Raw genomic sequence first — 72,089 nt, 5'->3', positions numbered from 1 at the left:
AATATGTAACTTATTTTATTACCCAAATGATACAAAATGATTTTCAATAGGCATGTCTAAAAATTACTATTCAAAAGTCACATTTTCAAGACCATATTGTGCATGTGTATAACCACCATATTTTGACCTAAATAAAAGTATTCTTTTGAATCCTCTTGGGAAAACATCTATAAGAAATTGAAGATTAATGAGAATATTTTTTTAAATTTTTTTGAATATTTTTTATTAATTTTTGTTGGCCCTAATTGTTGTTTTGAAAACCCCTAGTGAGCAACCACCATAAGTAGACTTGAAATTATCATTTTTTGAATTTTTTTCAATTAAAAAAATGTGATATTGATGCCATATAATTTATTTTCCAAAAAAGGTAAAAATTAAAAATTTATTAGATAATTTAAGACAACGTGTAATTTCAAGTTTATAGACCAAATTCATCAAAAAATATTTAAAAAATAGAAAAAATAATCAAATTGTCAAAAAAAAGAGTACATGATATTTGGACAAGTTGTTCCTTGTTAACATACTCAAATCATGCATCATCATGCACTATGTGCTCTGGGAGAAGAGATCAAGGGCACGATGGTCGCCTAGGCCTTGCCTAAGTATGGGAAATGGTGGCCGACTAGAATTTGCGAAATTACTGTTGGAAGTGAAGTCACTTTGACAGGGGGGTGAATCAGAGTGAATGAATTTTGACTCAGAAAACACTTTAAAACAATTCTTGAACTTTGACAACTTTGTTTAACAAATTTGAGATTGATAAGTGACAGTGAATTTGCAAGCCAAAAGTTTGAACCAATGATTTAACCACTTATCTAACAAACTGTTATTGAAGCATATATGTGTGATCATTCAATTATCAAGATGAGTAGTCTTTTTAATGCTTTCAAATAGAAATGACTTTTCCTTTTCAACAAATTTAAAAAGTGTATTGTAGAGGTAACAACTTGTAACCAAAAGATGAACTTAGGGATAGCAGTGTAAATCATGAAAAGACAAAAGAACTAAAATATCTGAGCATCAACTAATGGAACACATTAAGAGATGTAACAGAAACATAACACCATGATTGCCATGAGTGGAAAACCCTCTTGGGGTAGAAAACCACTCGGTATTAAAATTCCTTTCTCATTAACTCAAAGAGCACTAGCTCTGTACAGTAAATTTAGAAGTATCAACTTCAAGGAGCACCAATCCCTATATCTCATACAATGTGAAAACATCTCAAGTTACAAACACTGGTAACCTTATAATTGCACTATATGTGTGTGTGTGTGAAACTACAAAATTGTCAGTGATTGAACGAGTTTGATATGATAAAAATGTGCAATGATTCCAATTACAAGGTATTGTTGACACAGTACAAAAATGTCTCTTAGATTCTCTATAAAAATAACCAAAGATTTTACAAACGTTTCAGACAATGTACTCTATATCTGAATCAGAGTTTTGAACAATAATATAACCTCTTTTTAATAATCTCACAATGTTATGAGTTTATCACTGAACCTTTTCAACAACAGAAAAATTCTGAATGACGTATCTTTTATATCCAAAAATAAATGTTTATGTATCTTCAAAGTATACCCTCAAGTTAGGGTATCTTAACCCTATTAGGGTTTCTAACAATAACTTAATATAGTTGCAGAAAATAGAAACATATATTTTCAAATAATAATATCATTCGGCAACTTTACAAAAATGAACCCTTTTTTTGTTTTAGAAATTGAATCTACAACAATCATTTCAAGTGAACAAAAGAAAAAATCATATTGAAAATGAAACCCCAAATAAGCTCTGAAGCCTTAAAATAAATTTACTTTTCTATCAATGTATTTTTCCTTTCAAACAATGAAGAAAAAGAATGTTGATACCTGAAAGGAACCTGCAAAATCCCTGAATATTTGTAGCAAATCCCACTAAAATCAGCCAAATAAACTACCAATCGAATCCTTGGATCTTGTAGAGTAACATACTGGAAACCCACAATGAAATTCCGTCACAAAAATATCCTGGAACTATCACAAGCGATGTCACGACAACGTACTAAGCTAGGTTTTCAAAAAGAAACAAATGAAATATCGTTTGCCCTTTTGTTCATATTACATCGAGTCAAATAATAATGAAGTGTAATTTGAAGTCCAGGACAATGCAAACACATAACTGTCGAGTCATCATAAAAATCATGTGCCGAGTCAGCATTATCTTCCCAGTCAACATAAAAGCTCGAACAGTACCATTATGGTGGTAAAGATGTCAAATATGTGTCAAGTCGACACAACGAAGTGTTGAGCATACTTGTTGTTGAGCTCAAGTGTTTTAAAGCACTTAAAAAAAAAAGAATAATTAACTATGAGTCGGTATTTGAAATACCGACAACACATTATAAATGTGTTATAAAATAACCAATATATCCATGCTGACAAGCACTAGTGCTTGATAAAATTTACACACCGATGGCATATTAAGTGCTTATTTAAATAACAACCAAGGTTATAAATGCCAATAGAAAACAAATGATATATAATATGTAAGCAACCATGCACTAAGTGTGCAATATGTAAACCAATGTGTGTCATGCAATGAGCTCTCTAGGTGCTATATCACCTAAATAAATGTGATCAAAGCTAATATCATAAAGCCATGTTTACGTGAGAAGAATCACTATTCAAGAAAACCAAAGTATGTAACACTGTCAAAACATCATTGATGCAGAGAGTCTCGGAGCCTAGTTTGTTTTACCTTCTTGAGTGACTTGTCCTACTCAACCCTATAACTACTCAAGTCCTTCCTATGGCACTTGGTAAGGGTTTTGAAAATGAGATCTCCAAGGTTTGAACCTTCTTGATTTGCCTCCTAGGTATAGCCAATGGTGTCTGGACAATCAACTCCTCCACTTGAGGTTGTCACCTCAGTTACTCACACTCACCTCTCCTGGGCTCCAACCACTCTTGCTAGGATCTTAACACACCAACTCTTCTTATAGTTTCCCAATTCATTATTAAGGTGTCTTCATTGTGTTTTGAAGTTTAAGACTCACCAACTCCATCGCCATGGTTTCTCAAGCCTTCTAGGTCTCTACCGGCACCTAAATAGGCCTAATTGCATTAGCCCTCCTTAAGAGGTTTTTGGGGTTTAATTTTCAAAAGTCCCAAACAAGACTAGGAATAAATCATGGATTCGGATACCCTTTTGTAAGTTTTAGACAATACTGGAAAAGTGCATCTGGGTTATCCGTATAGGTGTGTTTTCCAATGCTGCACTAATTTGTGGGGTTTTAGGCTTAACCGGTGGATTGACAAAATTGGTCTAGAACCTTTCACCAGTCAAAAATCCTACTCTAAACACATTTTTAGCCTTAAAGTAAACTCTGACGGCTTTCCATACATATGCCACTTGGGCTTGCATCAATCTCCAATTGCTCACCAATCGCACTTTGCTTACTGTCCTAACTCACCTACTCCCAGCGGCGAGCCTAGGTCTTCATTGTTTCTCCTCCTCCTGGACTTGCAAAATCACACATCCTATTCCAAAACTATTTAAATACCCTAGCCTATCATTCTTAATGATTTCAACAAGTTCCATCAAATAATGCCTAGGCTAGAGCCATTTCTTGCTCTTAAACCCTACTTGCAAGGGTTTTGCTCCTAATTGCAAAGAATGAGAGAAATCTTTACAAACTGGATCAATCAAACCTACAAATCAACCTTATTAAAAAAATAACAATGAGAATACAAATATGGCAATGAGTTTTATATCATCTATTCCGTACTGGACTGTACAAACTTGTATGAAAACAAGACAAAACTATCAAAAACCAGTGGAAACAAGATTGCTTCACAAACCAAAAACTTGCTCTTGCATTTCCAATCCTCCAAACCGTACAATAGAGTGAAATTTGAATCATATCCATTAGTTTAGTCGGTTCAACCAACTACCTAATGCCCATAACCAAAAATGCAACTTTTGGAAGAAATTGCAAAAATGTTGCTCAACAACTTTTGACAACTTTTGCTCCAGGATGCAGTTTTGCATTCTATTGAATTCTAAGACTCTTGAAGGTCCTGGAACACATTACAAGACCTAAACACAACTCAATTAACTCCTAATTCATGAATACATTCATCTGGATTATTTTTCCTATGAACTACCTAAGCAACTTACTTCTCAGGCTAGCAACATCCTGAGCATAATTGGCTGAAACCAAAATTTGGACAACTCAACCATGACTCTATTGAATCCTCAATGGTTGGTCCAGTATTACATCACACATTACACACAAAAACTAAAATAAAATCAAATCTTACATTCTTGGAGTGCTAGGTGCCCTGCACCATACTCCCTTGGGTCAAAGAACTCAAGTCCTTGAGTTATAAGGTCTGAAATCTCCACTCCATACTGAAGTATATATGCCTCTGACATCCACATGGCATCTGAATCTGGTAACCCTTTCCACTTAACAAGATAGTTCTTGTAAACTCCTTTCCTTGTCTTTTTTACTATCTTGGTATCCAAGATACTCTCTAACCCAATCAACTGATTATGTGGCAAATCCTTTACCCAATCTTCATGAACCGGTATTGGCATGTCTTTATGACTTACTGGTGACTCTCCCTTGTATGGATAGAGATCACACACATTAAAGATAGGAGATATTCCCAAGGTAGGTGGAAGTTCAACCTCATAGGCATTCTACCCATACTTGTGCACCACCTTGAGAGGTCCAATTTTCTTCATCATGAGCTTGATAGGCTGCCCTTTTGGAAGTATCTCTTTTCTAAGGTATGCAAAAACTAAGTCTCCTACCTGAAATTGTAGCTTCCTCCTTGTTTTATTAGCTTGAACCTTGTACTGCTTGGATTTTTGTTGTAAGGACTACTTTACCTTATCATGCACCTCTTTGATGCCTTCTGCAAATTTCTCCCCTTGTGCACTCTTGGGTGCCATTGAACTGAGATATCTGAGCTCTAATATGCCCCTAGGATGGAATCCATACACTATCTCAAAAGGACTTTTACTGGTGCTATGGTTCACTGGGTCATTATATGCATATTCTGCCTGTCCAAGTACTAGATCCCAAGTCTGCCCTTGTTGCTTGGTAAGACATCTTAGCAAATTACCCAAGGATCAGTTAACAACCTCTGTTTGACCATCTGATTGAGGATGATAGGAAGATGAAAAAGATAATTTGGTTCCCAACTCCCTCCATAGTTTCCTCCAAAAGTGGCTCAAAAACTTCACATCTCTATCACTCACAATGCTAATTGGAAGATCATTAATTCTGACTATCTCCTTGAAGAAGAGGCCTGCAATATAGGTGGCATCATTGGTACTCTTGCAAGGTATGAATTTTTTTTAACCTATCTACTACCACATACACACTATCAAATCCTCTCAGTTTCCTAGGCAATCCTAACACAAAATCTATGCTCAAACATTCCCAAGGCCTCTGAGGTATGACCAAGGGATGATATAGACCGACATTAGTTGAGCTTCCTTTTGCTCTTTGGCAGATGGTACATTTCTCTACAAATATTCTCACTTTTGATTACAACTTGGGCCAATAATAAAACCTACCAACCTGCTCCAAAGTCTTATCAATGTCAAAATGACCTCCTGGACCCCCTTGATGCTTCTCTTGAATAATATTTTGTCTCATAGAACATTGAGGTATGCAAAGAAGATGACCTTTGAACAAAAAAACCTCTTGTACCATGTATTCTGAATAAGAGACATATGAGGTATTAGAAAAATCAGTACAAACATTATATATCTCTGCAAAATCCTTATCATCCTTATAGAGGTCTTTTAACTCCCTCAAACCCACACTTTGCAATTGTATCTCCTGCATGGTCATGATTCTCCTACTTAGTGCATCAACAACTTTGTTGGTTGTCCCTTTCTTGTGTTTAATAGTGAATGTATAAGATTGTAGGTATTCAACCCACTTTAGGTGTCTTTGGTTCAACTTCTCTTGCCCATTGAGAAAACTAAGAGCATGGTTGTTAGTGAAGACTACAAATTCTTTGGGTAGCAAGTAGTGACGCCATTTTTTAATGCTCGGACCATTTCATACAAATCCAAATCATATGTGGAGTACCTTTTCTTAGCTTCATTTAACTTTTTTGAGAAGAAATCTATAGGATGCCCCTCTTGTCTTAAAACTGCCCCTATTGCCCTTTGGCTTGCATCACATTCTACTATAAACAACTGATTGAAATCAGGCAATCTAAGGGTTGGCAACTCTTCTATCTTGGTTTTCAATATTTCAAACCCCTTATTGGCTTCCTCTATCCACTTAAAGTGACATTTAATCCCTCCTTTCATAGTATTGAGAATAGGAGCACAAACATGGCTAAAGTTTCTCACAAACTTCCTATAAAAAGATGTCATTCCATGAAAGATTCTAACTTCACTTATACCCCTATGGATAGGCCAATTAAGTATTGCTTCTACCTTACTTGGATCCATTTTTAAACATCCATGAGAAATAACAAAACTAAGGTATACCAGCTCTGTTTTAAAAAACTCACATTTTTCAAGGTTAATCTTGAGTTGAGCCTACTTCAACTTCTTAAAAACCATCTCCAAATTCTTGAGGTGTTCCTCCTTGAACCTATTGTAGATCATAATGTCATCAAGATATACAATTACAAATCTACCAATAAACTCAACTAAGACTTCATTCATGAGCCTTTGGAAGGTACTAGGTGCATTGGCGAGGCCAAATGGCATTACCAAACCTGCATTGGTTCTAAAGGTTCTCTTCCATTCATCTCTGGGTCTGATTCTGATCTGATGGTAACCAAACTTTAATTCCACCTTGGTGAAGTAGCTTGCACCTCTTAGATTGTCTAATAGGTATTCAATCCTTGGCATGGGAAACTGATACCTTATAGTAATCTTGTTGATTGCTCTAGAGTATGTGCACATTCTCCATTTGCCTCCCTTCTTAGGCACTGAAATAGTAGGAACAACACATGGACTTAAACTCTTCTTAATAAACCCTTTGTTTAAGAGTTCTTCCACTTGTTTGCCGATCTCTTCATTTTGACTAGGTGTCATTTCATAGGCAGCTTTGTTTGGTAGATTGGCCCCTGGTATTAAGTCTATTTGATGATTTACATCTCTCATTGGGGGCAAAGAATCAGGTAGGTCATCCCCTATCACTTCTACATAATGTTTGAGTAGTTCTTGCACCTCTTGAGGCACTTCACTCATTGGATCTGCCTTAGCTTCTTCACTAAGTTTCAACACTATAGCATGGCCTTGATGTCCTTGTTTCAACACTTTGAGAAACTCTTTTCCACTCATCATCATCACACTTGAGCCTATTTGTTTTTCTTCCTTTGGTTCAGGTAGTGGATCCATTTGATACTTTTTCCCATTCTTGGTGATAAGATAGATGTTCTTCTCCCCATCCTGAGTAGCTTTCACATCATACTGCCATGGACGGCCCAATAACAAATGACAAGCATTCATAGGCAATATGTCACATAATACCATATTCTTGTACTCACCAATTTCAAAATCCACCCATGCTTGTTCATCAACCAATACATGTTGACCCCGGTTGAGCCATGACACCTTGTAGGGTGTGAGGTGACGTAATATTTTTAGTTTGAGTTTGTTCACCATTTCAACTGAGACAATATTCTCAATGGAACCTAAATCTACAATCACTTTACAAATCTTTTCATGTGACCTACAAGTGGTCCTAAACAAGCTTTTCCTTTGTGGTGTCTCTTGAGCTTGGGGTATCTTGAGCATTGTTCTCCTCATCATCAATTTTTCTTCCTCTATTACTGGGCTTGCTTTGCTGATTGAAGAAGTTACACTCTGAGTGTCCCCCTCTTGCAACAATTGAGTTCTTCTTTCCCCCATGTATGAACTTGTGGAGCTTGAGGATTTTTTCGAGTACTTACTCATGGTATGCCCAACTTGATTGCAATGATAACACCTACCGGTGAAAAGTGTATTTCCTCTACCTGAGTTTCCAAACCTGCCCCTAAAATTGCTCCTTCCTCTATAGGATCCTCTAAATGCTACTGTAGCTAGGAAATCGGAAATCATCAAAGCAAGTATCAATTAATATTAGTTCAATCACAAAAACTAAAATTCAGTGATAACAATCCTAAAAACATTCAATGAAAGCATGAAGACAAGACATTCTAAATGAAATCTAAGCAAACCAAATGCAGATGTCTCCTTCATGTGGCTCCATTGTCCTTCTTTCTTCTCCAAATAGTTTTGTTGTGGATCTCACCTACTAGTGCATGATCATGATATGAAAGCAAGTAGACAAGATGATTGCTCAAGAGTACTCAAAGTGTGATTTGACAAAGTGATTAGAAATTTGATAATCTGATTAGGGGCTTAGATTGAAGAAATTCATCCAATTTATAGAAAAAATTGGAGAAAAGACAACATTAGCATGATTCAATTCAAATGGAAATTGCAAATCAATTATGTCAATTATGACAAATTATGCACTTTCTATGCAAAATTGATTGATTGATAATTTATGACAAATTATGACAAACTTCTATGTCAAAATTGATTGATTGTCAATTATGACAAATTATGACAAATTGAAATGTCATTCCCATGAAATTTGGAGGAAAATAGGAGAAAATTGAATTAGAAATTAGAAAATTAGAAAATTAGAAAATAGGAAATTTAGTGAATTAATTAATAATTTTTCATTTATTAATTAATTCATAAATAGGGAATTAATTAGCCAATTAAATAAACATTTAATTGTGACAAGAAGACCTAGGATAAATAAATAAATTATTTAACCTAGAGGGAGAATGGAGAGAAAATGACAAACAAGGTTAAATTAGAAATGCAAGGACGACAATTAGGTCTTGATATAAAATTGATGTCGATTCAATCATGATTTTGAATTGATTTGATTTGATTGATAAATGCGCCAATTGATGAGGAACAATGACTAATTGATCCAAATTGATATGATTGAGAAGGATGACGATCGATGACAAATCGATCATAAAATGACAAGATTGACAAGTTGATAAGGATCGACCAAAATCATGACTGAAAGTTGTTATCGACAAGACCAAATTCGAAAGCGAGACAAATGAAGAATGCAGAAGAAAGACTCGATGCTCGCAAATGATAAAGACCAAGTGAGAATCATAGGAGAAATGTTAATGCGACGCAAAAACCTAAAATGAGGCAATGCGCAAATGTTAAAGTATGACTCCGCAAGCGTTGACCATTTTTAGGTGTCTACATTTTGCCCCTCTTTGAGACAATGCGATTTTAAGCGTTGTTTCAAAGAACAATAATGAAAATGCCCCAAACAATGACAATGACATATGAAAATGCCCCAGACAATAACAATGACATATGCATGCCCCCTCGAGGAATTGGTCGGAAATATGTAGAAAAGAGGCCAATTGATCGATAAGAATGACAGAAGATGATAGGATCAAACGGACTGCCAAGACTGACAGAAGAAATGTTAGTAAGAAGAAATTAGACAAAGGACAGTTAGAGACGAAGAAAAACTTGCTTTCAGTAATGCACTTTGTAGGTGAGAACCTTTAATTTAATGTAGCAAAATGGATGCGTAGCATCATGGCATTGAAGGCCAGAGCTGAAATGCAACCCTTTTTGCAAAAGACAGACACATCACAAACAAACAACAATCACAACAAAAAAGAAAAGGACCATGAACCATCCCGGTCACTCTAAATCACTCAGTGACATCATCGAGCAACATAGGAACATGATTGAAGCCCAAAGATAAATCAGTAAAAAGATAAGATGCACAAATTCCAACAAATCAAACAAACATCTTGATCTTCATTGTCAAAAGTTGAAAGTGCTGATAGGACGATCATGTTGTCTGGTTTCAGGACATGCGGTACCCCGTCTAAGACAAGACATAGTCTGGTTTTGAGTATACCACACCCTGTATAAGACCCATGATAGAAGAGACAAGGACAAATGATTTTGATGTTGATGTTCGATTGAGAAGACAATTGTGATCAGTTTGAATGTCTGGTTTGATGGAAAAAGTTTATCTGTTAACGCATGATTTCATTAAAGCACAATGTATGATTGTGTGTCGTTGGAGGGATGCTCAGTGATTTGTCTATGCACAGAGGGGTTATGTATTGCAAAATGCTTGTTTTTTTGGATTTTTCAGGACATTATTCAATTTTTTTAGAGATTTTTTCAGGACATTTTTCAATTTTTTTTGAAGTATTTCAGGACATTTTTCAATTTTTTTTGAAGTATTTCAGGACATTTTTCAATTTTTATGATTTTTTCAGGACATTTTTCAATTTTTTTGAATTATTTCAGGACATTTTTCAATTTTTTTGAATTATTTCAGGACATTTTTCAATTTTTATGATTTTTTCAGGACATTTTTCAATTTTTATGATTTTGCCCCCCAGTGTCTAGCAAGGCAAAGAATATGACAGGTGAATAAATAGGCTTTCTGAAATGATGGTGGATAGAGGGAAGACAAAGGCCTTTTATTATGGAGACAATACAGATGCAATTTCCAAGGGCTATTGCGTGATGGGACAAGAGACTGGATATGACAATGTAAAGCAGTGACATGGCATGAGGGACATGTTAAGAGGTTTTTGAAACTATGTTTAAATTTTGCATCCTTATGTCAGATCAAGATCAAGGAATGAAAAAGAGTGTATAGATAGTGATAAGATATGGATAGGATAAGAAAGACCAAGAATGGATAAGGGACATGGACTGAAGGTCGGGATAGGATAAGGGATAGTGGCAGAAAGTTGCAATAAGACAGGGAATATGGATGAAAGGTCGTAATAAGCAAATGGATAAATACCAAAAGCTATGATAACTAAAAGCTGCAAACAAGATGCATGATGCTCATGACGATCCTCAACCTTGTCAAGATCAAAGGTGGAAAGGGAAAATGGACATGAGGGACAATAGGATATGAAGGGTAATTACATGGGTTCGATTGGATAATGAAGGGCAATAGGATATGAAGGAGGAAATCTGCCCCCAAGTGTGGTGTGCAAGAAGTTCATAAATTACGCATGACGCCTGTTTGCCAGGTTTTCATCATGGTACTTGCCCAAGGCGCCTGTTTGCCAGGTTTTCACCAGTGGATGAATTATTTTTTGCTTTACTTTTTTTTTTGCTTTTTTTTTTCTCACTTTTTTTTTTGTATTTTGACTTTTTCAATAGAAGATGGACACATGATAGGGGATGGAAGGAGGACTCGAGCATCTTTTTTAAAAATTGGATAGTAGCCTTGAAAAAAATGGACCATGACCTTTAAAAGTATGCTCAAAGACATTGGTAGGATAAGGACATGGAAAACGAGATGAAACTAAGGCAAGGATTTATGTAAAGGATTGGATCAAAGGGATTGAAGGATGAAAAATATGCATTGGATAATGGATAGGGTATTGGAAGAATTGGGCTTCAATGGATGGAAATGAAGGCAAGATCAACATTGGCACACACCTTGAGGGGTGATGGACTGATGGAGGAAAAATGGATTTTGGATATTGAGATTTGGATGGAGGAATAGCTTGGGATTTTGGGACATAAGGGCCCAAAATGGATGAAGAAGGTGATGAAGGAATAGACTTGGAAGGTTTGGATGGAGGAATAGCAATTTTGGATGCCAAGTTGGATGTTTCTTTTTGTGCTTCAAGGAGCTTCTTAGGGATCCACATGGTTTTTGATTTTTCATGCTTTTGTGGTTCCTTGGAGTGCATTGCTTGCACAAGGGATTTAGGAACCCATATAAATTTTGACTTTTCTTTATTTTTCTCAGTGGGCCTTTTTGGCCTTTTGGATATTTCTTTTTCTTTGTAGATCAATTTGTTCTTTGTTTTGACATGTCGATTATATTGGACATGTTGATCCTTGAATACATGTGGATTGCTAGACTTATGACGTTTATGCTTGGCATCCAAATTGCTTGGAGGGGGAAAGGAATGCATGGATGGATATGAATGAAATGGAGTTATTTTGGATTGATGAAATTTACTCAAGGATGTGTGCCTTTGCTGACCTTGCATAGAGGATGAAGGGATATAAGGACCTAAGATGGATGGAAGGTATGGAGGGGAAGGGATATGTTTGGATTTTGATGGAGGGATACCAATGTCTTGAGAGTGAGCTGTGTAGACATGACCCTTAAGATCTTCTTTGATATGGAGAGATTCTTGCTTATGGAGATCTACTCCTTTGCCTTTATGAATATCTTGACTTGTAGGATACCCTTTTCTTTGGGAAGAAGACGCGAGTCCATTATGAGGTGGATATGATATGAGAGAAATAATGAGATCTTGAAGTGGATCGGATTGTACCAAAGTGGAAGAACCCATTATGCATGTCGAGGGTTCATGAACATCTTGCACTGACACGTTAGAATCATGAGGGGGACTAGGATTGTGTAATGGACATGGTTCAATGACAGGCTCTTCAAGAGATGGAATGGGAGAAATAATGGGATCATCAAAAGAAATGCGATCTTGGAGTGTATATGGAGCATTAAGACAAGGAGATGGAGGAACAAGAGGATCTTGTGGAGGATTTAAAGGAATAATTTGATCTTGACAAGGAGGGAGATCATTGAAGTCCTCTTTAAAGGTGCTTTGCTCTTGACTTTCAATGGGATCATCGGAAAGGATGGAAGGGATATCTTGATCTTTCTTAGGAAGTGGAATGTCAATGGGATTGGAAAGGACATTGTGTTCATGAAATGGAAGGGGATCGTTTGGGATTGGATGGACTAGGATATCTTGATCTTGCTCGGGGAATGGAGTGTCAATAGGACTTTGGATAGGGTTGACAAGAATAGGGGATTCATCGTGAGTGTCTGGGAACATGGGGTCCTGGTCAACAATTGGATGGGATGATAAGGTTTCAAGATCTTGATCTTGATTTGTTTCAAGACATGTTTTTGCATGCTCTAAATTATCTTCTTGACATGGGGTTGGACTTTGGATATGCATGGAGGATTCTGACAAGGAATCAATGTTTTGGCATCAAGGAAATGCACTTTGAACATTTTTGATGGATTCTGGCAAGGAATCAATGCTTGAACATGAGGAAGAGGGACTTCGAATAGGGTCCTCTAAAATAGGTAATGGCAATAAAGTGCATGGTGGCATTGGGTCTTGTATTTCTGAAACATGACAAGGATGTGCATCATGAATTGGATTATCAATTATGGATAGCCCTTGGGTAATTGCATCCTTGGGTGTATTATTTGAGGAGGACAATATGGAAGGTTCTTGTGAAACTTCTAGAGGTGTAGGGATAGATGCCACTGGAGAGTCAATTTGCTTGTGGGGGGATGAGGCATTGCTAGACATAATTGTATTATCTTGATCTTCCTCAAAGAACTCACTTGGTAGTTTCCTTAAGAGCATTGCAATAAATCCACCTTTCTTTCGAGGTTTTGACATAGTTGTATCTGGAATTTGAACTTGTTTGGAAAGGAGTTGGTTTGATATCATGTTTTGATATTGGACTTGGTTCAATTGTTCCGACATGTTTGAAACTTGGGTTGGTGTGTGCTGCAACCTTTGTTTTTGAATGTTTGGTTGTGGTTGTTGACATTGATATGTTGATTGAACTTGTTGATATTCCACCATTGGTTGAACCATTTGTTGACATTGTATAGTTGGTTGGACATATTGTTGAAATTGGACCATTGGTTGTATTGGTTGTATATGTTGAGCAATTGGTTGAACCTTTGGTTTTGATGGTTGAAAATCTGATTAATAGTGAACACCTTCTTGTTCTTGTTGTGGAGGCACATAATGTTGAAATTGATGTTGTCTCTTTTCTTGAAATTGTTTCATCATCTCTATTTGTGAGAGGAGAGCTGGTATGTCTGATCGTTCAAGAAGAGATCTTACATCAATTGGCTCAATCTTTGGATTTTGACCTGGAAATTTTCGAAACACTTTGGACATTTGTGATCTATTCTTCTCAATGTTTTTCACTCTTTGTTCCAATATCTCTTCTTCTTGAGCTAGTTTCTCCTCTAGTTTTTGTATTTGGAGACTTGTTTCATCATAAAGAGTTTGATCGATATTGCCTTGTTGTTGGGTTTGATATAATTGTGATTGCATTGTCGGTTGATATGTCAAACTTTGTTGCATCATTGGTGCTTGGAACCTTGTTTCAATAGACATTTCACTATGCAAATGCAATATTTATGGAATTTTTCAAGGATAATGTATGATATGCAACTAAATGCAAACTAAATAAATGAAGATGCAATCTATGGCAAGAATGCAACCTATGTTTTTGGTTGTTTTTTCAAAATTTTGACAAACTTTTGAAATGCAAATCTAAAAAGAGACCCTTAGGAAATTGAAATGATGTCTAGACCTCAAAGGACAAAAGGACCAAGTGACAAAAGGACAAATGACAAAGTCTCCCCTATATGCTTGGATACTAAGCTAGGTTTGACCAAATGACAATAATGACTTAAAAATAAAAGGTTTGACAAGGTCTAGACTTCTTAACAATGACTTAGGGTTTATCAAAGATTTGGATTACTCAAGTATGACAAAACCTAGTTTTTGAGACTATATGCAAAGGGACAATTAATATGCAAGTAACCCTAATATGATATGATAATGACCTAAACTTAATGAAGAGACCTAGGGTATGCAAATGTAAATGTATGACAATGGTATTGCTCTAATGCAAGAGGACACATGTAAATGGATGACTTTTATTGATATGCAAAAGAGTATGACCTAGGTGAAACCTAACCTTGGTACTTGACAATGAACTTTGCAAAATGCAACCTAGGATGAACCTAAATGTAAGTGACATGAATGCTAAGACAAGATTTTGAACAATGTTTGACAACCATGTTTGAAAGTGTTTTGATGTTTGTTGGATGAAATGCTCTTATGTTTAACCTTGTTTTGAATCAATTTGTCTTGCTTTTGAAATGAGATGCAATTCAACTTTTGACAAGTAAAGAAGACAAGATATTTTAACATAGACTCAAGAAAATCATGCTCATTCCCACATTTCTTATGGTAGGCAAGGATATTAGGTACTTGAGAGGTAGACTCATTATGGGATTCAAGGAGAATACATAGATGCTTGACCCCAGGGGCTCCCCTCCACGACACTCACTTCTCAGGGCAGCCAAGCATCAGTCCCTATGGAAATCTCCCCATGGCGAACTTAGTATCTCTTCCAAGTATCCGAACTTGTCCTTCTCAAGCAACTAGAAGGGTTTTTTGGCCTCTAAAAACAATGTGTTTAGTCAGGATTTCTGTTAAGCATTACTCCTTGATGTCACGCAAGCGTGATTGATACATTAAGCCCATCAAGATACCAAACAAATGTAGTCGTGCAAGCATGATTTAGACCGCGAGGCCCTACTTAGATGTTGATATGAGAAAGAGTTCAAGGGTCATCACTTCCCAAGTAACTGCAATTCCCACGTAACCCTTCCTTCAAAGCTTTCGCCCATCAGGTATTTTTTTATAGTGAGTTAGAATGTCAAGGTATTCTAGCCGTACTCACTTTGGCTCATTCCCTTCTCACGATTATCACTTGCTTGCAAAAGCAAATGGTCGGGAAGGCAGGCCCTCTAAAGGTGACAAACAATCAAAGACATGAGCATGGTATTGAAGATCTGGATTTCTAATCACCCTAAGAAGGATGAGAGCATACTCTCCTACTCCAATGTCAAACTCAACAATCAAATCAAGCATAGATTCATTCCAACCTATTTAGAAATCATACTAGGTGCCTATAACATTAATGGCAAAGACCAAGTTTAGTTGTTTCTCCAAGGCAACCTGCAAAACCCAAGTTAGAAGTTTGAGGTGTTTATTCTTTGACTATCGATTCTGCATAAAACATGTTAGTAGTTTCATTTGTTGTCTTTACCATGCGTATGCCAAGATGCTGCACAGATAATTAGTACCAAAAACCAAAAAGCAGAAAACAGAATGCAAAAGCAAACAATTTTCAAGTAAAACACTGCATTTTCACCTCTGTTTCTGGACTTTACACAGGCGCAGAACTCATGACACAGGCGCAAAACTCATAACACAAGCGCATAATGTCTCTAACAAAAGTGCAGAATGCTTAACACGGGCGCAAGTTGTCTTACACAGGCGTAGAAGTCCCCAGAAAACCCTGCACTGCCCTGTTTTTGGGTTTTTTGACCTGCAAATCAACTCAAAAGCACTCAAAAACACAGTAAAGGGGTTAGATGGTTAGTGTTCATGTCGGGTTCACCAATTAATGTAGCTAGGAAATCAGAAATCATCAAAGCAAGTATCAATTAATATTAGTTCAATCACAAAAACTAAAATGCAGTGATAACAATCCTAAAAACATTCAATGAAAGCATGAAGACAAGACATTCTAAATGAAATCTAAGCAAACCAAATGCAGATGTCTCCTTCATGCGGCTCCATTGTCCTTCTTTCTTCTCCAAATAGTTTTGTTGTGGATCTCACCTACTAGTGCATGATCATGATATGAAAGCAAGTAGACAAGATGATTGCTCAAGAGTACTCAAAGTGTGATTTGACAAAGTGATTAGAAATTTGATAATCTGATTAGGGGCTTAGATTGAAGAAATTCATCCAATTTATAAAAAAATTTGGAGAAAAGACAAGATTAGCATGATTCAATTCAAATGGAATTTGCAAATCAATTATGTCAATTATGACAAATTATGCACTTTCTATGCAAAATTGATTGATTGATAATTTATGACAAATTATGACAAACTTCTATGTCAAAATTGATTGATTGTCAATTATGACAAATTATGACAAATTGAAATGTCATTCCCATGAAATTTGGAGGAAAATAGGAGAAAATTGAATTAGAAATTAGAAAATTAGAAAATTAGAAAATAGGAAATTTAGTGAATTAATTAATAATTTTTCATTTATTAATTAATTCATAAATAGGGAATTAATTAGCCAATTAAATAAACATTTAATTGTGACAAGAAGACCTAGGATAAATAAATAAATTATTTAACCTAGAGGGAGAATGGAGAGAAAATGACAAACAAGGTTAAATTAGAAATGCAAGGACGACAATTAGGTCTTGATATAAAATTGATGTCGATTCAATCATGATTTTGAATTGATTTGATTTGATTGATAAATGCGCCAATTGATGAGGAACAATGACTAATTGATCCAAATTGATATGATTGAGAAGGATGACGATCGATGACAAATCGATCATAAAATGACAAGATTGACAAGTTGATAAGGATCGACCAAAATCATGACTGAAAGTTGTTATCGACAAGACCAAATTCTAAAGCGAGACAAATGAAGAATGCAGAAGAAAGACTCGATGCTCGCAAATGACCAAGTGCGAATCATAGGAGAAATGTTAATGCGACGCAAAAACCTAAAATGAGGCAATGCGCAAATGTTAAAGTATGACTCCGCAAGCGTTGACCATTTTTAGGTGTCTCCAGTTGCTCTCTGAGAGTCTCCATTGCCTTCTTGGCCTTGCTACTTTTCACTTCTTGATGATTGCTGCCCTCTACCAAATTTCCCTCTACCTCTATAATTCTTTCCTCCCCTATGTTTCTGATTTTTCTCACTCCTCCTTTTTATCTTCTCTTCTTCCCTTAGGGCCAACTGAAAACACTTATAGACAATGTCTAGTATGAGGATACTTATTTCATCTTGTATATTCTATCTAAGGCCATTCATATACCTGGCCAACTTCTCCACCTCATTCTCATGCTTCCTAGCCCTCAAATTGAGCTTATGGAGCTCTTCAGTGTATTCATTGACATCTAACTCCCTTTGTTTCAAATTTTGCAGTCTCTTATGAATTTGAACATCATAATCTCCTGGAAGGAATTATTCCTTAAGTGTGATCTTCATACGCTCCCATGAAGTTATCTTCTTTTTGCCCTCTTGTATCATTTCTTGTTGCATCATATTCCACCAAACCAATGTTGATCCTCTCATTCTTGATTTGGACACATTAACTCTTTTCTCTTCTACTACCTCTTTGTAATCAAAATAATTATTGAGAGCTTCTATCCAATCTAGCAACTCTTCTCCATTGAGGTTTCCTCCATATGTGGGTAATCCATCCAGATTGTCCTTAGAAATGGATTTGACTGCATCTAGGAATAAATTTTGGTCTTGAGGCATAGCTACTGCTACTGGTTCCTCTCCATCTTCCACTTCTTCATCAGTCTCATCACACCATTATGTCTTAACCTTTCCCTTCTCCTTCTTTACCTCTCTGGTTCCTCTACTTCCTTATGCATCCTTCAATCCTTCTATCATCCCTGCCACCATCTGTCGGATGGCTTCTAGAGTCATTACCTTTGGAGGCATTGAACTTGCTTCTAATTCTTCATAATCTGACAGACACCAAATCTTTCAAAGAATGGCTCTGATACCACTCTGATGCAGAGAGTCTTGGAGCTTAGTTTGTTTCACCTTCTTGAGTGACTTGTCCTACTCAACCCTACAACTACTCAAGTCCTTCCGATGGCACTTGGTAAGGGTTATTACAATGAGACCTCCAAGGTTTGAACCTTCTTGACTTGCCTCCTAGGTATAGCTAATGGTTTCTGGACAATCAACTCCTCCACTTGAGGTTGTCACCTCAGTTACTCACACTCACCTCTTCTGGGCTCCAACCACTCCTGCTAGGATCTTAACACACCAACTCTTCTCATGGTTTCCCAATGCATTATTAAGGTGTCTTCATTGTGTTTTGAATTTTAAAACTCACCAACTCCATCACCATGGTTTCTCAAGCCTTCTAGGTCTCTACCGACACCTAAATAGGCCTAACTGCATTAGCCCTCCTTAAGCAGTTTTTGGGGTTTAATTTGCAAAATTCCAAAACAAGCCTAGGAATAAATCATGGGTTCAGATACCCTTTTGTAATTTGTAGACAATAATGGAAAAGTGCATCTGGGTTATCCGTACAGGTTTGGTTTCCAATGCTGCACTAATTTATGGGGTTTTAGGCTTAACTAGTGGATTGACAAAATTGGTCTAGAACCTTTCACTAGTCAAAAATCCTACTCTAAACAACTTGGGAAAATTCAAGGAAACTCTGAGGGATTTCCATACATATGCCACTTGGGCCTGCATCAATCTCCAAGTGCTCACCAATCACACTTTGCTTACTATCCTAACTCACCTACTCCCAGCGGTGAGCCTAGGTCTTCATTGTTTCTCCTCCTGGACTTGAAACATCACACACCCTATTCCAAAACTATGTACAAACCCTAACCTAGTATTCCTAATTATTTCAACAAGTTCCATCAAATAATTCCTAGGCTAGAGCCATTTCTTGCTCTTAAACCCTACTTGCAAGGGTTTTGCTCCTAGTTGCAAAGAATTAGAGAAATCTTTACAACCTGGATCAATAAAACCTGCAAATCAACCTTATTAAAAGAAAATATAATGAGCATACAAATATGGCAATGATTTTTACACCATCTAGTCTGTACTGGGCCGTACAAGCAATGAAAACAAGACAAAACTATCAAAAACCGGTGGAAACAAGATTGCTTCACAAACCAAAAAATTTCTCTTGCATTTCCAATCCTCCAACCCATACAATGAAGTTAAATTTGAGGGTTGGAAATGCAACTTTTGCAAGAAATTGCAAAAATGTTGCTCAACAACTTTTGACAACTTTTGCTCCAGGATGCAGTTTTGCATTCTAAGAATCTTGAAGGTCCTCAAACACATTAAAAGACCTAAACACAACTCAATTGAATCCTAATTCATGAATACATTCATCTGGAGTATTTATCCTGTGAACTACCTAAGCAACTCACTTCTCAGGCTAGCAGCATCTTGAGCACAATTGGCTCAAACCAAAATTTGGACAACTCAACCATGGCTCTACTGAGTCCTCAATGGTTGGTACATTATTACATCACAAATTACACACAAAAACTAAAACAAAATCAAAGCTTACATTCTTGGAGTACTAGGTGCCCTGCACCAATCATTGTATCTTTCGAAATAGTGTATGCAATGTATAAGGAGAAACCACCTTGCAGGGTACACAATATCAACTGAAATAACATGTCATATACATGAGTCACATGAGCTTGTGAAGATGTAGACATGTGCTAGTGGTCAAATGATCAATTCACCTCTACACATAACCCAATTCATCAATAACAAATGAAATCAAATCAAAGCACCATGATAAATTATCACAATACCAATGTCATTTCTTGAACAAAGAAGAGATTTTTGTCATCAAGGACAAACAAAAAGGGCAACAAACTCTCCCTTTGTCCTTGATGGAAAAACCAAGCCATTATTGATAAAAAAGCACCGGGATGCTCAAACTAAAATCATGCCAAAGAGTGAATACCAACCAAATGCCAATCAAAAACCAAATATGCCACTGATGCAATGATGCAATGTTTATCAATGAAATCAATGATGCCACAATGATGATGCCATAGATCAATGATGCCATTATCTCCCCCTTTTTGTCTCAAGGACAAAGAGCCAAAACAAGCTAATAACAAGAAAAATAATGCTGCAAAGTATGACAAGTAGCAGCAAATTACCAAGGAAAGTAGCAAAATGTTTCTTGTGGAGAGATATGCTCCCCCTCAACCTATGTAAGAAATTAGGTAATAATAGATTGAGAGATAAATCCCAATCTTTCCCCAACTCTTTCAAAGACCTCCTTAGGAAAAGCCTTAGTAAATATATCTACAACTTGTGCTTGTGTAGGAACATACAAAACTTGCACTTCATTAGCCAATACTCTTTCTCGCAGAAAATGAAATTTAATGGCAATGTGCTTAGTGTGAGAATGCATAACATGATTTTTAGAGAGATTGATTGCACTAGTGTTATCACAGAAAATTGAAATAGGCTTAGTAATAGAAACACCCATATCTCCAAGTTGGTAGGACATCCAAATCAATTGGGTACACCATGTTGTAGCTTCTATATACTCTGATTCAACAGTAGATAAGGTGACACATTCGTGTTTTTTTCTATGCCTAGCTACAAGACGATCACCTAAGAACAATGCAGCACCACTAGTACTTTTTTTGTCATCTAAGTAACTAGCCCAATCAGCATCAGTGGAACCAAAAAGAGTAAAATCACCATTTTGAGGATACCACAAACCATAGTCTAAGGTACCTTGAATGTATTAGAATATTCTTTTCACAACATTCAAATGTGATTGTTTAGGTGCAGATTGAAAACGTGAAACTAAGCAAACTGCTTGCATCAAATCGTGCCTAGATGTTGTCAAATAAAGTAAACTACCTATCATGGATCTATATTCAAATTGATTTACCTTGGGTGAATCATCGGATTTGGTTAACTTGCAACCAGTTATCATTGGAGTACTCACTAGTTTGTAATCAACCATTTTAAACTTTCTAAGTATTTCTTTTGCATACTTGGTCTCAGACAGAAATATGCCTTGCTCAAGCTGCATAACTTGAAGACCAAGAAAGAATATTAACTCGCCCAACTTAGACATTTCAAATTCAGATTCCATGATTTTAGAGAACTTTTTGGACAATGAATCATTGTTATAGCCAAAAAAAATATTATCCACATATACCTCAACAACTAGAATATCATCACTTTCAATTTTGACATACAAGTTGTTGTCCACTCCACCTCTAATGAAGCCATTAGCTATAAGGTGAGCATCCAACCTGGAGTACCGAGCTCTAGGAGCTTGTTTAAGGCCATAAAGAGCCTTTCTTAACCTATAAACATGATCTAGTTTATCTACTGATACAAATCCTTCTGGTTGTTCCATATACACTTTTGTTACTACTTATCAAGTTGCCATTAGTTTTATATTCAAAGTCATACTATTTATTCTAGTCGGTTAGCACTACCGAATCATGTAGTCGGTATACACACAGAGAAGTTGGTATGCACAGTCTAGTCGGTTACAGAAGAAAGCAGTTACAGAACATAGTATACACCGATCCGTCTACCGAGTATCTTTTTGAGACTACCGAGCAGTAAAGATGACACACCGAGTTGATATTCACCGAATAAAATGTGTTACTAGATACATTGAACCTAGACATGCATATGAAAATGTGTTACAAGATCGAGGCACATCTAACCGTTATTACATTGGAAATTGCACCAGAAGATTGTGTATGATTACAAGGACAATCTAACCAATGAAATATTTTGTATAGTTATTCATTCGAGGAATCTTGTTTGTAAGATCGAAGCAATCAATTGGATCACCGTTTTAAGAGATCTATTTATATAGCATAAGTTAAGAGCAAGGTGTGTGCATGTATGAATGTAGGAAGACTGTTATAGAGACATAGAGGTCACCGAGAAGGTTTTCAGAGAATAGTCGAAGAAAAGAGTAAACAGAAGGGTTTACCGAGTTACTATATGGGTTACCGAGGTATGCTATAAGCAAGGTAATCTTATTCTGAGCACATAGAATCTGCTATAACATTTCAAATGTAAAGTTGCAGATATTTGTAATGATTTTATTGTAATATTGTGAAGTTGAAAGAGAAACCTTTAACAGGGTAAAAGACTCTAACCAAGTCTATAAATTGTAAAGCCTCTAACCAGGTGCAGCATTCAGAATAAATGTTGTAAAATCCTTTAGCAAGGTAGATCTAACAGATCTTGATACTCCTAACAGGGTAAGCTATCAAAAATAGCTAAATGTAGCTCTAACCGAGCATTCTTTATTATTGCAGTAGTGAAGTTGTGGGTGCCATCCCCACCGCAGTTTTTCTCTCTAACCAAGAGTTTCTGCATAACCAAAATATATGTGTTATGGAGTGAATCATGTATGATTGTTATCTATTTGTTTTAACTTTATTTTATGTTACTGCACTATTCGGTTTATGCATAACAGTAAAGATATTATTCAAGAAAAGTTTTGAGGTACTGATTCACCCCTCCCCTCTCAGTACATTAGCTTTTCATATTGGGCCTAACAACTTCTTCATCAAGATAACCATTAAGAAAATTAGTCTTAACATCCATTTGGAAAACTTTAAATTTTTGTAGCAATAATAGGATAGAAAGATTCGGATTAACTCTAATCTAGCATTAGGTGCATATGTTTCACCAAAATCAACACCTTCCTGTTGTGCATATCCCTTACAAACAAACAATGCCTTGTTTCTAACAACATTTCTAGATTCATCAAGTTTATTTCTAAACACCCATTTTTCTCCTATTACATTTTTATCATCTGGTCTAGAAATAAATCTAGGTTTGTTTTCAAATCCACCTTTCAATGATATGGAGATTGTGACAATAGACACAAATCAAAGTACTTCTTCAAATATACCTTGGAATGATATAGAAAATGTGACTATAGAAATAAATTCAAATTTTGTTTCAAACCCATATTATGATGATATTCAAATTGTTGATTTAAAAGAAGTTGGATATATCAAGTTGAGATCAATTCTATTCTTGGACAACTTATAGAAACACAAAGTGAAAACGAAATCCCTTGTGTCAGTAAAGTGAATTTTTTTTTTGGAATTTGAAAGTAATGTTGTTTAATAATCTTCTTGGTAAGATTTCTTGGAGACAAATAAAAACCTATACCAATAGATTATACAAACATTTTTTTATCGAAAAAAGTAACATTTCAATTTCAACTCATGATAGAATTGATGAGAATGTGAAAAAGTTAGGCTTTGTGAAACCAAACAAAAAGAGATGAATCACTTCAACATGCTATATCTAATATTGTAAGTGTCACCGAGTCTATTGGAAGAAAAATTCCACCTAAAAATAAGAATGTGGCATGATGAGTTATAACAACTGCTATAGTTAGTAAAGCAACTTTAGATAAAATAATGTTAAGCAACATAAGTGGAATTTTAAATATACATCCTAAAACACTGGTAAAAGCAACATAAAGAAGAGAAAGTATTGAAAATGATTCAATCAACCAATGTTGGAGTTTTAGTGTACGACTCTTGAGGTTTGACATGCAATTGAATATTGAAATGAAATCTTTGTCTAAAAGGTATTGACATTATATTACAAGGGTATCGTCTAATGCTAGAGATATTTTAAAATTAAGAATGGAGTCCCAAATTCGTGATCCTCATCCAAAACACCTATTAAACACAACTTAAACCAAATTTTATTAAATCCATTTTTACATGGAAATATTACCCTAAGTGAAAGATCATTTGAGAAATGTAAACCTTGGTATGTGAAAATTAATAAACAACAACCCCTTATTGTAAAACTCATGTGTGATTTCATTATTGTTAAGATGTTTTTCGATATATACATTGTACTTTACATACTAACACGTGATAATGTAGGAATATGGTATTAATTTTCCACCTAAAACAATCAAGGAGTTTATAGTAGTTTTGTTTTGTGAAACTTCTAATGAGCAATTATTTTCTTTAAGTGCATGTATGTTGGGACAATGCACTAGATGTGGAAACCTTGTAAATTCTTAGAATAATGTATGCATGGAATTCTTCACATTATTTTGGACAACTATTAGTGGATGTGAAAAGATTTAAGAATGTTGAATATTCCTTAAAAGATGGAAAAACTAGAAAGTGTTGTGATTTAATCACATAAAACATTAGTGTGCATGCATTCATAGAAGAATTTAAGAGTAAGATTGTACACAAAATATGTGAAAAACTTTCAACATGCCCAATGGAATGATGGGAAATTTTAGACATGTAGAAACATATTTCTAGTTGGAACTATACCATCAATTGTGGTTGGCTTTGCAAAAAAACTACACTTTTGCTCCATAAGAGAAAATTGAATCTCAATATTTGTCACATCCCCCTTTTTTACTAATGCTATGTTAATGCTTTTATTACATTATTAAGTGATGTTTTGTTGAACGGAGGTTCAAAATGATTATGAGAAATGATTTTGTTTGAAAAAGTCACAAAGTTGTATTGAAGTAATTGAATAATGCTTTTACATGATAGAACTATCATGAGATTTCGGGCTAATTGCATTTTCTATGGCCAAGTGGTTGCAGGAAATTTGTCATCCTTTGAGAAGGGAGGCAGAGTATCATTAGGAATTTAACTCCTTAAGACATCTATTATCTAGGCAAAAGTAGCACAGGGACTAATAACTCTGAGATGCCTATATTTGAATGTTATTCCAACAAGGGTTATAGGAATTTAAGAAATATGCTTCTTTTAGTGGCTTGTAATCAGAGCAACACTTTGGGTAGATGTATAGAAGTTTTTTTTAAGTCATTTAATTTGAATTGTGAATGCATAGGGTAACACTTTTGATTCATATAGGTAAGCATGAGGTTTAAACTGCTCATACATTAAAAACTGGAATAAGATTTAGAGAAATTTGGAACTTGTTGAATCTAAACAAGTTTGTTTTGAATCCTATTAATAAGGAAATCTTCCTGGTATCATAATTAAAATTTACTAAACCATTAGAAGGGCTTAGGGGTGTTAAGGAACCTGAGTAGACCCATACCAAATTAATATCCAGAGAATGAACCGAGAATAGTTAAGGGTAAAGAACTTGTAGTACAACTCAAACGAGTCCAAAATCCTCATAAGTAAGCAAACACATTAGTATACCTGGTACATCAATATGACTTAACCTTACATGATGCTCTAGCCAAGTTAATAGTTTCAATTTTATTCTTTGAGTAGTGTGAATGTCTACAAGATTTCAAATTTTAAACATAAGGTCACAAGCTTAAAGATAATCAATATATTAATCATAAATCAAATCATAAACATAAATATGCACACAAATGCTTTGGAAAATAAAATCTTAAATCACTAACAAGAATAAAGGCTTAATAATAAGCAATTTTAATATTGGTGTTGTAAGTTCTACATAATATTTATGTTTCTATTTACAGTTGTATGGTGTATCACAAACCTATTATTTTATATCAACAAATATAATTTAAAACCGCCAATTTATATTACAAACAATGTATTTCTGCAAGAAAATAATTTATACATAGATATTAGATTTAAAGAGACTTTGGTAAACTTATGAATATAATAAAAGATATTAAATTTACTATTATTTCATCATACATCTACTAGTCTTTGGTGAGTCTATTGTTGTGAAAACAAATATATGATAAAGTACAAGTCATGGGTTGTTACTTTTCACATTTAGTAGAATGATTGCTAACATTACCAATGATGAAGGACAAATCTCCACCAAATATAGGGCGATTATTTTACTCCCTCATGGTGATGACACCAAATATAGACAAGAAAATAAAATCTATAATCTTCCTCAAACGGCTTTCATTTGTGTAATCTAGAATAATTTTTTTACTTTGTAATAATTATTGTTACCTCAAATTATGTTATCCGTTGAGATTGATGATGTTGCTTTTAGAATTTGGTTAATTTTAGATGATTTAGAAGCATCCAATAAAACATGACCTCAAATATTAATGTTTATTATTATAATATTTTAGTATTTTTATTTTATTTTTATACTTACATAATAATAATAATATATTCATTAATTTTATCTTTCAATTATTATTTTATTTATAACAATGGAAGTTAAATCTGAAGTTTTTATGAAATGTAATATAAAACTTTCAATTTTTTAAATTAAACTATGTGTAAAAATGTCAATTTATTATTACTATTATTTACAAATCAACAACTTAAAAACGAATGTACGTTTTCCAAAAATTTGTTATAGTAATGTGAAACAACAATATAAGTTTTTTTTTTCTTTTATTTCTTCCCACCAACAATGAATCTACAATTCGTATTAGACGTCCATTCTAAATCTATTTTTGTTTTATTTTTTCAATAGAAAAAAAGGAACAACAACATAATGCATGAAGAAATTTACTCAGTAAATATTTATATATCCACATGAAAATGGTCTCTTTTTACTTTGGTAAAATTAAACTAGCAACATTGTACTAAATTTAAAACTAAAGAAGAAGAACATTATACAAAAATAAAATGAAGAAGACTCTTTTCGTTATAAAGAAGTACTACAATTTGCTTCATGAAACTCTTATGAATGTGATTTACATACAAGTAGTTGAATCCACTTGACAAGAGGTATGCATTTCAAATATTCAAGCACACAACATATAGCTTTCCTCTTGGAACACTTGAAAAGTTTTTCAAATAAGGTGATCGCCTCCCATAATTGTAGGGTTTGAAAACAAATCCAAACCCTACGAGGCCCTCTATAAATTATTTCTAAGTAGCTACCTCAATCCTCTCGAAAACAAGTTCCAAACTCTACAATTATCTATCCTAACTTTTTGAAACAAAAGAATGAGAAAAAGTACCTTTCTAAGAGCCATGAAGGAGGATTATAACAAATATTCCATGTCATTCATCCTCGTCCTATCTAGGATGAGTATATTGATAAACTTCTAAGGCATTGAGGGGGTGGAGGGGGTGGTGAATTAGTGCAAGCAAAAACTTAATAAATCTGATAACAACTTTCACCAACTTGAAAATCAATAAGCATGTAAGAAATATAACCACATATGCAAACCATAACCCAATGATTTTTCACGTGGAAACCCAACTGGGAAAAACCACAGTGGGAATTAGCACCCACAAAATATTTGCACTCTTTTGGAATGCGCCCGGTTAAAGGCCTAGCTCGATTAAGAGCTTACAATATGCTCGGTTAAGAGCATACCCTATTAGGAGCCACTCGGTCAAGGGATTTTTGCCTCAGCCTTGTTAGGAGCTCTACCCTGTTAAGAGTAACCTTGTTAGAGGATTTTAAACTCAAGTTAATGAGCCACCCAGTGAAGGGATTTACAATATAAGACTTGTTAGGATTTACCTGGTTAAGGGATTTCAAACTGTTGTAACTGTTAGGGAACAACAGGGCAAATGATCTGATTACTACACTTCCTTGCTTGCTAGTACAGATCCTTTTCAACACAACTCCTCTACACACATGTAGAAACTTCAATCTGGTTCGGCAATACCTTCTTCTCAAACTACCGACACAAAATTTCTTCTCCAACTAGCCCTAAATACACTTTTCAGTTAGGACGACTACAAACCCTAATTACATCAACAAGATACAATGAATTTACATTTTGTGCGACAAAAAACTCTGCCAAAATACATTACAGATCATTACAACAAATTTCTAGATAATTTACGTCATTGAATGATCACCGCACATCGATTTGATAAGCAATCAAACCCTTGTTTCATTCTCCTAAGCACTTTGTTGTTTCCCAAGAAACCTGATCCTTGTATGGCACAAATACCATCTTATCATTACACATGGATTAAGACATGTCATCACTAAGTTATGATCATGATAAGATCCACCGCCAAACCTTAAATCATTTCTAGTTAAAGATCTGATATAGGTATTCATTCTTCTTCACATAGTTCATAACAGTCAATTATAAATGTGCTTTTTGGTTCACCAAACTTGATGTGATTTCAATCACAGACTCATGCCAATGTTATGAACATATATTCTGAACCACAACACCAGAATCTTCTCCAATCATTCGTACCATTCACTTTATCATCTCTCTATTCCTGTTTACCGATTGACAACAACTTATCAGTTTTGATGTCTAACTGATTCCACTACCGGTTAGGCTATACCAGTTGGTCTAGATGACCTAGATGACTAAACAAACATGGTTTCCATCAATGACAACACAAATGAAGTCATCAAACATCCTATTATAATTATATCATCATCATCAAGCCAACAATCTCCTCATATCAACTTTACTAGTTATCTTCTCATCTCATCATCATCTCCATTAGTTATGCCTATGATCTCCCCCTTTGGCATTGATGGAAACACCAAAATCTCATCATGCAAAACTGGAACTCTATCTGTTAAGATTGTTGTACTTGTTCTTCTCCTTTTATTAGTTCTTCTCTTTTTGCTCTTCATTGTTCTTCTCCCTCTTTACTTTTCTTCTCCCCCTTTGACAACAATGCCAAAGGTCCAAAGTGTCAAATTCATCTTCTGTTGCTATTGTTTTCTTCATGTTTGTTGCTCCCCTTGAGGAGTAGCCCTTTTCTCTTCAATCCATAGTGAAAGATCTTCAATTAGTCCACTGGATTGATGTTGCAACAACATCTTAGTTGTCCTTCGGTAGGGGTATAACCCCTAGCTTGCCTCTGAGATACTCAAAGGTTGCTTTAGGCAATGGCTTAGTGAAAATGTCAACCAACTAATCCTTGCTTGACACATGATTGATCCTGAATTTCTTTTCCTGCACTCTTTCTCTCAGATAATGATATTTCAGTTCAATATGCTTTGTTCTAGCATGCAATACAAGATTCTTTGAAATGATTATTGCACTTGTATTATCGAAGTATATGACCACTGATTTTGTCATATTCTCCTTTAATCCTTCTAATACATGTCTCATCCATATTGCTTGAGTACAGTTCATAGATGCAACCACATACTCTGCTTCTATTGTAGACTGAGAAATGCAACTTTGTTTATTATTGGTATAGGATACCAGTCTTCCTCCTAGATAGAATGCACCACTGGTTGTGCTCTTTCATTCATCTACATTACCTGCCCAATTAGCATATGTGAAAACCTTCAAAGAGAAGTTTCCTTTGTATGGATACCATAATCCATAATCAATAGTTCCTCTAAGATTCTTGAAAATTCTCTTCACTGTCACCATATGAGTCTCTTTAGGATTTTTTTGAAATCTAGCCACTATACCAATTGCATGAGCAATGTTCGGTCTGCTATGAACAACATAGTGTAGTTTACCAATCATTTATCTATACTCAGTTTTATCCACTGGATCTGAATCATCTTCCTTGGATAATCTACAACCAGTAACCATAGGGGTTCCAACTGGTTTAGAGTCTTCCATTCCAAAGGTTTTCAATACCTCCTTCACATATTTGGATTGGCTGATAAAGATTCCTCCTTTCATCTATTGGACCTGCAAACCAATAAAAAATTTTATTTCTCCTATCAAAGACATTTCAAATTCCTTTTTCATTTCTTGTGCAAAATTTAAATTCATGTCATCATCTCCTCCAAATATGATATCATCTACAAACACTTTTGCAATCAATAACTTGTCTCCTTCTGTCTTCAAGTAAATGTTGTTGTCCTCACTGGTTCTTTGAAATCCAATCTTTATCAGGTGTGGATGGAGTCTCTTAGACCATGCCCTTACAACTTGCTTTAATCCATATAAAGCTTTATGAATTTTGCACACCATGTCCTTATCTTCAGTCAATGCAACCCATCTGATTGTTCAATGTAAGTTCCTCTTCTTCTAAAATTCCATTAAAAAATGCAGTCTTGACATACATTTGGTATACCTTGAATCCTTTGAATGTTGCAAATGCAAGTAGCATTATTACTCCTTCAAGTCTAGCAACTGGTGCAAAGGTTTCTCCATAATCCTCACCTTCTTCTTGTGCAAATCCTTTGCAAACTAGTCTAGCCTTGTTCCTAACCACTTCACCATCTTCATTTATTTTTTTCCTAAACACCCACTTAGTACCAATCACATTTTTATCAGCTGGTCTGGGGACAAGTGGCCAAGTGTTGTTCTTCTCTATTTGATCAAGCTCCTCATTCATAGCTTTTATCCAATCATCATCCTTGAGAGCTTCCCTCACTGTCTTAGGTTCAATTGTGGAAATCAGGCAAGCACTTTCTCTGATCTTTCTTCTTGTTTGTACTCCAACATTCTTGTCTCCAATTATCTGATTTGCAGAGTGATCCAACTTAACATATCTCAATATAACTGGTTCCTGTATAGAAGCCTCTTCGTCTTCATCATCCTCTTCTTTCGATTGAGCAACATCCTCCACACTGTTTTTCTCAACATCATTTTGAACTTTTGGTACAATGATCACTAGCTTATGTTCATCTACTACATCAGACTTGCTGGTATCATTAGATTTATCATAATTCTCATCAACTTTCACATTAGCACTTTCCACAATCTTCTTGGTTCTTTTGTTAAAGCACTTAAATGCTTTGCTCTTAGTTGAGTAACCAAGAAAAGTTCCTTCATCACTTTTAGGTTCAAACTTTCTGGTATACCTATCTCTCTTTATGTAACACCTACTACCAAAGACTTTGAAATAGCTAACATTAGGAGTTTGACCATACTATAATTCATGGGGAGTTTTGTCACTACCTTTCTTGACCAGTACCCGATTCATTGTGTATACTGCAGTGCTGACTGCATCTCTCCAAAATATTTTAGGCACATTTCCTTGTATCAACATTGTTCTTGCTGCTTCAACTATGGTCTAGTTCCTCCTTTCTGCAATCCCATTTTGTTGTGGTGTCCTTGGTGTAGATAGTTGTCTCTTGATTACATTCTCATCATAGTATTTCACAAATTCAACTAATGTGAATTCTCCACCCTGGTTAGATCTCAGGTACTTCAGGTTCTTACCGGTTTCTTTCTCCACTAAGGCTTTGAATGCCTTAAACTTGCTAAAAGCATCAAACTTCTTCACAACTAGGGTTTCCAGTCTAAATGCTCTTCCACTAATTCACTTTTCCACAAATCTTCACAATCTGCTATCAACTTCGCCAAAGTAGCAATCAAATGCTCTTCTATGTTTTTGTTGCTCTCCAAATGTGCTCTCGAAAATGCTAAGTGAAAAGTGATACTATAAAACACCTATTTATTTTTATTTTACCAAAACCGGTTGAACATACCCTAATCACCGTTCAACCCTAGAACTTGCTACTGATTCACATATCACATCCAATTTACCGGTTTGAGATCTAACCGGTTCAAAATCACTTCACAACATCATATTGTATCAAAACATGCATATTTGACTTACCGCACACCATTTAGGGGGTCCGGAAATGGATTTGACAATATGCTCCCCCTAAGCTTCATACATAGCATAGTTTTCCGGTGAGGGATTCTCCACACCAAGTGAAGAATTGGAGTCCTCCGATGGTTTCTCCTCACATTTCTTCCTCCATATCTTACTCATCTCACTTCTGGTTTCTTCCACATATACCTTCTTCTTTCCTTTTCGGTCAACAGATTGATTAACTGGTTGGTTCATTCTAGCTCTATAAAACCTTGCAATGTGTCCCAGTTTATGACAGTGGAAACATGCCATTCCAGATGCTCTCTAGGGTCCAACATTGCCTCTATCAGTTCTTCTCCAGCAATTCATAGCCACATGACCATAGTTGTGACATATTGAACATGTCACATTCCATCTATTCTCCATTTCATATGGACTAGATCGGTTCACATAAGGTCTCTACCAAGTAGGTTTTCTCTAGTCATAGTAAGATCTCTGTCATTCACCATTAGACCTCTGATCCATGTAAGATCTCTTATTGTTCACTCTTGACCTACACTCAACAACTCTATGCCCATACTTGTTGCAACCAAAGCAATATCCATCAAAAGCACTAGGCTTATATCCTTCATATGCATTAGGTCTATATCCATCAAAAGTACTAGATCTACTTCTACAAACATTTGCAGTATGACCTACCTTATGATAGTTAAAACATACTGGTTTGTAGGTTCTCTTACCGATGTTCTTCTTGGTCTTTAGTGCAGATTTGGCTTCATGCATGGTGGCCTTAGTACTGGATGGCTCTCCTTGTTCAAGGTTGTGTATCCCAAGCCATATGTATCTCCTTTCTGCCTTTGTGTCTGAATCTGCTCATCAAGCATAGTGCTCTTGTTGAATTTAGCTAGTAACTCATTTGCATTAGTCAACTCCTTGGTAAGCTCCTCATTCTTCTTTGTGAGACTTTATATAAGAGATATAGCCATGTCTAGATCAACTTTTATTTCCTATTTTTCCTCATGAAGATGTGCATGTAGGGTACCAATCCCCCGGTTTAACTTAACAATCTAATTCTCCTTATCTCTTATTTTGTCTTCAGTTGTCCTCCTCTCTTCCAACTCTTGGCTCATCCTTATGGTAAGGGCTTCAAACTCTCTCCTCGGATTTTTCTTTTCATCATTCACCTTTTCCACCTCGTTAGACAAGGCATCAATGGTTGCTTCCTCGGATGAATTGTTTTAACTGAGTTCCAACAATTGCTCAGCCAACTCTCTTCTCTTAGCCAATGAAGCTTTGTACTTGACCTTTAGTTCACCAAGGGATTCTTGAGATTCTGCAAGCCTATTTGAAAGCTCTTTGTAACTCATTGAACCTTCCCCCATGTTAGCCTTAGATATCCTTCCTAAGCGGTTAAGCCTTAAGGGAATTAGGCTCTGATACCAATTGATAAACTTTAAGGCATTGAGAGGGGGGTGAATCAGTGCAAGCAAAAACTTAATAAATTTGATAACAACTTTCACCAACTTGAAAAACAATAAGCATGCAAGAAATATAACCACATATGCAAACATCCAACAAAGCATGCAAACCATAACACAATGATTTTTCACATGGAAACCCAATTGGGAAAAACCATGGTGGGAATTAGCACCCACAAAATATTTGCACTATTTTGGAATGCACCTAGTTAAAGGCCTAGTTCAGTTAAGAGATTATAATATGCCCGGTTGAGGGCAAACCCTATTAGGAGTCACTCGGTCAAGGGATTTTGCCTCGACCCTATTAGGAGCTCTACCCTATTAAGAGTAACCTTGTTAGAGGATTTTAAACTCAAGTTAATAAGCCACACATTGAAGGGATTTACAAAATAAGACCTGTTAGGATCTACTCAGTTAAGGGATTTCAAACTATTGAAACTATAAGGGAACAACGGGGCAAATGATCTTATTACAACACTTCCTTTCATGCTAGTACAGATCCTTTTTAGCACAAATCCACTACACACATGCATACACTTCAATCTGGTTCGGCGATACCTTATTCTCAAACTACTGACACAAAATTTCTTCTCCAACTAGCCCTAAATACACTTTTCAGTTAGGGTGGATACAAACCCTAATTACATCAACAAGATACAATGAATTTACATTTTTGTGCGGTAAAACACTTTGCCAAAATACATTAAAGATCATTACAACAAATTTCTAGATGATTTCCGTCATTGAATGATCATCGCACATCGATTTGACAAGCAATCAAACCCTTGTTTCATTCTCCTAAGCACTTTGTTGTTTCCCAAGAAATTTGATCCTTGTACGCACTCTAATACCATCTTATCATTACACACGGATTAAGACACGTCATCACTAAGTTATGATCATGATAAGATCCATCGCCAAACCTTAAATCATTATCGGTTAAAGATCTGATACCTGTATTCATTCTTCTTCACAGAGTTCATAACAATCAATTATAAATGTGCTTTTTGGTTCACCAAACTTGATGCAATTTCAATCACAGACTCGTTTCCAATGTTATGAACATATTTTATGAACCACAACACTATAATCTTCTCCAATCATCCATACCAGTCACTTGATCATCGCTTTGTTCCTGTTTACTAGTTGACAACAACTTAGCAGTTTTGTTGTCTAACTTATTATGCTATTGGTTAGGCTATAGCGGTTGGTCTAGATGACCTAGATGACTAAACAAACATGGTTGTCATCAATGACAACACAAATGAAGTCATCAAACATCCTATTACAATTATATCATCATCATCAAGCCAACAATCTCCTCATATCAACTTTACCGATCATCTTCTCATCTCATCATCATCTCCATCAGTTATGCCAACATATATATGGAACCCATTCCTTCTCTTCTATTCTCTTTTATTCTTCTAAGAATGTGAAACACTCTTCCCTATGTTCATTCACAAGACTAGACTTCGTTGAGTGAATTGTAGAGAAATCCACTTTCCTACATCAAGCCATGAAAAGAGAGATCTGTGACATGGATTCTCAAATCCACCTCTATCTCTTATTTGCCAAAAGATAAAATATGACCATCTCCAAAAAGTTAGGTGAGTATAGAAACCACCTTACACTCCACAAACCTATGCAAAAAAAAGACCTTTCCTCTAGGTACATTTCCAAGGTGGGGTTTTAAGCCATAAAATAAAGAAAGTTAACTTCTTCCCATCATTTAAAAATTTCCTTATATGTAAATATGAGTTTGCATCATTAAGGGACCCTGAACCCTTTATTACATGTGCAACCTTGCATATAACACTAATCATAATTATAACACAAAATCATCACATTAATTTCTTTTACAAAAATATCTAAAATCAAAATCAATATTTCACATAGAAAATCTTTAACCCCCTCATGGGCTAAGGCTAACATGTAACTAGGAAGGACATAATTGACTTTTAGAGGACCTCTAGTATTTTAGTTACCAAATTATATTAATTTGCACACTTGAGTGAACATCAAATGCATATAAAATATTATCAAAGAAATGTGTAAATAACTTAAACACATCCATTTGTAATACAAGTTTTATTTATTTATATAACTTCACATTATATCAAATTGAAGCAGCTTAATTACATGAATTTAACGATTCAATTTCTCATACAATCTCCTAATGTTATTCCATGTAAATTATAAAGTTTAGGTATTACATTTTGAGATTAAGTATTACATAAGAAACCCACATATAAATCCTTTTCATTTAATCCATACATGGAAAACTAGAGAAAATGTAAGATTACTTATCTAATGAATGTGTTCTATGAGAATAAAATCATCCAACCCTTAATTACCTATCTAATATCAAACTAGTAATAATTATTTATAAGAATACACTAACCTAAATTATCATTGTATACTCATAGATTAAACTACTATAATTAGAATCCACACTAATATGTCATAATGAATATAATCCCAAAAATGAAATATGTAAATCAACAAATCCTAATATTCAAAATAGGTACATCAATGTAAATGAGTTTGCAAGAGAAGTGGGCCTCATGGTTGTAATGGTTGATAACTCTCGAGCTAAGCATGAAGAATTATATAAACTACATAAGGTTAATGCTACAGTAGGAGAAAATCACATGAAATAGAAGGTAGGTCAACATATGAGGCAATATACAGTTAACATTGTTTTATTAGATTATTTTACATATCCATTCCTACAATTAGTTTTCATTATAGGAAAAGAGCAACCATAAGTTGGGTCCCAAATTTTAGGGTCCCTATTAGGTGATATGGCACATTAGAGAAGTGGCATACAAGTTGGCACTCCCACTTTCTTCTTAGATCCACCAACTTTTTGTTAGCCGTGTGAATATTGTCATTGTTGTCATTGATGTCAAACCCGATTAGCATACCCCATCTGGTGTATGATGCTGGAAGCAGTTTTGGTATTACAAGTTGAGCAGGTGATGCAACAAGGCATAGATGATCTACTACAGTTATTTTCGGAAGATCCTCATCTCCGAAATCCTAAGTTGTGCTTATCTTGGTTGGTATCCTATTCCAGTTTTATTTGTGTGTCTTTCGGTATCAGTCATATCAGTTGTATTTGTTGTGTTGTTGAACGTTCATGGAAATCTGTGGCATCTATATCTTGGAGTTAGGATTTGTTGTGATTAGAGTTTGTGCTTATGGGTTTGATTCTATGGGTCAGGTTGACCCCTATTTTGTCTCAGTAATTAAAGAGTATATTTCGGTGAATGAAATGTGTGAAGGAAGCGTGTAGAAGATCATATGAAGGCCGATTTTGTTATCATATTTTTTGGTCGAGATTGTATCTTGGTTCATGTCCTTATCGATATACATATATAAGAAGATGTATGTAAGCGAGAGGTGTAGTGAGATAGAAGAAGAGAACTATGTGAATTAGCAGAGTATGTGTTATGTGATAGAGTAAGGAGCATGCAGAGTTGTGGTTAGTGGTGCAGTAATCCTTCACTGGATTCGTTGTAGGCAATGGTACAGTGATCCCTTACCGGATTGGTTGTGAGTCTTTTGTGAGTTGTTATCTGAGCTTAACTTGGAACTGACTTCATGCATTTGGAGATGCAACTTTCCTAGTTCATTTGTTTTCTATTACAGTGAGCATTCCGACAGTGAGCCGCTTTTTGTATGTTGGCAGTGAGCCACCCATTTTGTAAACACCATATAACTAGTTATATTATCTTGAGAGCTAACACTCTTTGTGGTTTTCCCTATTTGGGTTTTCCATTTATAAAATCTAGTGTTTAGTTTGTGGCTATGTTATTTCTTTATTATGCATTTGTTATTTCATGTTGATGAGCTTAATTGATGAAATTGATATATCAGTAAAAGATTACGAGGTTGTGGAATTTTTTAGATATTGTGGGAATATTGATGCACCCCCCCTCTCAGTATTTTGGTCTATTCAACCAATTCAACAATTTTTCATGTGTATTGTCTCAAGAAAGTGATTAGAACAACGTGTATTCTAACATAGCTACTTACGTTGAATCAGGAGGGATCCATATTTTTAGTCATTGAGGCTATTTTGGACAAATGCACAAAGCACTCACAATTGTTCTATTGAGGAGTTTTTAGTCTAGTGGTAGGCCCTACAACATAAAAATGCCACATGAGAAATCTCAAACATTCTCTCAAGGTTTCCTCCTCTTAATCTTTGAGGAATTTTTTTTTTAAGGGAAGCACTTTTATGAACCTCATTCTACTATATGCTAGATAGTATTAATAAAGGGGGATGCATGTGCTAAATAGGTCCTCACATTAATTGCTAGAATAAAACATGTATCCCAACATGTATGGTAGTAATTGCCTTTGGTAAAACTTTATATATTATAATTGTTGATTAATGATCGTATGCATGATCATTTAAACTTATGTTGATATTCACATATACAATCTTGTTGTGATTGCATTCCTCGATATATATATATATATATATATATATATATATATATATATATATATATATATATATATATATATATATATATATATATATATATATATATAATAAAACCTTGCAAACAAATCCTGATTAATATCGGGTTCTTAACCAATGCTTACATACCGATTAACATCGGTTATAAATCGTAATGCACATAACACCGATTAGTATCGGTTGTATTTATTAAATAATACACACCGATTGGTATCGGTTAACTACGATTATGGTTTGAAGAGGCACGGTCAAGTAATATCTTGATCGATCATGTCTAATAGACATGACCGGTCAAGGTATTACTTGATCCCCTTTGCTTGCATGCATATATATACCGATCGGTGAATGTTGGAAGATCATCAAAATTTATTAATGCTCTCTCTCCATCTGCAACATACAATATAATAATCAGATTTATTATATAGTGAATTGACAATTACATGAAAGATACAATAACATAATACATCTTGCTCATTGAATAGAAAATTGAAAACATTTACATGGTATTAGAGCCAAGTTAAAATCGAACCTGCGGCTTTTCAATTTTGTGTTAAATTCAAGTCAAGAATATATCCAACATCACATTTCTCCAAATGGCCAGCACTATCATATTCAAAGATAGACTCACAGGAGGTGATGATTTCTCAGCATGGAAGTTTAGAATCAAGATGATTCTAAGAGAAAATAAAGTTGAATCATTTGTAAAAGCTGAAACCATAGAACCTGAGACTGAACCTGACAAAGTGACATGGATAGAGAGAAATGAAAAGACCATCAAAATCATAGTTGATGGGGTGAGGAATAATATTATGCCCATCATAAGGAAACATGAAACGACCTACAACATGTTAAAAGCACTTGAAGATGCATTCGAGATACCCAATGCAAATAGAACCTTGGCTTTAAAGAGAGAAATAAATCATATAGCTATGATCAAAGGGGAGTTAGTCAATGCCTACTTCATGCGGATATCAGCCCTAAGGGATGAGCTAGCAACCCTTGGATATGAGATCCAAAGCAAAGAATTAACACTCATTGCTCTAGATGGGCTGCCTAGGATATGGGAAACATTCATCCAAGGCATCAGTGCAAGGGCTAAATATCCAAAGTTTGAAAGGTTAAGGGTAGACTGTCTCCAAGAAGAATCAAGGTTAAATAAGAAAGGGATCAAACAAAAGAATATAGATGAAGATCTCCAAGTCCTAAATACAAACTCCAATAAGAAAAGCAAGAAGAAACAATATAGGAAGAGGAAAGGTCGTCAAGGCAAGAATATCTCCCAGAAGGATTTCTCTCATATTCAATTTTATAGGTGTGACAAATTCAGGCACTATGTTGCTAAATGTCCGAAAAGAGCTAAACAACAAGCCACATTTGCCAGAACTGGAAAATCAAAGGGAGGAGATGACTTCAAGAAGTATGTACTCTACTCAACACTTACAAACCAAGCATCAAACAAGGTTAACTCATGGGTGATCGACAGCAGCTCATCTAGACACATTACAGGGTTTAGAGAAGTGCTAGACTCCATGGTAGAGGAGAATGATGAGGAAGTGACTATCGAAGATGACTCTACACATCCAATAAGACGAATTGGAACCTACACCATCAAACTGAAGTTAGGTGTATCATTGCAGCTTAAAGGAGTACTATATGTATCAGACATCAAGAGAAAACTAGTCTCCATCACAACACTAGAGGATAATGGGTACAAAGTGACCTTCATGGACAACAGAGTGTTGGCTTGGCCAAGGAATTCATCCATTAAGAAAGCTAAAACTATTGGTCAAAGACAAGGCTACTTATATGAGTTGTGCACAGAGCCCAACCTAGCCTTAATCCATGAAGTTGCAAATGCTAATGAAGTTTGGCATAGAAGACTAGGTCACCTGAATTTTAGAGCTTTATCATCAATGGGAAACCTTGTCACAGGTCTACCCAAGTTAAAGCAGTATCATTCAGGGGCATGCAATGGATGTGCCTTAAGTAAAAATACTAAAGGTTCTTTTCAAAATAGTACTGGAAAAACAAGTAATGTTTTAGAATTAGTCCACTCTGATGTATGTGGACCTATGTCTGTATCCTCTTTAGGGGGGTTCTTGTATTATGTAATATTTGTTGATGAATACTCTAGGAAAACTTGGATCTACTTTTTGAAATGTAAAGAATCAGAAGAGATCCTTAATAGGTTTAAAGAATTTAAATCACTAACAGAAAACTCCTTAGGACATAAAGTTAAAACCTTAAGAACTAACAATGGGGGGGAATACACCTCAGATTTGTTTAAATATTTTTGTAAAAATGCTGGGATTAAGAGGGAGCTTACTATACCTTATAATCCTCAACAAAATGGGGTAGCTAAGAGGAAAAATAGGACAATTGTAGAAACTGCTAAAGCTATGATCCTAGATCAGAACCTCAATACCAATCTTTGGGCAAAAGCAACCAACACTATCGTGTATATACGAAATAGACGTCCTCACTCTCATCTTGAAGATAAAACTCCTGAGGAAGCTTTTACTAAATTAAAGCCAGATATCAGCCATCTTAGGATATTTGGGTGCCCTATGTATTTTCATGTACCTAAGGAAAAAAGATCAAAACTAGAGCCTTATGGAAAAAGGGGAATACTTGTTGGGTATAGTGAAACCTCCAAGGCATATTGAACTTAGTAGGGATGTAATTTTTGAGGAAGACTTAGCCTTCAAAAGAGCCCAAAGTTCCATGGAACCTGAAGTCCATGTTCCTGCCCCTAGCATAGATGAAGATCCTACCCCTGAGCTTCAATCATAGAATCTTGAGAAAAATGAAGGTGAAATACAAAACCCACCTAGAGAAAATCTCAAGAAAAGACCACTATGGGCCACCAAAACAATAGAAGAAGCTCAGAAGTATGTTGCCCTTTCAGGAACCTTCAAAGAAAGCAAAAGGCCTAACAAATTTACCAACTATGTTGCCCTCAAGAATGATATTTCAAAAGCTGAACCTATTAATGTATCAGATGCAATTAAACATCAAGTATGGAAGAATACCAGTCCATTATGAAAAATGATGTTTGGGAGATTGTTCCTAGGCCAGCTGGAAAATCTGTTGTCTCCTCCAAATGGCTCTTCAAGATCAAACATGTTGCAGATGGTAGCATTGAGAAACACAAGGCTAGATTTGTAGCCAGAGGGTTCTCACAAAAGGAAGGAATTGACTATGAAGAAACCTTTGCACCTATAGCCAGATATACCTCAGTAAGACCAGTCTTAGCCATTGCAGCAACAAAAGGATGGAAAGTACATCAGATGGATGTAAAGATAGCATTTCTTAATGGAGAGATTGCATAAAAGTATATGTAGAGCAACCTGAAGGGTTTAAGATTCATGATGTATAATCTCATGCATGTAAACTCAAGAAAGCTCTTTATGGGCTTAAACAAGCTCCCAGGGCCTGGTATGAAAGAATTGACACTTATCTCTCAGGGCAAGGCTTCTCAAAGAATGATGCAGATCCAAATCTCTAATATAAGTATGACAAAGGTGATATGTTGATATTGATTTTATATGTTGATGATTCGTTAATCGCAGGAAAAGATCACTTCATAGATCAGTGTAAGAAAGACCTTGCTAAATAATTTGACATGAAGGACTTGGGACTCCTTCATTACTTCCTGGGTTTGGAAGTATGGCATAATTCTGATGGCATTATACTAAATCAGGGCAAGTATACCTTGAACATTTTGAAGAGATTTGGAATGCTAAACTGCAGACCCATGACCTCTCCAATGGAGACAAAACCTTCATAAACTTAAGGAAGTAGCAGTAGAATCACAACCCTCAGATCCTACTCCATACAAGAAAATGATTGGGTCCTTGATGTATCTGGTAAATACGAGACCAAATAACTGTTATGTTGTTAATGCCTTGAGTTAGTTTATGTGTGAACCAAAGGAGATACACCTAGTAGTAGTCAAATATATCATGAGATATCTACAAGGTACCCTAAAACTTGGTCTCAAATATGAGAGAGTTGAAGTAGATTTACATGGATTCACAGATTCAGATTGGGTTGGAAGTGTAACTGTTAGGAAAATCACCTCAGAATGCTATTTCAGTTTAGGTTCAGCCATGGTATCTCGGATCAGCAAAAAACAGTCATCGGTAGCACAGAGTTCCACTGAGGCCGAATACATTGTAGCCTCCATGGCTTCTTGAGAGGCAGTATGGCTTAGGAAGTTGCTTGTGGGGTTATTCGGTGAGCCAATGAAACCTACAGTTATTCATTGCGACAACCAAAGTTGTATAAAACTTTCAATGAATCTGGTGTTTCATGATAGCTCCAAACATATTGAGATTCCATATCATTATGTGCGAGACATGGTAGACAGGAATGTGATCCAGTTGGAATACATTTGTACAGGAGACTAGACATCAAATATTCTTACCAAACCACTTTCCAGGGTGAAAGTTGAGCACTTCAGAAAAGGTCTTGGTATGATTGAAATTTAATTTGCTTTGTACTCCTATACTTATTAAGATGTTTAATGGGTAAACTTCTTTGTCGTGATATGACTTTTATGGGCTCCACCCCCTGTGTACATTTCTAAGAGGTGACAATCTCTCAGATAAAGAACACTTGTATGCAGACATTATAAGGTGACGATCTTATAGTGATCAAACCAGATATCATGTGTGATTCCTGGTGTATCATGGATGTGCCATGATTATGTTGTGGTAGAGACATTTGGAAATGTCAGTGCACATACCACAATTTGGATTTAATTACTCTTATGTATTTATCCTTACTATTGCTTACTTTGCAATGCTGATATCACGTGCTTAGGTGATATCTTGTCATCACAAGTTGATGTGATGAACTTTTGTATCACGTGTTTAGGTGATACTTCATGTCACATGCTTAGGTGATGTGATTTCTTGTATCATATGATTGATGATAATTCATATCACATGTCTAGGTGATATGATCCCCTAGAGAGTAAGATTATAAGAATACATAAGGAATACTGACCATCATGAGAAATGTGATGCTAGATATGTTGTCTTTCATTTATCTTCCCTAGCTAAGAGGGAGTGTTGATACATGATAGCCTCGGTAAGATAAATGATTGAATGAGAGATAAATGAAGTCTCTCATTCAATCATCTATCTCATCGATAGACTATGATAAGACTTCATTTATCATTCCTTTGTCTGATGATTATTATAATTACTCTTCTATATGTTATTTTCGGTTTTTCTTATACCAATAATGATGATCGTATGCATGATCATTTAAACTTATGTCACTATTCACATATACGATCTTGTTGTGATCGTATTCCTCGATTTATATATATAACCTTGCAAACAAATCCCGATTAATATCGGGTTCTTAACCAATGCTTAAATACCAATTATCATCGGTTATAAATCGTAATGCATAGAACACCGATTAGTATTGGTTGTATTTATTAAATACTACACACAGATTGGTATCGGTTAAATACGATTATGGTTTGAAGAGGCACAATCAAGTAATATCTTGATCGATCATGTCTATTAGACATGACCAGTCAAGGTATTACTTGATCCCCTTTGCTTGCATGCATATATATACCGATCGGTGAATGTTGGAAGATCATCGAAATTTATTAATGCTCTCTCTCCATCTGCAACATACAATATAATAATTAGATTTATTATATAGTGAATTGACTATTACATGAAAGATACAATAACATTATACATCTTGCTCATTGAATAGAAAATTGAAAACATTTACACTAATGATTTCCCAAATGGAAGGAATATTAGATATTTAGAATTAGCGTGTATGTTGCATTTGAAGTGGTGCTATTAAGATAATAAATGTCTTATGTTTCTCTCATTTTTGTATATTTATGTGTGTTTATCTTTCTTCTTATAGGTTCATTATAGGAGCCCAAAGTTGCTTGTTTGGCCTAGTGTTTCCATTACAAGAGCCTTCTTATTAGAACATATTTAATGCATTTTGACATATATTAACCCAAGATGTCTATTTTGTGAGTGATTGGAAACCCTTCTATATTTTTTCTAGTTCTATGTTTGTGCATAATATTCATAGCAATAGATCCATGATTTTTCCAAACTTTCAAGCTCAGAACCAAGATTTCCATAGAGTTCTTCAACCGTGGCATACCTTCAGTATAGAAATTTTCTTGTTATATATGAAAAATAAATTCTACAATTTTCTTATGCTATTATGAATACCAACTTTTATGCACTCCAAATCATTGATGATTTCTAATATGACCGTGTACTGTCACAAACCCTATTTTTCCATAATTATTTAATTAGGAAAATAATGTTTATTTTTTGCAAATAAATTGATAATGAAATGATTTATATACAATTAAATGATCAGTAATAATTCTTATTGTAAAATTGGGATCGTCATTGCTAATGAGCAATTGAGTGCAAGTGAATGCAGGAACCTAAGAACGCGAATGAAGGTGAGAACATGGTTCAGGTAGAGTTGTCTTAGCTCCCGAATTTTGCTAGAATAGATGAAATCTCTCACACACCACATTAGGATTTACAATTTGCATCTTGTAATAATGGATGATTTAAATGACCTTATTTGAGTGTTTGTTTAAATTGGAATGATGAATTTGGAATGAGTAGAAGATTAATTTAAATATTTATACATGAGCATTTGTTGCATGACTTGAGTGGTGATTGAGTTAAATACAAGTTGCATGAGTGATTGTGAAATATTATGTTTTATTGTTAAAAGAGATGTAATGTGTTAATGATTTAAAAACGAATAGTGACCCTATGTTTATATGTTCCTATGTGTGAATAGGTGAAACAATACATTAATTAGTTTACTAGTATGTGTATATTTACTAATCATACGTTTATATATGTATATGAGTTTGAATAATGATTCGACCATATACAAGTATATACGTATGTAATTATGATATATAAAAACATATTGTTAAAATTATAAATATTGTTTTAATGAAAAGTCATAAATTAAAGGTTTATTTATATTTGTATAACTATAAATTTAAATTATATATATATATATATATATATATATATATATATATATATATATATATATATATATATATATATAACAAATAACAATTGAAAAACTAAAGGTGGCGGGTGAGTGCAGCTTATCTCACCGCAAGTTAATAAAATAATAATGAGTGTATTCGATGTTGGCTATTTCACGTAACTAACTGTTTGCATGCAGAAGTCGATAAGTATATCGACAATACAATTAGGCAATATACATTACGTTGAGTTTAATGTAAACTATGTTGACTGATTTATAGGCGACATATTTGGAAGCCACATAGTTGATATGGTGGCAGGGTTTTAATGCCAGTCATAGTCAAACCCACATAAAGTCAACGATGTCTATACCTTGAATGATATGTGTAGCAAGAAGTTAGTTTTATTTAACTTTGCATGTTATGTGTTAGTCGATAATAGTCGACTTGGCTTGAAGTAAAAGCCACAAGACTTGGAAATTACTTACAAAAGGATCGGTATTAATGGAGACTCAAAGAAAACAGTGAGTTAAGAGAGAGAAGTCAAATTGACATCATGAGAACTTAGAAACCGTTTGCAATGACATATGCAATTTGGTGTCACGTAGTAGATAACAAATCACTTTGCATGGTAAACACATAAGTGTTCAAACCCGATCAAGATTGTTATGTTGCAACTAAACCATGAGTGGTGTCATTTAGAATCAATCCACCACTAGGAGAGATAGCATGTAGATAGGAAATAAGGTAGATTGGATCACTATATATAGACCATCGAATGGGAAGAGAAAGGATGGAAATAGATGCAACAAAGGATTAGAGAATGGAATGTAGAAGAGAAAAGTAGTGGAGATTTAGATGTGTTTATGACCAAGTCGTAAAAGATCGATGATGATCATCTCAAATTTAGTGTCGAATTTTAGAGGAAAGAGTCAAATACTAGAACAAGAAAGAGTGGCAAACACGCCAGAGGAATAGGGACCTTGAGAACTTGGTGAAATAGAAAGAAGATAATGATACACCGAGTAGAATATACAGCGACAATATCAGTCAGAGGTAGGCTCTGTTCTAACAAAGTTTGTTGTAGAGATCTAAAGAGAAGATGTTCTATTTTGATTTGAGTTAGACGATAATCAAATGAAAGAATTAGAGTCATAGTTTTTTTAAGATTTCTGATTACGAGAATTCTGTCAAATGACATCAAAATACGTTCTTTAAAAAATTATATTCTATACATAAATGTATTAAGGAAATATATTCGTAAAGATTGTTGATAAACATAAGTGAAATTCATAGAAATTAGACCACCAAATCCTCTAGAAACAGAGTAAGAGGATAGAGTGATTGTGCGTACAAAACTTGAAATTTGAATCACAAAGAAGATGAAATACTAGGATAACGAATAACTAAAAATTGAAGCTTATTTTGAATTTGTGAAGAAAAGACTTACGTGCTTTCGAATTTGATCCTTGCATGAAAAGTAAAGATGGTTATTAGGTGTCTCATTTGAAAAGCCATATAGATATGCGCTTTATGAATTTTCATCATGTTAGATTGTTGTTATGGAAAATTAGTAAAATCAATCAGTTGAGTTCTTAAATCATGGAAAGTTGCATATTAGTGTTAAACTAAATATGTTATTCGAGAAAAGAGGTAGACGAACCAAAACACGTGGAAAGATAGAGAGCTTAGACAATATAATCATGGAAATTCTAAACCATAAGAAATGGAATGCAAGTTAATGAATACGCTATTTAAATATTTAAATAATTGAATAAAAATAATGTGTACTCATTTTTATTCAATTTTTATGTAAAGATACATACATGTGTTACACCTTCTTAGTATTTAATTCTTGTCTTTATATTGCTTGAAAGATAGAAGCGAAAGATTGTTTTCTTTCATATGTATATTTGTTTATCCATGAAAGATTGTTTCCTGTCAGATAGGATTGGTTGTAACAAAAGATTGATTCTTTCTATTTCTATTCAACAAAAGATTGTCTTCTTTATCATTGTATTTTTATCTTGCAAGAAATAGGAAGCTAGAATTGAAAAGCGAAAGATTGTCTTCTGTATGTATTTATTTTAGATTTATGTGAACAAAGCTAGATAGGCTTGTGTTTGTGGAAAGTTACCTTCCAGGACGGGTGCCGAATGTAGATTAGAGAGAGAGAGAGAGAGAGAGAGAGAGAGAGAGAGAGAGAGAGAGAGAGAGAGAGAGAGAGATTGTTTTTTTCCAAACTATATTATTTGCTATGCATGGCATTATACTCGGCCGAGTAATCAATTGAATAACCATTGAAATAGATGGAATTCTTTTATTTATCCACTCTACCACATCCTTGATTGATCTTGCTTGTTTCTTAATGGAATTAGAAAAATGAAAATGCAGGTATCATCTAGGCACGCACCAGATTCCATCTTGTCTTTCGAATTATTTTGCTAAGCAATTCATGCAGGGTCAGGTATTCTTGATTGACTAAAAATTCCGAGGAAGTGTAAGCTTCAAGGTTGGGCGGAAAAAGCGCCTGAATCTTGTTCCCATCTTCATGCTAAAGATTGCATTGAAGATAGCTTGGGTTGCAGATCAAAGGACGCATCTCACCCTTTACTTTGTATTATTTTGTTATTGAACTTAAGGCAACTTGAAATGCCTAAGTATTGTATGATTGAGATACTAATTATATTGATTTATTGAATGAAGAAACTTTATCTTTTATAAAAATTTTGTGTTTATTTCGACATAAAAAGAATGATCAAAAGAAGCTATGGAAGGAAAAATGAAATGAAATAGACTTATTAAAGGAATTATGAGTTTATTTAAGAGTAAAGAATATTTTGTATATTATTGAAGTTAGCACGATTTACGTCTTTACATGTACATTCAAATCCAAGCTCATAGAATACAGTTATTTTTGAAATGGAATATTAAGCAACTTTGTCAACATCCAAAATAAATCATACTCTTTCTTATTTAATAAGAATCAAACTAATGAGCTTTTGGGCAATTACCCAAAACCTACTTGAGTTGTTTATTGTTTTTATAGAGAAAGCAGTGCACCTCATAAGTTTGAGGGGGACTGCACTTTGCTTCGAAATATATGTATATATACTTCAAAGAACTCCATGAAGGTATGGACTGGAAATACAGAGAGCTGTCCTGACCAAACCTCTGTGTGCTGGACACTTGATCTCAACTTGTTACAAACAATTTTTAACTCTTGAACTGAACTTGTTACAAAGATTTTTCATAACTCTTGAACTGAACTTCTTACAAACAATTTTTAACCACCTTTCCAAATGTCTAAGTGCAGGGGCAGGTGCCTGGTTTGGAAGTCTCGAAAGAGGTCCTATTCTGAAACTTGGTAAGCACCTCAGAAGTCCACTGTGCCAAAAACGTTTGGTTGTGTCCCACCTGTCTATCTTTGTGAAACAAAAAGCAGGGGAGCTGTTCCTGGGGATTGGGGCAATCGGGACCTTGGGAATCCCTGTACGTGCCCTCATGATTCATCCCCGTCCAGCTTGCAAACCAATGATAAATGTACTGCCCCACGCCTGCCCCTTCCAACCAACCCTTGGGGAACATCTCCATCACGCTACTCCCTTTCTCCATAAACATCACGTTTGTTAACTGCGCTCCGTGAGCAGTAACCAATATGTCAATCCTGCTCATGGCTTCCACCTGAATTCACATTCAACACAACGCAAAGTTTTTAATCACTAGGTTATGAAAATAAATCTGAACCCTAGCTTAGATTAATAGCTTTGTCAGTACCTGTTCACAAAAGCTTAGATTAGCAATGCGAAGAAGGCGAAATTTGCAGCCGGGGACCTTGCTGCATTCCCCTGCAACTACCGACGCCACCAAGGATTCATTCTTAAATGACCTTGCCCCGGTTCGGGAAACAAGAGTGACGTTTATGGTTCGAATCCCATCGATGATCCGCTGGCTTTCAGCTATGTTGCAGAATTTCCGTGCTTTGCAACGGATCATGTCGAACAGCGCGATTCTTTTTGGCAACGACATTTGCCCTAGGCCTCTGCGGTACACCACAGCTTTTTCAAAACAGAGAGGCGAATCCCCTAATTCCTGTACATGCACATGACGATCCAAAGCAGCAAGCAACACACTGGAAATATAGGATCCCATTGACGTTACAAGCTCTCCGTTGTGATAAAGAACAAATCTTTGAGGCGCTTCACACTGGTTCTCCATTCGCCATGACGCAGCAACAATCAACGAGCTCATACTGTGCCATGGATTTTCATAATCATAGAAGGTGTCGGATATCAAGGAGAGCCCTGCAACAAGACTGGAATTAGGAGGCAGGTAATTTGGCCATGCGAATGCGTACGAATTGAGAGTGCCGTTGCCCCTGTTCCCGCCCTTAAGGCACAGGATTTTCCCGTTAGATCCTTCCGAAGGGAAATAAGACAGCTCAGGGTTTCCATTTTCTGATTTGTCCAGCACTGTGCTCATGAACCAGGTCCGATACTTTTCATATATGGATCCCATATTTACGTCCTTTAACGGCAAAAACTCAACGGACCGTCGCAAATGGTCCCCTAGAACATCCATTTCTCGTTTCAGAGCTCCAATCTGATCACTCTGTTTCTGTCTCTCTTCACTGCAGTTAGCCAAGGCCACATCTTCATCATTGCTGCGAGTCAGAACTATTTTATTCTTTCCAAGCACAAGTACTTCTTCCAGACAAGCTAAATGCGAGGCTCCTACCTCCAATTTACCACTGCCATTGGGGAAACATTTAGCAGCATCCTCCAGCCTTGTGCGAAGGCTACTTAACTCGCTCGCTAAACGATCGTTCTCCAATTTGAGAGACGAATTCAGTTGCAGAAATTCTAAGCTTTTGATTTCGGATTTCTGTAGCTCTGCAAAGCTTCCATTGTTTTGGATTTTCATTGAAAAGGCATTGGATTTCCCTTTGAATTCCAGAAACTGCCCAATAATCACGATGGCTACTAATATGAAAACAACGGCATTTAGTGCAAAGCATTTGGATTTCTTGGCTGCATGGCCATTTCTTTTCGGCCTCAATGCAGAGTAGTCAGCCGATTCCATGCTTTCTTCTGCCTTCACTGTTGCTATGACAGTAAACCCCATTAATGGATGCATTGCTCAGCATAAACCGCCGGAAATTAAAGAGCCGCACATGATATTTGAGCTTTTCCCGGATCTTGTCACGAATTGTTAAAAGTATGGCAGCCATGGCGGCCCATTTTCGACGAGATAGCCTGGCTTTGACCGAGCCCACTCCTAACCTTTAACCCGACTAGAGTAATGTTCCCGTTTCCACCGTTTGACGGATCCCGTTTCGTTGAGCATTAATCACCCCGTTTCCCGCTTAAAAATTCCACGCACGTCTTCATACATCAAACGCTTTTATTCTGTGCACATCAAACGTTTTTACTGCGTCCTGCGCACTCTGTATGCACAGTAAAAACAGTTAATCCGTTGTCTGCTGTAAGGAGAGTTTGCACAGGTTACAGGTAATTTTTTCGTTGAAGGAATAATATGTTGTCTGTTTTTTTTTTAAAAAATTAGCGTTTACCTTAAAATTGCCTGTTTTTTTTTCAAAAATTAGCGTTTACCTTAAAATTGCTCCATGCATAATAAAATGAGAGAAATTTATACTGTTTAAATGAGAAAAACAACTCTTCAAATTAGCCTGCTTTTTAAAATTATTATTGTAGGTGTGATTTTAATCCTATTCCATTAGTGATGGTTTAAAATTGGTAGTAGCAAAATATTAAGGCTGGGTTTCATAAAGGGGGCTTGGTAAAACCTAGAGCTGCAGTAACATCCTTAGGCTGGTAGGGCAATTTCTAACCTCACCAATTTTTCACCCCCTCTAATTTTCATGCCTAAAAAGTAGGGGCTTCTATTTTTTTTTGGGAAAGATTCCAAATAATCGGATATCACAATTTTTTTTTTAATTCATGGGACGGCCTCTTCCTTAAAAATAGTGTTGAAGACCCCCTCATGGGATCGCTCCCTAAGGCTGGGTCCCATGGAGGGGGGCTTCCTTAAAAATAGCGCTGGGGCAGCGGAGAATTTTTAGGAAAAATTTAAACATAGCGGTCTCATGAGTTTTGTTATGCAACCAACTTAAAAATTTGAACTACTAAATTTAAGGAAGTTTGAGCACAAAAAAAGACAAAATTAATTAAATAAATATCATTTTCCCTCTTCATTTGATTTTGGTGGGAAATGGAATGTGCAGATTATTGACAAGTGGCAAACAAAGTTCCTACGCCAGTGGGGCAATTTCTAGCCCCACCCTTTTTTTGCCTACTTCTTAAAAAGTAGGGGCTTCCTTTTTTGGGGGAAAGATTCCAATTAATCCCGTAGAGGAAAATATTTTTGCTCATGGGACCATTTCTTCCTTAAAAATAGAGCCCAAGCCCCTCCCATGGGACCCCAGCCTAAGTCTTTGCCCTTCTAACAAACCTAGTCAATGGAGAATCGTACAACAAATACATCATTTAGGTTATTGTGTGGTTACCCCAAACATTTTGGGTTTTCATTTTAACATTTGGCTTCCTATTGCTTATCTCGAATCTTATTGTATTTTTTTGTGTTTGTGATTTTTTGGATGCTTTGTTCTTTCCTAACCATATTACAAGTTAACAATTTTCTGTCTTTTCTAACTGTCAATTTTTTTTATTAGATTAAAGGGTATGTAACTCAATATTTTTTATTGGATAAAAAAAATTCATTAGGGAAGAGGACCCAGTTGTTAAACGCGTTCCAATTGTTGTGATAGAAGTTGTTGATTCAATACCCATACTTGTTGATTTGATGTCCAATTTATTTGACAACATTGCACAAATAGTTGTGACTTTAAAGTTGTTATTGTTGATGATGACTACCAATAATTGAATGAAAAGTACCATTAGTTGTAAAAAGCAACCAATCATGTGATGCCACATCAACTACACAAGTTTTGAGATTTTTTTGGGGGTTGTTTTGCACACCTTGGCAAAAAGCATGTTGATGCGGCATCATATTTGATGATGTGGCCTTGAAACCTTAGTTATAAGTAGGGGACTTGCCACATAAGCTTGTGTAAAAACCTGGGAGTGATTTGAAATTTTCACATGGGATTTTGAGAAGCGCGAAGTTAGGGTGCATTGGGTCATCTCCCCTATATGTGTGCCTTTACTTTTCTAATAAACTTTTACCTTGTACACACCTTCATTGATTCTTTCACAATTTGTTTCCCTCTAGGGTGGGCCTCATGCAAACAACAAGCATGTTTTTTTTTTTTATGTTGATTTAACGAAAATAATTTATCTTTGTAACCTTTTCATTTTTAAGTTAATTGATATGCATATTTACATGCAACATATAAATGATTTTTATTTTAGTTTATTTTTTATCAAGTTCAATATTATAGCATATAGATTAAATAAGATTTATTGCGCATTAATAAAAATTTGGTACATTGTCAAAAGGTCTTTAGTTTGTTGGTCAAAGTTGAATAGTTCTAAATGAGCCTACCAGGATCAAGTCTTTCTAAGTGTGAGGTTCCTAACACTATAAGAGGTAAGCTTGAGATCATATACTAGGTGACTTTGGTGGAAAAGAAGTCCCTCATTGATTGTTAGTGGAAGACGTATTAACTTTGATTTGTGCTCATGATACCAATAGGTAGCATAAATAATCTAGGTTTGACATAAAACCCTACAAAAAAATCGATTAAGTACTAATGACATGTTACATATGGATTTATAAGTGTAGGGAATAAAAAACACCTAAATAAAGTGTTTTACATGAAAATTTCATACTAATTATAAATAAATCAATGAAAAAATATAGATCAATCAAAGTAAGGTTGATCCTTCCTTATTGCCTAAAAAAGGGAAGGGTGGAGACCTAGTCGTAAACATATACAATATGGTTGCACCTATCATTTTAGTACACGAATCATGGTTCGTAAGCCAAACCATGTATTAATATGGTACCACCAGGTTCAACATGTGGACAAGAAAGACATAACTTGTCATGTTCAAATGCATCTTTTGCACCATATATCAACAAACAATTGCATCAATGGGTGAAGTCATTACTATTACTTGGCATGCTTGTAGATGTAGTGCATAAAAAAAATATGAAAATGGTGCATGAGAAGATGAGCATGTTTGAGGGTCAATTTCTAGGGATGATATTGCAAACATTTGTCGTAAAATTAAGACTTCAAGCTACATACTTGATAGTAGTGATGCTATTTCAATGCAACAATGGGTTTTGACAAACCTCAACAAGTGGTTTGCATATCAAGAGTATAGTGCCATTGTTGTTGATGGAGATGGTCAAGTCCCATTTGTTTTGGGAATTCAATTGCTAGAGAAACTTGATTGGATGCTTCAATATGACCACAACAACATAACATATTAGCAATGGATTATACATTTGGTACAAATGCAATGAAGATATGTTTGTTATTTTGTAGAGTTAAATTTTTTTTTTACACTCAATTTAATTATAGTATCAATATATCATACCCCATGTCTTATGACAATTTCAATTATATACAATTCTTGCATTCAATTCAAAGCAATGAGGGTGCTTGTGACATGGGTCATTATGTCCAAGTCTTGTACATATGATATTGCATATTGGATGCATATTCTTCTCCAATGGGTTCACTTGAAGAATATTAATTAGAGATTAAATGCATTCATGGTGGATGATGCGGGTGTTGAGATTGAAGCTATCAGGTGTTTCATTTTCATCAAAACCATATATTTTTGGTAAATATTTCAATAGATCTTATGGAAGAATATTGATACTAAATAAAATATTCATGATGCAAAGAAGTGTTTCAATGTGATGTGTATCTTTTCTCTTGGCATGTTAGACATGCATGGCTAAATAATTTGATCACAAAGGTCAAAGATAATGCAGTTAAACGAGATATGTTTGATGGACTTGGATATATCATGCATTATTCAATAAATGAGGAGTCTATGAGGAATGAGGTTCAAATATTTATTGAAGACTTTAAATATACACAACCTCATTCATTGAATACTTTAAGGGATGATGGTCTAATAGATAGCTAGATGTTGTCATATGCTAAAGCATGCAGGACAAGAGAAAAACAGTTCGATAGAGTCCTACCACTCACACCTAAAAAGATAATTCTTAAAAATAGTTGAGTGTGCTACAGATTGTTGTGTTGATTGGTTGGTACATCAACTAACAACAAATGTTTATGTTTATTATTGGTGGGTGCAAATCAACAAGAAACATGGTTTCTATAGGAACTTTGAAATTGAGAAGATTGAAAACACATCTTCGATTCGAGCCTTGAAAATACCATATGACCAAGTTACATTCAATGACATTGATGACCATATAGCATGGGTGAAAAGTGAAAATAATCCTTGTTTTTTATATGAGGTGTATAGCTCGTCACTTGATCTATGTATGTGCTCTTGCAAATTTTCAATACAAGGATACACATGCAAGCATGTCGTCAAGGTGAACTTGATGAGGGAGAGACAACATCTATCTAACAATAATTTGCATGTAGACCCTGATAATCTTGCTACTATAGTTGATTCTATAGAAGGATGCACCATCGGTGTCACTAATAATTTGGTATTTGACAAACATGATTTTTTATTCTATTGGTATATCATTCTTTACAAAACATATGTTTTAAATGTGTTGAAATGTCAATGTAGGCAATTAATGAATTTGATGGGATTAGAGGTAACAAAAATTGTCAACTCTTGGAGGATCATTCTGTACATAGACAGGTGACATTATAATTACATTTTGACCATTCCAATTCTTGTTAGTTTGATTTTTAATTTCTTAAATTTGTTTATTTTTTTGTAGACCATTGCCAAAAGTGATGAAAATGTGATGATAGAAATAAAGTTGCAAATAACAAACAAGATTTAGGGAATTTTGACTAACGCTAAAGATTTGGCAACAATTACTTTCTTTTGTTAAAGTTTAAAGGACTTGCCAAACAAGGTCAAAAGTAGACAAGTCTCATCTCGGCTTGGATTAGACTATCCAAGTGTGCATCCATTTTGCCCTATACAAGATGGATTTGGTCACACTCTTTGTCGACAAAGAGACTTGATTGAATGCATGGATATGAGGAGAAGACAATGTATCTCCAACTAAACACCTATGTTTCCACAAATGCCATGAAATATTAAGCGTCAAAATTAATTTGATGACCTTTATAGGGAAAATGGATGAGACAAGGATCACACTCAGTACAACGAACATAATTTTGACATGGCTGATAGCATGGAGTTTGGGAGCATGCAAGATACTATTGCAAGCACACAAGATTTTATTGAAAACTCATAGGATAATATCATCACACTTGTTTAGTTGTGTACTATAAGCATTTTTAAGATGTTGGAATGTTATAATGTTATTTTGGGTATGTTACAAACATAATTGGAATGTTGGTAAATATTCAATTAGTCAAATTGGAGGATGTGTAGATTTATTATTGTGAATTAGAACCTATTTACAAATTTTTATTTTTATTTTTTTGATGTATGAAACTATTAGTCCTCTCAAACATATAGAAGTGATTTATGACTATATTTTATGCATGACTATATTAGCATGAGGCCTTATCTAGGTATGAATTCTATACTATCGCTATGTAATATTATGCATTCAATGGCAAAACTCAAGATTAATGTAAGGAAATAAGAGGTAATGTTTATTGATCTACAAAATCATATATATTAAGATTGAAGGGAACATGAACTTATTAATTTTCAAATACTTTAGGTGCATGATTATTTGATCATTTAGGAATCTATTTGATCATTTAGGAGTCTTTAGAAATCTATTTATAAAAATTCTCTTAGTGAAGTTGTAGAGAGTATTTTTACTATTATAGAGAGCTCTCTTAGTGATGTTGTAAAGAGTATTTCCACTATTGTTAATAATATTCTTGATATAATTTGCACGTACAACATTCTTGAGGAAATAATCAATAATTTGCATATATTTTTAACCACCTTTATCAAAGGTTCAAAATCTAAAAACTTAATGATAATATGCATTTGGTTAATGTTTGGTGGCATATATGTGGTTTTAAAAAAAATTGTGACAACATATATTTTATGGTATAATAAAATTGTGAAAGTTAATAACTATTTTGATGTAGATGAATAATATATCACATAATGTGCATGCATGGGTATCTAGTTGACTGTCCAATTATCATAAACATCTTCAGTGGAATGTCCTCATTTTTTATAGAGGAATTGAGTGTCTCTTATTGGTTGAGAGACAAGATAGTGAATAGAAATAACATAAATAGGCCAAGGACCACTCAAAGGGAATCCGGTTCAATTACTCCATCAAATTTAGGGTGCATTATGTCAGCCATCACTCAAGTTGTTACATGCATGCACTACGAGATGCCTAACTTGTATGCTATGAGGTCTAATGTGACAATAAAGGGGACATCTTGTATGAAAGTGTTCAAACATTGTTTAGTTACAATAACAAATGTTTATGAAATATCTCTTTAAGGCATTGTGTCAAACAATTTCAGGCATTGTGTCAAACAGTTCATGTGCCTTAACTATTCTTCCATATTTTGCATATGCGTCTACCAGAGCATTTCGAACTATAATATTTGACAAAAGTCCTCTTCTCATTATTCTTTGATGGAAGTGTATTACTGTTCCAAAGCTCCCCATATGGCATATGGCACATAGCACAGGCAAGGAGGATGCTGTCAAAGGTTCTGGAATTTGTCTTTACACCTGCTATGCTTCCACATTTTGCATACCTGTCTACCAGAGCAGTTTAGTCACAGTATTTGACAAAATTCTTCCTTCCACAATGCTTCGACAAAAATGACAAAAATCTCCCTTCCACAATGCTTCGATGGATGTCTATAACCTGTCCCAAAGCTCTTATTTTAGCATAGGCAGGCAGGATACTCGCCAAGGCTGTGAAATGTGGCTTTACACCTGCCAATTGTATTTACTTGAAAATTTCAAACAGCGCTTTTAATAAACCAATTTTGTTCATATCCTACAATCATGGAATTCCATGAGATGATATCTGTTTGAGGCATTATGTTAAACAATTCTCTTGCCTTGACTATTCTTCCATATTTTGCATTTCCAACTATAATATCTGACAAAAACCCTCTTTTCATTATGATTTGATGGATGTCCATGCCCTGTTCCAAATCTCCCAATTTGGCACAGGCAGGGCAGATGCTGGCAAGGTTGTGGAATTCGTCTTTACACCTGCTATGCTTCCCCATTTTGCATATATGTCTATTTGAACAGTTCAGCCACAATATTTGACAAAATCCTTCTATCCTCTACCTATAATATATGACAAAAATCCCCCTTCCACTATGCTTTGATGGATGCCCGTACCCTGTTCCAAAGCTCCCATTTTGGCATAGCTAGGGAGGATACTGGCAGAGGCTGTGGAATGTGGTTTTATACCTGCCAATTACATTTACTTGAAAATTTCACCAGCCTTTTTAATAAATCAATTTTGTGCATATCGTGAAATTCCATGAGATGACATCTCTCAGGCATTCTGTCAATCTGTTCATATGTGCCATGTCTATTCTTCCATATTTTGGATACATATCTACCAGAGCATTTCCAAAAATCCTGCTAAAAGATAGATGTGCATGTCCTCTTCCAAGCTCCCATTTTGGCATATGAAGGGAGTATGTTGGCAAAAGTTGTGGAATTTGCCTTTACCCCTACTATGCTTCCACATTTTGCATACATGTCTGCCTGGGCAGTTCAGCCACAACATTTAACAAAGTTTTTCAATCCTTTACCTACAATATATATGAAAAAATCCCCCTTCCACTATGCTTTGATGGATGTTCATACCCTATTCCAAAGCTCCCATTTTGGCACCGGTAGAGAGGATACTTGCACAGGTTGTGAAATGTGGCTTTACACCTGCCAATTGCATTTACTTGAAAGTTTCAATAGCCATTTTAGTAAATCAATTTTGTGCATATATTCCATAAGATGACATATCTAAGGCATTCTGTCAAACTATTCATGTGCCATGTCTATCCTTCCAGATTTTGCATACATGTTTACCAGAGCATTTTCAGCTGTACTATCTGACAAAAATCCTCTTTCCATTATGCTTTGATGGATGTCCATGCCCTGTTCCAAAGCTCCCATTTTGGCACAATTAGGGAGGATGCTGGCAGAGGTTGTGGAATTTGGATTTACACCTGTCAATTGTAATTATGTCAACAGTTAAATAGTCCATTTGCTTTGTCTATGTTTTTATGTCTATCCGGGCAGTTACCCATGCCTTGTCTATAATTGTCTATGCAAGCATGGGCAGTTACAAATGCATTGTATATCCTTTCAGATTTTGCATACGTCTGTGTGAGCAGTTAATATGCTTTGTCTATGTTTCCACATTTTGTGCATTGTATATCCTTCCACATTTTGAAAACATGTCTACCTGAGCAGTTACAACCACAATATTTGACAAAATTCTTCTATCCTTTACCTAAATATATGACAAAAGAAAGAAACCCCTTCCACTATGATTTGCTGGATGTCCATACCCTGTTCCAAAGCTCCCATTTTTTGGGACAGATAGGAAGCAAACTGAGAAAGTTGCATTTTCTTAAAAGTTTCGAGAGTGTTTTTAATAAATCCATTTTCTGCATATGCTGCAATCATGGAATTCCATGAGATGACATCTCTTTGAGGCATTCTGTCAAACAGTTCACTTGGTTATCCAGTCTTCCTCATTTTGCATACCAGTCTACCTACAATATCTGAGAAAAATCCTCTAACAAAATGTCTTTAATCTTTATGCTGCGTTCGTTTGGAATTGTGGACAAAACAAGAAACGGAACGGAACGGGACGGCAAAATGAAAGGTCAAAACGGCAAAGCGAAACGTGAAAAGACAAGCAAACGGGAAAGGTTGGGTTAAGTGGGGCCCACACTCTTGACTCAAAGGATAAGCCCGGCCCAACCAGACGAGGTGAATTTTTTTTTTTTTTTTTTTAAATTTGTTTGAACTTGATTTTAAGCCGTTGAATGGGGTGAAGCCTACTTTTTTTTAATACAAAAGATTAAGTAATAAAAACTAAATTTTGATTTCTTTAATTAAATAATTGTAATTAAACGTGTATAAGACAATTTAGATTTAAAATATTATTTATTTATTTATAATATGGTATAAGTCAACTTAGATACATTATTTTCAGCTTTTAAGTACAATAAATTCATAATGTGTTTTTTAATATGAGGACTGGATTGGAGGTAATTGGTTTGATGATTGCACATGGATGTTTTGAAATGATATTTTTTAATTTGTGTGTTGCTTTAAATTTTGTGCAAGACACGTGCCTTTGTTTGGAAATCACTTCTATGTTTGTCATGTAGAATTGATTTTGTTTGTTTTGTGTTCTTTTATTCATTTGATTTGTTTATGTTTTTTTTGTTATTTAGATTAATAGTATTTATGAATATCTTTAAAGGGTTGTCAAAATGTTTGGAGATAAATTTGAAAAAGGAAAAAATTCATCAATATTTAACATTCTTACATAATCGCGAGAGAAAAATATGTCAAAAAGTATATATAATCCACCATACAAAAGAATAGATACATATACCATCAAGAATGCACAAGATATATCATGGGAAAAACCTCGTGAATAAAAAATGTAACCTTAAAAAATATTCACTCAATTTAGTATTCATTTTTAAAACGTTACAGTACACTTGCAAGGCCTTTATGAATATTTTTGAAACATCAAGCTTATTGAATGTATTCTCCATGTGTAATATGCGTTTCTATGGAATATTTTATCCAAATTATTATTTTTTTAACCTTTGCCATTAGATTTCCACAATCCATTAATTTATATGTATAATGCTTATGTATTTGGTTGTGTGAGTTTTTTTGCATCAACGTTTCCGATCATACCATGTGATCCATCATCGGGATGATAGTAGAGAGCACCAAGAGAAAAATCCCGATGATGGATCACAGAGTGTGATAAAAAATGTTGATGCAAAAAAACCCACAAAATCAAATCCAGAAGCATTAAATAGATATATTTTTTTGTTGAAACAAGGATACAAATGATTACTTATAGATCTTTTTACATTTTTGTTTTTTGTTTTTTTTACATGTGTGGAACAAAGACCATGATGTTTAGTGAATAAACTATGCTCACTAGAAAATTTAAAACTAAATATAATTATCAAATTATATATATCAAAACTATAATTTTTGGAAAGCCTACTCCAAGGGCTACAATGCTATGGATTATTTTATCATCTTGATTCCATTTTTTCATCCAACCTAAGACTTGACTTGAAGAATTTGAGGAAAATCTAAGGACCGAGGTGGAGAGCACCATCTAAGGACCTTTGAATGAGGGTACCTTTGTCCAGCGGTCCTTTCCATGACCTAAATAATATTAAAATATTAAAAATTTGACTGACTTTTGAAGGAAGGTATCTTCATTCAAATAAATACCTCTAAATTGTTAAGAAATCAGATCTTTGGGAATATATTCACTATTAATATATTCAGTACTGTTATTTATTTAATGCTGATATATATATGTGTATCTCTGTTTTAATTTGAAGCATATAATATTGTATGCAGTGAGGGGAGAATAGCAATGAACTTTTTAACTGATTGTATTCGAACCCTCACTGCACACAATATATTTATAATTATGATCGGTCACTTCCCAAGGATCATGACTCTCAAATGAAACATCGCATAACAATGAAACAGTGTATATAGTATATAGTCGCTATGTTAATGTAAGCGACTGTTAACAACAATCGCTTACATTAACATGGAGACTGTTTAATGTAAGCCGACACAAACAACAGTCGGCAATGTATACATCAGTGTCGACAGTTGGTAATGTATACAACAGTGTCGGCAATGCATTTCATCATTCATTTCGATAATGTATTAATATTACCATTACTATATTATTAATATAGTAATGATAATATAATATAATGTAATATTTATCATGCATTATAATATTATCATTACTATATTAATAATAATGATAATAACATTTATAACAACTTCTTCATTATAATAAATTATCAATATATATATATATATATATATATATATATATATATATATATATTAATACGAATGAAGCTATATCTTAACACTCCCTCTTAGCGAGTGAGTATTAATCAAAAAAAGTCTATCATGACATCCGCACTTCGGGACATACAAGTTAATGTAGTCTCATCATGAGTATAGACTTGAATATCATGATCTCCGCACAGTCAGGACACACAATTAAGTAGTCTATCATGATATGGTTTCGTTATTACACATCCAGTAATAACAAGAGTCAAGATATCCGAACAATCAGGACACACATTTAAGTAGTCTATCTTGACACTTTGGTTAACCATTTACAAGATCGTCACCTTGAAACGTTAACCCACACAATGATCATTTTACACAATATTGCAATATACACATATTTTTTTTTTTACATTTATTCATGAATAAAAAACTTATAAATAAGAGGAATATAAATCATATTTCACAACTTGATCATGCTAAGTTTGTTTCTGAAGTATTCTATCTTCAGTTTTGCTAGTGGCTTAGTGAAAATATCAACACTCTGTTCTTCAGTACTAATGTACTCTAGCCTTACAACATTTCTATCTACCATATCTCTTATGTAATGATATTGAATCTCAATGTGTTTGGATCTGTTATGGAAAACTGGATTAACAGATAACTTGATACAACTTTGATTGTCACAGTGAATCACAGTTGGATCTAAAGGTTTTCCAAACAATCCAAATAATAGCTTTCTTAACCATACAACTTCACGTGCTCCCATGGATGCTGCCATATATTCAGCTTCAGTGGAGCTTAATGCTACTACTGACTGTTTTCAACTGAACCAGGAAATCATAGCCGAACCAAGACTGAAGCAACACCCTGTAGTGCTTTTCCGATCCGTCGTACTTCCAGCCCAATTAGAATCAGAATATCCTTGAAGATTGATTTCTACCTGTTCATACTTTAGCCCAAATCCAATAGATCCTCATAGATATCTCAAGATATGCTTAGCTACCATTAAGTGTATTTTCTTGGGCTCACACATAAAGTGACTCACAACATTGGTTGCATAACAGATGTTAGGTCTAGTGTTCACCAAGTGCATAAGAGAACCAACAATTTCTCTACACAATGTAGGATCAATAGGTTCAGACTCTTCTGCTTCAACTTTGAGTTTGTGCAAATTTGTTTCCATAGGTGTGGATAAAGGCTTACACTCCATCATTCCAAATCTGGTTAGAATATCAATAGTATATTTATGTTGATTTAACAAAATATAGCCTTCCTTTTGAGATACTTCCAACCCTAAGAAATAATGTAATAGTCCTAAATCTTTCATGTCAAATTCAGCAGTGAGTTCTTGCTTACATTTTGCAATAAGATGATCCTCTCCTGTTATTAAAAGATCATCTACATAAAGAACTAAAATAACCATGTTGCCATCTGTTATCTTAAAGTAAATGTTAGGATCTGCATCATTTTTAGAGTATCCTAGTTTTGAAAGATAGATGTTTATCCTTTCATACCAAGCTTTAGGAGCTTGTTTCAACCCATATAGTGCTTTCTTGAGTTTGCAAACATATTTTGATGCATCATGTATAATGAACCCTTTTGGCTGCTCTAAGTATACTTCTTCTTCAATAGTGCCATTAAGGAATGTTGTTTTCACATCCATTTGGTGTATCTTCCATCCTTTAGAGGCTACTATAGCAATAATGGTTCTGACTGATGTATACCATGCTACAGGAGCAAACATTTCTTCATAATCAATACCTGCTTTTTGTGAGAACCCTCTAGCAACAAACCGAGCTTTATGTTTCTAAATACTTCCATCAGAAGCATATTTAGTTTTGAATAGCCATCTAGAAGAGACAACGGTTTTGTTTTTAGGTCTAGGTACTATGTCCCAGACATCATTCTTTATTATAGATTGATATTCTTCAATCATTGCCTCTCTCCATGCTTGATTAGACAATGCCTCCTTAGTATTTGATGGTTTTGAGTTATTGATTTCTGTTATAAGAGCTGCATAACATTTTTGAGTTCTTGTCCTTTTACTCTCATGAGATATTTCATTTGGTTCTACATTATTTTCTTTAATTATTTGCCTTGCCCATAATGGCCTTTTCTTACTATTGATTATATTAGTATTCTCATTTTCAATGACAGGAGATTCAGGTTCTTCTATATCCTCCCTCTCAATTTCAGCAGTGAGATCTTCTTCTATCTCTGGGATGTTATCTTCTTCAAAGTTTTTAAATGAGTTATTTTCATCAAATTTTACATCTCTACTTATCTCAACAGATTTTTGTCCTGGAATGTAAATTCGATACCCTTTTGTGTTTTCACTATAACCAACAAGTATGCCTCTCTTACCTGATGGTTCTAGTTTTGTCCTCTTCTCTTTAGGTACATGAATGTATACAGAACATCCAAATATCCTGAGATGACTTAGATCTGGTTTGATCCCTGTGAATGCTTCTTTTGGTGTTATGTTTTCTAATATGGAGTGTGGGCATCGGTTTTGAATATATACTGCTGTATTTGAAGCTTTCGCCCAAAAAGAAATATGAAGGTTTTGATTGAGCATCATGGCTTTTGCTGCTTCGATTATGGATCTATTCTTCCTTTCTGCTACTCCGTTCTATTGAGGATTATACGACACAGTATACTCCCTCTTAATCCCAATAGAATTACAAAATTCTATAAATATGTCAGATTTGTATTCACCTCCATTATCTGATCTTAATACTTTTATTCTTTTATCTGTTTGATTTTCTACTAAAGCTTTAAATTCTTTGAATTTAGATAGTACCTCACTTGATTCTTTAACCTTAAGAAAGTATATCCAAGTTTTCCGAGAATAGTCATCAACAAAAATAATATGGTATAGTGATCCTGTTAATGAAGGTGTTGACATGGGCCCACATAAATCAGTATGAATTAATTCTAAGATTACTTTAGATTTGTGCTCACTTGTAGGAAAAGACCCTTTTATATTCTTTCCTAGTGCACAACCTTTACAAATGCTAGGATGATTATTTTTAAAGTGTGGAAGACCCGTAGTAATTTTGTTTATTAAAGGTAGAGCATTATACCTTAGATGTCCTACCCTTTTATGCCATAATTCATTGTGATTTGGGATTTCATGAGTTAGTGCAGATTTTTTATCATTACATATTTTATAAAGACTACCGTCTCTTGTCCCTATTATTGTAGCATTCTTCATATTTGAGTTTTTAGGCCATAATAGAACCTTGTCCTCATTAAAGGTGACACGGAATCCTTGGTCTGCTAGTCCTGATATAGAAACTAAGTTTCTTTTGATTCCAGGTACAAATAGAACATCTTTCAATTGTAGAGATACTCCATTCTTTATCTTGATAGTGCAGGTCCCTATTCCTTTCACTGGGTAGGTGGAGTTATCTCCAATAGTTACTTCTTCGGTTGAATAATTTTCAAGTGTCTCAAACTGATTTTTGAATCCGGTTATATGTCTTGATGCACCACTATCAATTATCCAAGTTCCATTATTGGAGTTTAGTTCACTTGAAAAAGCTGTAAAGAAGAGTGAAATTTCTTTTGCTTTAGCTACGGTGGCTTGAGTCTTTTGCCTTTTAGGACAATGTCGATGAGTGTGCCCATATTTATCACATTTGTAACATTGAATTTTAGAAAAATCTCTTTTGAATCCCCTCTTTCTTTTGAAGGATTTTCTCTTTTTGTTGTGAGACTTTGTGTTGAGTGCTTGTGTTTCTCCCTCTTTCTTTAGACCTATTCCTCTCGTAATAAGTCTTGATTCTTCCTAAGTATAGTCGTTCTTGAGTTGATCAAATTTTGGTAGAGGTGGACGTGTGCTTATGCATTGAATAAAATTCTCCCATGATGTTGGTAATCCCCTTAGTGCTATTAGAGATAATTCCATGTCTTCTATAGTGTTACCAATTGAAAATAGTTGATCTCGTATTTCAGCAATTCTTAAGAAATAAGATGTAACTGTTTCTCCTTTGTTCATTTTTATGGTCAATAATTGCTCCTTCAATGTTAATATACGACTTGTATTGTTTATCTCATACGTTTCTTGAATTTTCTTGAAAACCTCATATGATGTTGTTAATCTTGCTATACTTGGGAGAATGGAGTCTTTAACTGAATCAACAATTAATTTCTTGGCTTTATTGTTCCTCCTTTTCCAAGTCGTTTTCTCTGCTTCATCTGTAGGCATTTCTTTTTCTTCTTCTATGAAAGATTCTAATTCCAGTTCTTGCAATAGTGTGGTGATTCTAATTTTCCATGATAGAAAATTTGATGCTCCTTCCAATCTATGTTCCATCCTGATTCCGATGGTCATTTTGATGATTTGTGATTGAATCCTCCTTCTTTAAATGATATCTTTCCTTTGTATTTCAATAATAATTCAGAATTTTATTCCCTTTAACTCTGCTCTGATACCATGTTAAGAAATCAGATCTTTGGGAATATATTCACTGTTAATATATTCAGTACTGTTATTTATTTAATGCTGATATATATATGTGTATCTCTGTTTTAATTTGAAGCATATAATATTGTATGCAGTGAGGGGAGAATAGCAATGAACTTTTTAACTGATTGTATTCGAACCCTCACTGCACACAATATATATATAATTATGATCGGTCACTTCCCAAGGATCGTGACTCTCAAATGAAACATCGCATAACAATGAAACAGTGTATATAGTATATAGTCGCTATGTTAATGTAAGCGACTGTTAACAATAGTCGCTTACATTAACATGGAGACTGTTTAATGTAAGCCGACACAAACAGCAGTCGGCAATGTATACAGTAGTGTCGGCAGTTGGTAATGTATACAGTACTGTCGACAATGCATTTCATCATTCATTTTGATAATGTATTAATATTACCATTACTATATTATTAATATAGTAATGATAATATAATATAATGTAATATTTATCATGCATTATAATATTATCATTACTATATTAATAATAATGATAATAACATTTATTACAACTTCTTCATTATAATAAAGTATCAATAATATATATATATATATAATATATATATATATATATATATAATATATATATATATATATATATAATATATATATATATATATATATATATATATATATATATATATATATATATATATATATATATACGAATGAAGCTATATCTTAACATAAACAAAGGTGTTTGTTATTTTTTATTGACCATGCAAATTTTGATGTCCTACGAGTGTGACATACTATTGTGCTTGTATGCCCATATATATGAAGAATTTAAATGAAAGTTAAGGTCAAGGTAAAACAATACAAAGAACGTAAGCACCAAATCCAAGTGACAACAAATATTTTTTTCTACTACCAACAAAAAAATGGACACTTGACTAGAAATAGTGGTCATTATAAAAGATAATGTATTCGATAATTCATACCCCCAAAGGCATCCAAAACCATCAATAGAATGCATGCCAACACCATATGTAACCCATAAACCATAATAAAAAAACTTCGTATAAAAATTGTTAATAAATAACATTCTCACCCCAAAACTGCCATTGCATGGGTAATATCAAATAACAAATAGATCAAGGCATTCCAAGTCTACAAATCAAAACTCATATGAAGTTGTGGCTAACAATCAAAATTGTGTAGTAAATAAAGTGCAATAAGAATGATCATCATATGCAACATAAATTGTTGCATATTGCTACACAAAGAGTCACCATAACTATCCCATGTTATCCACGTCCAAACCACATGAATATAAATATTTAGGAAGTAATCAAAGAATAAAGAGAGAAAAATATACAAATTATATTGCATAACATGTCCAACTACCAACACCTTAAAGTGTTAAGATGTTACAAGTAAAATCTCCTTCATAAAAACCCAACTAGAAATCCTTAAAAACACCCAACCATTCATTTCAAGCATAGATAAGAAAAATATAAAAAATATAGGTATCTCATATAATGAACATGGATTTAAGTCTTTCTAACCAAGGATTAGAAAATTCAAATTCATTCCAAAACTAACAATGCAACCCAATAATATCTCCTAAAATCCTTATAAATGTCATCATAAATCAAAATCATATGCACAATGAGATAAACATTACAAAACCCCCTCAAAAAAATTCTCTAGAGCCAACAACTATTGATCGAGATTGATCTTCATGAGAAGACAAATCATAAGAAATAATATATCTAAAGATAAAGTGGGCTAACCACTTAAATTCTTTTTTATTGATTAGACTAAGAGTAGAAAATGATATTGCTTCTATAGGATACACCAAGCTACCATGACTCTCTCCAATAACAATATCTCCCTTAGGTCTATCATGGAATCACATCGATATATAGGTGAACAATTTGTATTCTATAAAGACTATGGAATGAATAGGGTACTAATGGAGAAGGTTCAGACTATGTTGAGTGATGCTAGACTAGAACAAAAGTTTTGGGTTGAAGATGTCGCCACTTCTTGCTACATGATTAAGAGGTCTCCTACATCAACTTTCAATGATAAAATTCCTATGGAGGCATGGTTCAGTCATAATCCTTCATTGAGGCATCTTAGAGTTTTTAGTTGCGAGGCATATGCACATGTGTCAAATGAGAAGCGAACAAAGTGTTGGAACCTCCAAAATTTGGGTAAATTTTGAGGGCCCATGTAAAATTTTGCCTATGCACTCGGAAAAGCAACTACAAAATCTTGTCAAAGTAGCTCACTTTGGAGAGCTCCAATTTTAAGCTCGTTGATTGTTATGCAAAATCACTTTGAAGAAGTGTTGAGTACTTATCAAAGATGGAATAGGTCATCTTGCAACCTTCTGTGATCATATTTGATGCATTTTTGGAGCACTTGATTTAAGGGGTTAACAAAGGTTCACTGTGTGCACATGTTTTAGAAAAGACTAAGTAGCCTACTTTAGAGGCTTGCATTTCACACTCAGTTGATTGTCATGATAAACCGCTTGTTTCCTTGTGTTCCCTACAATTTTGTGTGCCCCTTTGCCCATTTGAAGATCCCCGAGACCTCATTTGATATGTTTGCCAAGCTCAAACCCTTTGCAATTTGTTATGTTTTGCAGATTGCACAATAAAAGTGTTTCAAGAGAGCTCACTCGGAGCATTCATATCTTGCACCCTGATGATTGTTATATCCAGATCATATCTTTTTGTGATCCCTTGCATCTAGATGAGCTTATGTGTCAGTTAGTAGGACCCCCAGACTTTATTTGATGTCCATTCCAGGCCAAAAATGAAATGCAAATTATTCAGATTAACAGGCAAAATCAGTGTTAAACTAGTTTAAGTTCCTTTGCATTTTATTTTTTATCTTTCAGTTCAAAGACTTGCATTCTAAACCAGTTGGTTCCTTGAAATCTTTGTAGTTTAATGGTCCATTGTCCAAGGTTCTAGACCCTCATGATGTTATTTGCTATTTTTTCAAAATGGATTTGAAACAGGGCTTGGAAGGGGTTTTGGTAAAGAACAATGCAGAAACAACCAAGTTGTCAACTTTAGAGATTAATATCTCGCACTCCAGGAATTGTCATGAGAATTCATTTTACAAAATGGTTCACAATATATCAGACTACAAGCCTGTCAGGTGCCATAGTCTCAAGTGGCCATTTGATTAGTTTTTTAACATGGTTTTTAAAGTCCCCAAGCTTGGTTTGGCCTTTTTGCAAAATGTTGAAAATAAAATTTTTAGTATTTATATTCATATTTTTGGTCCATATGCATATTTAAGTGGTTTTAGGTATTATTATAAGGACTGAAGACGTGTTGATGGGTCCCTCCTCCAAAGTCTTGGGGCAAGAAGAAAAGGGGTTATAAGATGGTTTAATTTAAATCATTATTCAATAATGATGTAAAAACATTATTAAATACATTTCCATTTGGGGGGGGGGGGGGGGGGGGGGGCGCACCTTGTCTTCACAAAGCAAGTGAAAAAGGAGCTCGGAACTCAACAAAGTAATATTTTAAGTTCAACAAGCCTTGAGTAAGTGGTCAAATCAACATGAAATGTGTTTAATGCATTTCATATTCATAAAAGAAAATTATCTTCTTGGGGCTTAGTAGGGCGAAAAAGGGGAACTCAATGTGCCCCGAGTGAATCATAGATGTGCCCTAAATCTATGGGGGAAATGGATTTGTTGCAAAAGGTTTAAAGTTTTAAAGCAAATACAATGACAACTATGTATGCATGGAAGAGGAGATGAATAATAAATGTGGTCTCATGGTTACAATGATTGCAAGATATACATAAAATAGACTTTTGAAAATATTTTAGAAATCTTCAAGAAAATGCAATTTGCAGATGTAAATTCTACTCGTCACCAATATGATGATATCTTTTAAAATACAATCTTGTTTTGGCCGATCCCTGGATATGTTTTAGTAGACTTAGTCCTCAAAAAACTCTCAAAGTAGCAGGAAAACTCAAATCGCAGATCAAAAGATACATTCACCATAAGTTGCGGAAGCTATGCGAGGCTTATTTTGGTATATGTGTGTGGAGAATTATTTTGTTTTCATGAAAATTAGTGAAGTTGTAGAGACTATGGTGCAGGGGTTAAAATTTTCCACTTGAAGGGTGAAACATTTTGCAGGTGGAACTAATGAAAAGATGGAGATATGCAAACAGTTAAATAATATATTTATCTTCCACTATAAAGTTTTTGCAACAACGACAAATAAATTATTCAAGAAAGGGGTAAAATGCATAAGGAGGTGAAAATTAAGGGTGCAAAGCTTAAAGAATACATACCCAAGGTGAATGTGTGAAAGGTAAGAGTGATTTTTCACTGGGTGAATATCATTACTCATAATGAAAGAATTTTCACCACTAAAGTAAAACGCATGTGCATATTTTACCAATGTGGATGAAGTATTCATGTGAGTAAAAAGGAGGTTAATTATGAGGGCATAATATATGTCAGTTTTATTCTCTCTGAGAAATGTGGTCACATAGAGGGATTCCAAATAGTGTACAGAATTGAAATATGTTCACCAACTATTAAAAAGTATTAAAACAAATATTGATTGGATAAGCATGAAAATGAAAACACATGTAAAGAAAGAGGGCATGTTTATTGTTTTACTATAAGAATATATGGTTTGCCCAAAAATTGAAATGTTTTCACTTAGAGATAAAGACTTTTGCAGAGGAATATGGATAGGTGAGATAGGAGAATAAAGACAAAGTAGTTGCAATTCCATATAGTGAAGATAAGTGAAAGACAAGGATAAAAGAGTGCTTCCACGGGAAAGAGACAAAACAGAAAATCAAATAAATTTTGGTGGCAAACAAAGACAAAGTAAAGGAATAATGTTTTGCATAACAAAAGGAAAAGGTGCAGGTCAGAATGTTTAAAAGGCAAGATTTGTTTTTTCTGTTGCAGAGAGATGAAAGAGAAAGGTGCATGTGGCAGCAAATGGGAGATTTTGGAAGCTTCTACTCTTCCTATTTATTCTCCATTCTTCTTCTTTCCGTGGGTTCTGGAAATTCATATCAGACGGATTAAATAGAAAATGTTGAAAACTGGTTATGGAAAAGATCTGTAAATTTTAAATATTTTCTTAAACAAAATGTCAATCAGATTCAGGACTATTTTGATAATATCATAGGGTTGTCTCTAGGCTATATATTTTTAATCATATGAATTAAAGTATCAAGGATACCAAAATTTGTCATCACAGTTTTCTTGTGATTGTATTATCTTTTTCACTGCTCTTTTCAAGGAAAAGTTATTCTTGTTTGATTATATAATTGTGATTATGAGTGAATAGCTTTGGATCAGTAAGTAGAACTTTGTGATTACATAAGAGGGTTTGTTAATCTAATGCATTAACATAGAAAGACCTACTGATTAGATTTAACTTGTTGGGGTAATTCATTAATGATTTCTTATTTGACTCCATAACCCAGGAATATGCACTAATCTATTGTCTTGTCGAATGTATTTTCAGAAAGATTTAAATTATCAAAATCTATTTTCCTTTTAATGTTTGTAGGAGTAGAGTTGGAGTAATTTTTTTGCTCTCAGTTATGCATAAATGAAATATAACCATAATAGAGCCAATTCTGGATGATGTTTTATGTATTTTGGGTGTTCTTGCTAAGATCTATCTGTTATATGCAACATTTGTCTTAATTTATGTCATATTTATAAATGTTGCTAGAGTTCTACCTGCCTAGGTTTTGCAAAGCCAAAAGTGTAGAAGGGTTGCTTAGTTTATTGGAAACCATTGTCAATTGGCTAATGATCTCAGAATTTTGTTGAAGGAAGAAGGCTAATTCTTAGGTAATTCTGAGACATCACTTGGAACAACCGACACAACATTGGATAACAAGGTTGTGAAATGTATCTACATCAGATAAAATTATGGTGTGAAAGGATACAAGTTTTGGGACCTTGTTGCAAAAAAGGTAATACATAGTAGAAGTGTTATTTTTAGAGAAATGAAGCCACATTATTTGTAGCTAGAATAGACTAAACAGTAAGATGTGATTCAATTTCCTTCTATTCCTGAAAGAGTTGAATAGATACCCCTGGAAAGGAAAGAAGTTGAGGACATCTCATCTAGCTCTGAATCTTTAAAAGAGGAGGAAGAACCTCAAACTTAGATTGTTTTAAGGTTTGCAAGACATAGACAACCACCTAAAAGGCACTCACTTGATGATTGGAGATGTATATTTTCTTTGAATATTAATATGGATGAACCTAGATCTATAGAGGTCGCATTAGGTATGAATGATGCATAATTTTGGAAGATTGTTATGGATGAAGAAATGACAACTTTGAAAAAGAATGATACATGGGATCTTATACCATTTCTTCAAGGAATAATACTTGTTGGTTGCAAATGAATATTCAAGAAAAAGATTGGTTCAGATGGAGGGATTGAGATGTCTAAAGCAATGTTGGTTGTGAAAGGCTACTCTCAAGTTGGGGGTGTTGATTATGGTGAGATATTTTCTCTTATTGCAAAAATGGCATCTATTAGATTTTTTCTTTTGATAGCTGCTGCTTAATGTTATAAAAATGGTGTCTCAACCTTGCATTTAAAAAAAGGTTATTGTAAGTTTTCATTTGAGCATGAATTGGTCCAAAATTTTCCCAAAA

General features: G+C 34.6%; 2 protein-coding genes across 2 annotated transcripts; both read right to left on the bottom strand.

Annotated features, from left to right (window-relative positions):
- Positions 1-47,722: 47,722 nt before the first annotated feature.
- On the bottom strand, positions 47,723-50,152 carry LOC131069399 (uncharacterized). The gene is made up of 2 exons (XM_058004797.2): positions 48,594-50,152; positions 47,723-48,500 (listed from the first exon to the last, which is right to left on the bottom strand). Exons 1-2 carry the CDS (start codon positions 49,950-49,952, stop codon positions 48,123-48,125), a joined length of 1,737 nt encoding a protein of 578 aa, XP_057860780.1. The 5' UTR covers positions 49,953-50,152; the 3' UTR covers positions 47,723-48,122.
- A 50-nt stretch (positions 50,153-50,202) lies between these two features.
- On the bottom strand, positions 50,203-57,117 carry LOC131069361 (putative pentatricopeptide repeat-containing protein At5g52630). The gene is made up of 4 exons (XM_058004728.1): positions 56,864-57,117; positions 56,522-56,631; positions 50,389-50,399; positions 50,203-50,262 (listed from the first exon to the last, which is right to left on the bottom strand). Exons 1-4 carry the CDS (start codon positions 57,115-57,117, stop codon positions 50,203-50,205), a joined length of 435 nt encoding a protein of 144 aa, XP_057860711.1.
- Between the last annotated feature and the right edge of the window lie 14,972 nt (positions 57,118-72,089).

Source organism: Cryptomeria japonica, chromosome 10 (assembly GCF_030272615.1).
Source record: "Cryptomeria japonica chromosome 10, Sugi_1.0, whole genome shotgun sequence".
Classification (NCBI taxonomy): Eukaryota; Viridiplantae; Streptophyta; class Pinopsida; order Cupressales; family Cupressaceae; genus Cryptomeria; species Cryptomeria japonica.
The sequence above is the reverse complement of the archived record's forward strand: the minus strand, read 5'-3'. Positions and strand labels throughout refer to the sequence as shown.

What these genes read in the sequence shown, in the direction of transcription:
- LOC131069399 (XM_058004797.2), bottom strand. Translation starts at nt 49,952, where the DNA reads ATGCATCCATTAATGGGGTTTACTGTCATAGCAACAGTGAAGGCAGAA. An exon ending in ATCTAAGCTTTTGTGAACAG is followed by an intron (nt 48,501 to 48,593) that starts GTACTGACAAAG and finishes ATGTGAATTCAG; the next exon opens with GTGGAAGCCATGAGCAGGAT.
- LOC131069361 (XM_058004728.1), bottom strand. Translation starts at nt 57,117, where the DNA reads ATGGGGAAGCATAGCAGGTGTAAAGACGAATTCCACAACCTTGCCAGC. An exon ending in GTAGGATATGAACAAAATTG is followed by an intron (nt 56,632 to 56,863) that starts GTTTATTAAAAG and finishes TCTGGTAGACAG; the next exon opens with GTATGCAAAATGTGGAAGCA.